The sequence below is a fragment of the Moschus berezovskii genome, chromosome 18 (assembly GCF_049115385.1).
Source record: "Moschus berezovskii isolate FMDL1 chromosome 18, NW_MosBer_1.0, whole genome shotgun sequence".
In the NCBI taxonomy this organism is placed as follows: domain Eukaryota; kingdom Metazoa; phylum Chordata; class Mammalia; order Artiodactyla; family Moschidae; genus Moschus; species Moschus berezovskii.
The window spans coordinates 61,550,082-61,622,170 of record NC_142477.1 but is presented as its reverse complement, the minus strand read 5'-3'; positions in this window follow the sequence as shown (position 1 = coordinate 61,622,170).

The window sequence follows — 72,089 nt, the reverse complement described above, 5'->3', positions numbered from 1 at the left end:
TCCAAGAAGTCTGGCTCTAGGTGAGTGATCACACCATCGTGATTATCTTGGTCATGAAGATCTTTTTTGTACAGTTCTTCTGTGTATTCTTGCCACTTCTTCTTAATGTCTTCTGCTTCTGTTAGGTCCATACCATTTCTGTCCTTTATTGAGCCCATCTTTGCATGAAATGTTCCCTTGGTATCTCTAATTTTCTTGAAGAGATCTCTTGTCTTTCCTATTCTGTTGTTTTCCTCTATTTCTTTGCATTCATCAGTGAAGAAGGCTTTCTTATCTCTCCTTGCTATTCTTTGGAACCTTGCATTCAGATGCTTATATCTTTCCTTTTCTCCATTGCTTTTTTCTTCTCTTCTTTTCACAGCTATTTGTAAGGCCTCCTCAGACAGCCATTTCTCTTTTTTGCATTTCTTTTCCATGGGGATGGTCTTGGTCCCTGTCTCCTGTACAATGTCATGAACTATAAATCAAAAGAATGTCTCAAAGTTGTAAAAATTTTACCAGACCCAGTCCCACAATTTACATTTTAAGGTAACTGGACTAGAACTTAACAATAGAAAGATCTTACCAGACCCACTCCCATAATATAGATAACAGGATTAGTCAAGGGTTTTCAGGAAGGAGAAACTGTCCTTTGTTGTGTAGTCAACAGTTCTGGGCTTAAAGGAAAAAAAAAAAAAGGTTCAATGTGAATAAGACTATGGAATGTAGAGAAAAAAAATGTTTGTTCTTTCCTCCTCCTTGAGAATTCAGTTCAGTTCAGTCGCTCAGTCCTGTCTGACTCTTTGCACCCCATGGACTGCAGCACGCCAGGCCTCCCTGTCCATCACCAACTCCTGGAGCCTACTCATACTCATATCCATCATGTCAGTGATGCCATCCAACCAGATCATCCACTGTCATCCCCTTCTCCTCCCGCCTTCAATCTTTCCCAGCATCAGAGTCTTTTTCAATGAGTCAGTTCTTCTCATCATGTGGCCATAATATTGAAGTTTCAGCTTCAGCAACAGCCTTTCCAGTGAATATTTAGGACTGATTTCCTTTAGGATTGACTGGTTTGATTTCCTTGCAGTCCAAGGGACTCTCGAGAATCTTCTCCAACACCACAGTTTAAAAGCAGCAGTTCTTCGGAACTCAGCTTTCTTTATAGTCCAACTCTTAATCCTTACATGACTCCTGGAAAAACCATAGCTTTCACTAGATGGACCTTTGTTGGCAAAGTAATGTCTCTGCTTTTAATATGCTGTCCAGGTTGGTCATAACTTTTCTTCCAAGCAGCAAGCGTCTTTTAATTTCATGGCCACAGTCACCATCTGCAGTGATTTTGAAGCCCAAATAAAGTCTCTCACTGTTTCCATTGTTTCCCCATCTATTTGCCATGAAGTAATGGACCAGATGCCATGATCTTAGGTTTCTGAATGTTAAGTTTTAAGCCAACTTTTTCACTCTCCTTTTCCAATTTCATCAAGAGGCTCTTTAGTTCTTCGCTTTCTGTCATAAATGTGGTGTCATCTGCGTATCTGAGGTTATTGATATTTCTCCCGGCAATCTTGATTCCAGCTTGTGCTTCATCCAGTCCAGCCTTTTGCATGATGTACTCTGCATATAAGTTAAATAAGCAGGGTGACAATATACAGCCTTGACATACTTCTTTCCCGATTTGGAACGAGTCTGTTGTTCCTTGTCCAGTTCTAACTGTTGCTTCTTGACTTGCATACAGATTTCTCAGAAGGCAGTTGACATGCCTTGAGAATTCCAGACCCCTCTCTCCTCCTTGGGGATCCCAGACTTCTTATCAACCTGACAATGAATTGACTCTCTCAGTATCTTCACACCCCTTGAGGGAAGTCATGATATCTATCAGTTGTAGAAACTGAATCACAATAACGACATATCCCAAGACTAAATATTGTTTTGTTTCCATTGTTTTATTGTTGTTGAAGTTTTATTGTGGATTTCTAAATAAACCAGAGTTTAAATAACAGTTCTGATAAATTTTTATACTTGGATAACTCGGCAAGATTTTTAATAATCTTGTACTTTATTCTTGTCATTTATAAAGTATGAATATAAGACGTATTTTGAAGGACTCTTATGATAACTAAGTAATGATCATATGCAAACTGTCTAGAGCATTCAAGAAATAACAGTGCCTTTGCAGTCCCCACCACCTCTCCTCAACTTTTTTTTTCTGTTTTGAAGACTAAATGTGAAAAGCATATTTTGAAAAGCATTTGATTTTAATAAAAGATGCTGTGTTTAAGAAATAGTTCAATTTTTCTGTTGCCTCAGTAATACAAATGAACATTAAAATGACAGAGGCTCAGAGGGAATATCCAGAGTAGCAGTAATTAGGAAGAAAAATTCTTAATTAAAATTTTTGTGAACACTATATATTTATGGCAAATTTTTTAATGGAACAAAAGAACAGCTAAATGTAATTTTCCCACTTACCACTGTGCTTTAGTCACACTAAAACTGATTTATTTTTTAAATATTTTTCACAATTTTATTAAGAAATAGACACATCACTGTGTAAGTTTAAGGCATACAGTATGAGGGTTTATTTACTTATGTTGTGAAATGATTACCAGAACAGGTTCAATAACATCCATCTTCTCAAATAGACATAATAAAAAGAATAGAAAGAAGAAAAAATAAAGGAAAGAAACTTTCTCTTTGTGATGAGAACTCTTAGAATTTACTCTCTTAACAACTTTCCAATATGTCATATATCACAGTTAGTTATAGCCATTATATCTCTTCCCACTCCAAACTCTAGTAGCCACAAATCTGATCTCTTTTGCTATGAATTTGGCAGTGGCATATTCTTCCTTCTGTGTTTGTTTGTTTTAGCTTCCACATATAAGTGAGATCATACAATATTTGTAAATATTATTTCTTATTTATTAATTTTATATTTTAACAGTTGTTAACACAGTATGCATAGATTCTTTAACTTGAATTTCTTTACTTAATAATATATTTGGAAAATATTTCCATTATTTCTCATGAAAACTACCTCATTTTATTCAGCAACTAGATAATATGAATGTATTACAATCGTGTTAGTCATTCACTTCATAACTGGCCTTTGGGGCATTTTAAAAGTTTTTCTATTACAAAAAAGTTCTGGAATATATTTCCCGGTGTGCACAGTTTTTACAGCAATAAAATTGTAATTGGATCATTAAAAGATAAACTGAAGCATATGAAAAATATTGAGTTTATCTGAGCAAAAATTGATTGGAATTGGGTAGTACCAAACCAGAATTGGTAAGGAGTACTCCACCACCAAGAGCCTGGGAAGACTTTTATACATAAGAGGCTGAAGCAAAGCAAGAGAACTGTCGATTGGCTATGGCTTAAAGTCTAGCTGGCTGTTTGTGATTGGCTGTCCTTAGATTTCAATTTTGTACCTTAAGGCATTTACAGACCTAGATTTTGGTTTGCTTACAGAAACTTCCAAAGCGTTAGAGCCCCTTCTGATGGTCTCCTTATTTTATTACCTTAACATTAGAAGTATAATTGTTGGATAAAAGCAGTAAAATTGTATAGAAGTATAATTGTTGGATAATATTCTTAGTGGACATTGGAAATTTCATCAATAGAAATTCTACTAATTTACATTCCACCAGCAATATTTGGGAGGAAAGTGTACCATATCTTAGCCAAAGCATAAAAAAAAAAATTGTTTTATCTTTGCCATTATTTTTAATTTGTGTTTCTAGTATGAGTGAAATGGATTATGCTTTTTTCTCATAAAGTGGAATCATTGGCATTTCCTTTCCTGTGAACTTCCTGTTTGTCCACTTAAATACTGTTGTTGGCAAGTTTATTCTTGACAAGCTGAGGTTGCTAATATATTAAGAAAAATTATTTTGGTTTCTGTTATGATTGATAAATGGGACTCCCCCAGGTGACGCTAGTGATAAAGAATCCACCCACCACTAATGGTAAAGAATCCACCTACCAATGAAGGAAGCGCAAGAGACACAGGTTCAGTCTCTGGGTCTATAAGATTCCCCTAGAAGAGGAAATGGCAACCCACACCAGTATTCTTGCCTGGAGAATCCCATGGACACAGGAGCCTGGCGGGCTACAGTCCAAGGGGCCACAAAGTGTTGGACATGACTGAGCGACTAAGCACACATATGATTGATAAATAATTTTCTCAGATTGTTATTTATTATTTTGCCATAGTTTTTCCCTATATTGTGACATTTTCTTCTGTGAATTTTCAATTTGGTATCAAAGCTCCCACATTTTGAAATTATAAAAACAAAATCCCCACATTATTTTCTTCTAGTCACACAAACACACCTAACTGGGAGCCTCACAGGTGTAGTCTTTATCCCCAGAAGTGTTCAGTTCAGTTCAGTTCAGTCACTCAGTCGTGTCCGATTCTGTGAACCCATGAATCACAGCAAGGTCCATCTAAAATTTGCCTATTCTTATAAGGAAAAAGAATGGCCAGCTAGTAACAAAACCATAAAAACATAATGTCTGTGTATCTATTTGTAATATGTATATATCACATACATGTCTATATATATGGGGTGCTACACTTCATGGGGTCGCAAAGAGTTGAACATAACTTAGTGACTGAACAACATATATTTGTAAGCATATATATCTGTATTTTAGATATATTTTGATATATATATTTATACAGCATACATATATAAGCACACAAATCTATGCATATATCCATATCATAGATCTGTATGTATTGATATGTGTGCCTATATATATCTGTAACTATCTGTGTGTAGAGAGGAAAAAATAATTTTCCCTCTACCTTTCTAGGTTCTATGTCTAAGATACTCCCCACCATAATAAAAAATAGATTAAAAAAGAAAAATAAACAAAAGTTTAATAGCATATATACCTCATGTATACTAGGAGAGACTCAGAAAAACTGAGTGAAACTCCCAGAAATGGCCCAAGCCACAACCTTAAATACTGTCTTAGCTAAAGACAAAATCTCAAAGAAGCTGGGAATATAGGGAGGCTGGGCCAGACCTAAGTTAGAGTGTTTGAGTGTCTCCTGCAGAGGCAAAGGTGGTAGCCACCTGCCGCGGGCACTGGGACTCTGGCTGAAGTGGACTTGGGAAGTGCATCATGTGGCATATGTCCTCTTGGAGGAGGTTGCCATGAGCCCCACCATAGAGCCACCAAGAAGATGACCCACAAACTGGTAAATAATTATACCAAAGAAGTTCTCACACTTCTAGGGCCCACAACAGATATCCCAACCTAAGGATCTGGCAAAGGGACTGAGAACCCCCATGGAATTTGACTTTGAAGGCCAGTGGGATTTGATTACAGAACTTCCACAGCACTGGGGAAACAGACTCTTGGAGGGCACAAAAAAAGCTTATGTGTACCACAACACAGGAGAAAGGAGCAGTGGTCCCACAAGAGACTGAGCCAGACCTGCCCATGAGTGTCCAGAAGTCTCTGTCAGAGGCATGGGTTGACAATGGCCTGGTGGGGTCAGGGGCACTAAATACAACAGTCCTGGGAGCCTCGGCATGCTGGCATAAGTCCTTTTGAAGGAGGTCGCCATTACCTCCATCACCCCTACCATAGTTTGGCCTTAGGTCAAATTAAGGTACAGAACACAGCACCACACATCAGCAGAAAATTGGATTAAAGATTTACTGAGCATGGCCCTGCCCATGAGAGCAAGACTCAGTTTGCCCCACAGCCAGTACCTCCCATCAGGAAGCTTCCACAAGCCTCTTATCCTTATCCTTCAGAATGAAAATCACAAGCACGGAAAAGTAACCAAACTGATCACATGGATAATAGTCTGGTCTAACTCAGTGAAACTATGAGCCATGCCATATAAGGCCACACAAGATGGACAGGTCATGGTGGAGAGTTTTAACAAAATGTGGTCCACTGGAGAAGGGAATGGCAAACCACTTCATCATTCTTGCCTAGAGAACCCGATGAACAGTGTGAAAAGGAAAAGACAAAAGATATGACACTGAAAGATGAATTCACCAGGTCAGAAGGTACCCAGTACACTACTGGAGAAGAGTGAAGAAATAGCTTCAGAAGGAATGAAGAGGCTGAGCCAAGTGGAAACAGCACCCAGTTGTGGACGTGTCAGGTGGTGAAAGTAAAGTCTGAAGCTGTGAAGAACAGCATTGCATACGAACCTGGTATGTTAGGGCTATGAGTCAAGGTAAACTGGAAGTGGTCAAAAAGATGGCAAGAGTGAGCATTGAAATTTTAGGAATCAGTGAGCTAAAATACACCAGAATGGGTAAATTTAATTCTGATGACCATTATATATGTTAGTGTGGGCAAGAATCCCCTAGAACAAATGGAATAGCCCTCGTAGTCAACAAGAGAGTCTGAAATGCAGTACTTGGGTAAAGTCTCAAAAATGACAGAATGATCTCTGTTCATTTCCAAGGTAAATCATTCAATATTACAGTAATCCAAGTCTATGCCCCAACCACTAATGCCAAAGAAGATGAAGTTGAATGGTTCTATGAGGACCTACAAGACTTCTAGAATTAACAGCAAAAAAAAAAAAAAAAATGTCCTTTTCATCATAGGGGACTGGCATGCAAAGTAGGAAGTCAAGAGATACCTGGAGAAACAGACAAGTATGGTCTCTGAGTACAAAATGAAGCAGGGCAAAGGCTAACAGAGTTTTTCCAAGAGAACACACTGGTCATAGCAAACACCTTCTTCCAACAAGACGAGAGACGACTCTACAGATGGACAACACCAGATGGTCAATACTGAAATCAGATTGATTATATTCTTTGCAGCCAGAAATGGAGAAGCTCCATATACTCAGGAAAACAAGATCGAGGGCTGACTGTGGCTCAGATCATGAACTTCTTATTGCAAAATTCAGACTTAAATTGAAGAAGTAGGGAAAACAACTAGGCCATTCAGGTATGACCTAAATCAAACCCCTTATGATTAACAGTGGAAGTGACAAATAGATTCAAGGGATTAGATCTGATAGAGTGCCTGAATATCTATGGATGGAGGTTCATAATATTGTATACGGGGCAGTGATCAAAACCATCCCCAAGAAAAGAAAGAAAAAGTGAAGTCGCTCAGTCATGTCTGACTCTTTGTGACCCTGTAGACTATAGCCCACCAGGCTCCTCCATCCATGGGGTTCTCCAGGCAAGAATACTGTAATGGGTTGTCATTTCCTTCTCCAATCCCCAAGAAAAAGAAATGCAAAAAGGCAAAATGGTGGTCTGAGGAGGCCTTACAAATAGCAGAGAAAAAATTGAAGTGAAGGCAAAGGAGAAAAGAGTTCCGAAGAATAACAGGGAGAGATAAGAAAGCCTTCCTCAGTGAACAATGCAAAGAAATAGAGGAAAACAATAGAATGGGAAAGACTAGAGATCTTTTCAAGAAAATTAGAGATACAAAGAAAACATTTCATGCAAAGATGTGCACAATAAAGGACAGAAATGGTAAAGACCTAACAGAAGCAGAAGATATTAAGTAGAGGTGGCAAGAATACACAGAAATAAAATACTCAGCTATAATACACAGATATAAATACACAATACACAGAAATAAAATACACAGAAGTAATACGCAGATATAATAGAATACACAAATAAAAAAAAAATCTTAACGATTCAGATAACCATTATGGTGTGATCACTCACCTTCACCCTTGAGTGCAAAGTTAAGTGGGCTTTAGGAATCATCACTATGAACAAAGCTAGTGGAGGTGATGGAATTCCAGCTGAGCTATTTCAAATGCTAAAAGATGCTTCTGTTTAAGTAGTGCACTCAATATACCAGCAAATTTGGAAGACTCAGCAGTGGCCACAGGATTGGAAAAGGTCAGTATTATTCCAATCCCAAAGAAAGGCAAGGCCAAAGAATCTTCAAACTATCACTCAGTTGAAGTCATCTCACACGCTAGCAAAGTAATGTTTAAAATTCTCCAAGCTAGGCTTCAACAGTACATGAACCGAGAACTTCTAGATGTTCAAGCTGGATTTAGAGAAGGCAGAGGAACCAGAGATCAAATTGCAAATATCTGTTGAATCATGGAAAAAGCTAGAGAATTCCAGAAGAAAAAATCTACTTCTGCTTTATTGACTATGCTAAATCCTTTCTGTGGATCACTGCAAACACTGGAAAATTCTTAAAGAGATGGGAATACCAGACCACCTGACCTGCCTCCTGAGAAGCCTGTATGTAGGTCAAGAAGCAACAGTTAGAACCAGACATGGAACAGACTGGTTCCAAATTGGGAAAGGAGTATGTCAAGGCTGTATGTTGTCACCTTGCTTATTTAACTTATATGCAGAGTACATCATGAGAAATGCTGGGCTGGATGAAGCACAAGCTGGAAACAAGATTGCCAGGAGAAATATCAACAACCTCAGATATACAGACAACACCACCCTTATGGTAGAAAGTGAAGAGGAACTAAAGAGTCTCTTGATGGAAGTGAAAGAGGAGAGTGAAAAAGCTGGCTTAAAGCTCAACAATCAATAAACGAAGATCATGGCATCTTGTCCCATCAGTTCATGTAAAATAAATAGGGAAACAATGGAAATGGTGACAGACTTTATTTTCTTGGATTCCAAAATCACTGCAGATGGTACTGTAACCATGAAGTTAAAAGGTGCCTGCTCCTTTGAAGATAAGCTATGACAAACTAGAAAGCATATTAAAAAGCAGAGACATTACTTACCATAAAGAATGTTGAGCAGCAAAAAATTGATGCTTTTGAACTGTGGTGTTGGAAAAGGCTTGAGAGTCCCTTGGACTACAAGCAGATCAAACCAGTCAATCCTAAAGGAAATCAACCCTGAATATTTATTGGAAGCACTAATGCTGATTCTGAAGTTCCAATAATTTGGCCACCTGATGGGAAGAGCTGACTCTTTAGAAAAGACCCTGATGCTGGGAAAGATTGAAGGCAGGAGGAGAAGGGGATGACAGAGGATGAGATGGTTGGATGGCAAAACCAACTCAATGGATATGAGTTTTAGCAAGTTCTGGGAGATGGTGATGGACATGGACATCTGACGAGCACAAATTCATGGGGTCACAAATAGTCAGACACTACTGAGCGACTGAACAACAAAAATAGGGAGGCTAGTTAGAGGAGATTATTAGGAAAAGTAGAATGAGGTTATGCAGAGTTGTCTGGAATTTTCTCTATTGATTAGAGTTCTTTTCATTTACAGTCTTTCTCCTCTTTCTGATAAACAGTGAGAAACATTTTCAAAATGAAATTTTCTCTTATAAACGTACATTTCCTTTACAAGAGTGTAAATTCTGTTTTTAGATCTTTTCCTGTCTCCGCTTCTTCTAAAAATTATTCAGCTCAAAATAATCTTTATGCCAAAGAGGCATAGATGAGGTGGTATATTTTACTACTCTTCATATATAGATCACATCGTATATAGCTTATGTAGACATATGAATATTCTGTATATCATACGTATATAAGCATAGGAAAGCAAAAGTTGCACCATCATGTCCAACACTCACAGGCCCATGAACTGAAGCCTGCCAGGATCTTCTGTCCGTGGGATTTCCTAGCAACAATACTGCAGTAGGTAGCCATTCCCTTCCCCAGGTGATCTTCCTGGCCCAGAGACTGAACCTAGGTCTCCTGCATTGCACAGAGATTCTTTACCATCTGAGCTACCCGGGAAGCCCTATATAAGCATATATATCTTATTAAACTTCGCAAATACAACGTAATTTTTTTTCTCTTGATGTTTTCTCTGTTTACAAAAGAACATCAGATAACCTAATTCAAAGCTTCAAAATCTTATTTATAAACTCTAAGTATGGCAAGCTTGGATGGGTTACCCATCAGAAATAAAACCTATATATCTCAGGAACTGAAAATCAGAGTTAAAAACAAGTTTGTTTGAAATAGGATAGAGGATAAAGAAATGTTTCAATGAATTAACTTCTCTACCTCCCCATGGATTTGGAATTTTCTTCCACCAACAGGTTAATGGGGCCCTTCAAACACTGGTGCCTGTGGGAAAGTCACAGAATGGGATCATCTATTTCTAAACTTCCCACTGCAGGAAGTAGTTTTGATTGAAAGAATGGTGTGTGATAGAAACACAGTATAAAAATGAATGAGCTGAGGGGTATTTTTCTAACAAGAATTGCTAGGGAAAGTACCGATCACATGAACCAAAGTAAGAATTTAAATCTTGTAATCTGGCAAAGACAAGCTTGAACTCAGCCTCTTTTGATGTGATATGAAAACTTGAGCTCAAATAAAAATTTGCTCCTCTCCCCTCAAAACTTCTTCGATCTGTTTCTGTCACTTGGAAATAAGATGATACACTCCAAACTTTAAAGTAGTTCCTTTATCAGAGTTTTGGTGGGATAGAATAGAGGCTTTTATACACACTACCACTCCTTATGAGTTCACAAGGAGGTTGGGGATTAGGAGGAATAAAATAAAGAAAACTAGAATATGAATTATTGTGTGAGTAGTTGGCCCTGAAGTCCCATTAATATTATCACTCTGACAAGTTTCTCATCTCTAATGGCTTCAGAATAAACCTTATGTCAAAAAGATAAAGAAGAATATCTGATAGCATCAGTAACCTGAAAGTACCCAGGATCCTTCTTTTGCGGTTTACATCAAGAATTCATAGGCTGAAATAACATGTCGGTGCATTGGAAAGGTGAAGGTAGTAAAGAGAAAACTGGGATTTTAGCCATTGCTCTGACCTGTTTAATTCTACAGAATGCTTGTGTGTTTCATATTTAAAATGTCCTGAAGGATCTATGATTCTCAGGAGAAAAAGACTTTCTGCATATTTGCTGACAAAGGAGATAACTAGACCCTGAAACCCATGAGTTTCTTTCCTAGTGTACCAAGCCCCTTCTACTATCCTCAAAGTTTTGTTGATTGAGATTTTAGATGACATCTACACCAGTTATCAGGTTCATGCTCTCTTTATTCCCACCCCAAACCCCTCCCTATACCAATTTGTAGTGCTTACCTAATGAGATGGTAGTATGTAAAAGTGTTACACAGAGAATTCTCAAAGGTGGAATGGCTGGCTTTCTGGTTAGTTAATTTCTTTCAGGTTGTGTTTAATGGAGTAAAGTAGGGTTAAGAAGCAAAACACTGAACTGACTCCCTTTGTGCACAGAAGCAACCTGAATGCTTCTGAATAAAGCTAGAATGTCAATTTGCAAACCCCAGTAAAAGGGGTTATGGAACCAAATAGATAAACAGGAGGTGGATTGGAACCAGTGAATCTGGAATCTTCTTCAGGATGAATGGGTAGGGTCTATTATGTTTAATAGTATGTGAAATTAGGACTCCTTGCCTGGAGAATCCCAGGGACGGGGGAGCCTGGTGGGCTTCCGTCTATGGGGTCACACAGAGTCGGACACGACTGAAGTGACTTAGCAACAGCAGCAGCAGCAGCCATCATAGGAAGGAAGTCATCGGCATTCACTTCCTTACAATCTATTCCTAATCATCCCCCTGCAATATATCTTTTATTTCCATTGCTCTACTGAAAATGCTGTCTGAATCTCAGACATAACCAGTGACATTTTTTACCTGTTTCTCATCATTTTTGGCATTTCTGTAGCCCTTGAGCCCATTTCTTAATTTTTAATTTTATTGGAGTATAGTTGATTTAAAATATTGTGTTAGTTTCAGATATACAGCAAACTGAATCAGCTATACATATATCCACTTTTTTTAAAGATTCTTTTCCCATGTAGGCCATTATATAGTATTGAGTAGAGTTCCCTGTGCTATACAGCAGGTTCTTATTAGTTATCTGTTTTACATATGGTAGTGCGTATATGTCAATCCCAATTTATCCTTCTCCTCCCTTACCCCATGGAACCCATAAACTTGTTTTCTACATCTGTGACTCTACTTCTGCTTTGTAAATAAGTTCATTTGTGTTCTTTTTTAGATTCCGTATATAAAGATGTTTGTCTTTCTATGTCAGATACTTCAATCAATATGACAGTCCTTTGAGCCCACTTCTGATTGCTTTGTCTGTTTTGTCATCAAGAAGAGAATCTTCTACTACAATAATTTGCATAATGTTGAATTGGAAATAGTGACTGATCATTGTATCTTTACATGAAGATACTATAGGAAAGGTGTTCTAAAATAAGGTGACTGAACAAGACACAACTTTTAAAAAATAAGTTCAATGGCTTTTAAATTCTTTCCATTGAGGGTTTAAAAGGTTCAGTTTGCTGGAGATTCAATGAGGATTTAAGAAGTGTGATACTGGGGAGAGATGCTTATATTTTTGAGTCCAATTCCCCACCCCCCAATAATAGACAAAGAGAACTCAACAGAAGGAGGTTGTCAGATTGTAAAGTTATTACTCTAGTGTGACCTTTATTCCTCTCTTTCCTCCTTGTACTCCATCAGTGTGTCAGAAACCTCAATGATCCAGCTGCATTCAGTGTTTCCAGTGTGGGAACGCTAAGCAGAGAAAGAAAGAAGTTGTCAAATGCATTCCCTTTCTTTCCCATTACAGAATTCCTAGCATTACTTAGCGAGGAAGGGGAAATGTACAACTTTGAAAAATCTCAGAAGTTTGACGTTTCAGTTACTAAATTGAAACAGTTTTCTGTGACATAGAGTAGACTGAAAACATATAAAATGTGGCCAATAGAAAAGATATGTCCTGTTGAGCAAATTTAAGAACAATGGTAGATGAAAATCATTTTATGATTATATCATAATTCTTCAACATATGGACAATCCAGAATATACAGATAAACTTAAAAAGTAAGCTTACATAAACTCCATCAGGTCTGGTTAATGATCATAAATATTTTTGTATACATATACACATATAATCATACTATCTACACTGTTTTATAATAATATAGTTTGAATGTATCCCCAAAAACTAAACTAGATCTTTTCACCTTATGTTTCTATAGGATCCTATACTTAACCCTATCATAACATTTAATTATTTGATATTGAATTGCCTATCAAATTGTTTTGTTCCACTTTGGTATGCAGAATTGTGAGATAACCCCTTAATGACTCTAAGCCTTGTATAGTACTTTCCTTTTTTAATGTAGGTAGAATTGGTGGAGCATGACAAGTTATCACTACCATGACTGTACTACATTATATGGCAAAAGGTATTAATAGATAATCTAAGTGGGTCTAACCTAATCACTTATGTGCTTTAAAAGCAGAGAAGTTTATCTATTTGGTGGCAGAAGTGGAAGTCAGGGAGATTTCCAACCATGAGAAGGATTCAATGTGCCCTTGGTGGCATTAAAGGTCAAGGGAGCTATGTGCCAAGGAATGAGGGCAGCCTTCAGGAAAGTGGACCCTAGCTGGCAACCAGTAAGAAAACAAGCCTCTCAGTGCTATGGCTTCAAATTGAATGATGGAATTCTGCAAAGGACCTGAACAGGCTTCTAAGCAGATTCTAACCTAAAGTGTCCTGATAAAAGAACATCTTGACCAACATCTTGATTTTTAGGGAACTCAATTAAAACTAGCTCAGATTTCTGACCTAAAGAAATGTGAATTAACAAATGGTTGTTGTTTCAAGCTGCTAATTTTGTGGTAAGTTTTTACATAGTAATAGAAACTAATACACTGTGCCTGCAGAAGTAGACTGTAAATGTTTTAATTCAGGGAATGTCTAGTTCTCTAACACAGTGGTTGACAAAATAAATACATGGATTTATTGTTGAGATTAAAAGAGATAGTATGTAAATTTTCAACTGTAAATTGCAGTATAAATGAGAAGAGTTCTTTTGTCTTGTTCTAGGATGACACATTGGTTTCATCTCTGGGTCAGTCTTAAAATTTGCCAATGAACTTCTGCAACATTTAACCCTGACATGACTAAGTGGGAAAGAAGCCATGGTATATGTGGGGTCTCTGTGGGGAAGATCAGGGAAGGGACAGAACTTCAGTTCAGTTCAGTTCAATTCAGTCGCTCAGTCTTGTCCGACTCTCCGCAACGCCATGAATCACAGCATGCCAGGCCTCCCTGTCCATTACCAACTCCAGGAGTTCACTCAAACTCATGTCCACAGAGTTGGTGATACCATCCAGCCATCTCATTCTCGGTCGTCCCCTTCTCCTCCCGCCCCCAACCTTTCCCAGCATCAGAGTCTTTTCCAGTGAGTCAACTCGTCGCATGAGGTGGCCAAAGTTTTGGAGTTTCAGCTTTAGCATCAGTCCTTCCAATGAACACCCAGGATTGATCTCTTTTAGAATGGACTGGTTGGATCTCCTTGCAGTCCAAGGGACTCTCAGGAGTCTTCTCCAACACCACAGTTCAAAAGCATCAATTCTTCAGCAATCAGCTTTCTTCACAGTCCAACTCTCACATCCATACATGACCACAGGAAAAACCATTGCCTTGACTAGACGGACCTTGGTTGGCAAAGTATTGTCTCTGCTTTTTAATATACTATCAAGATTGGTCATAACTTTCCTTCCAAGGAGTAAGCATCTTTTAATTTCCTGGCTGCAATCAGCATCTGCAGTGATTTTGGAGCCCAAAAAAATAAAGTCTGACACTGTTTCCACTGTTTTTCCATCTATTTCCCATGAAGCGATGGGACCAGATGCCATGATCTTTGTTTTCTGAATGTTGAGCTTCAAACCAACCTTTTCACTCTCCTCTTTCACTTTCATCAAGAGGCTTTTGAGTTCCTCTTCACTTTCTGCCATAAGGGTAGTGTCATCTGCATATCTGAGGTTATTGATATTTCTCCCAGCAATCTTGATTCCAGCTTGTGCTTCTTCCAGCCCAGCGTTCCTCATGGTGTACTCTGCATATAAGTTAAATAAGCAAGGTGACAATATACAACCTTGACGTACTCCTTTTCCTATTTGGAACCAGTCTGTTGTTCCATGTACAGTTCTGACTGTTGCTTCCTGACCTGCATACAGGTTTCTCAAGAGGCAGGTCAGGTGGTCTGGTATTCCCATCTCTTTCAGAATGTTCCACAGTTTATTGTGATCCACACAGTCAAAGGCTTTGTCATAGTCAATAAAGCAGAAATAGATGTTTTTCTGGAACTCTCTTGCTTTCTCCATGATCCAGTGGATGTTGGCAATTTGATCTCTGGTGCCTCTGCGTTTTCTAAAACCTGCTTGAACATCTCGGAATTCACGGTTCACATATTGCTGAAACCTGGCTTGGAGAATTTTGAGCATGGCTACAAACAGTGGAAACAGGGTCAGACTTTATTTTTGGGGGCTCCAAAATCACTGCAGATGCTGATTGCAGCCATGAAATTAAAAGACGCTTGCTCCTTGGAAGGAAAGTTATGACCAACCTTGATAGTATATTAAAAAGCAGAGACATTACTTTGCCAACCAAGGTCCGTCTAGTCAAGGCAATGGTTTTTCCTGTGGTCATGTATGGATGTGAGAGTTGGACTGTGAAGAAAGCTGATCGCCGAAGAATTGATGCTTTTGAACTGTGGTGTTGGAGAAGACTCTTGAGAGTCCCTTATACTGCAAGGAGATCCAACCAGTCCATTCTAAAGGAGATCAATCCTGGATGTGCATTGGAGGGACTGATGCTGAAGCTGAAACTCCAATACTTTGGCCACCTAATGCGGTGAGTTGACTCACTGGAAAAGACTCTGATGCTGGGAAAGTTTGGGGGCGGGAGGAGAAGGGGACGACAGAGAATGAGATGGCTGGATGGCATCACCGACTCTGTGGACATGAGTTTGAGTGTACTCCGGAAGTTGGTGATGAACAGGGAGGCCTGGCGTGCTGTGATTCATGGGGTCGCGGAGAGTCGGACACAACTGAGCAACTGAACTGAACTGAACTGATACTAGCATGTGAGATGAGTGCAATTGTGCGGTAGTTTGAGCATTCTTTGGCATTGCCTTTCTTTGGGATTGGAATGAAGACTGAATTTTTCCAGTCCTGTGGCCACTGCTGAGTTTTCCAAATTTGCTGGCATTTTGAGTGCAGCACTTTCACAGCATCGGACGGCATAAATGAGGCCTGAATCCTTTCATTCTGTATGGGATCCAAGCAGATTTTTCAGATTAAGCTTGTAGAAGATGAAAAAATAAAAGTAGGGTATCAGATACTTCTCATCTAAGATTTCTTTTTTTTAAAATTATTTTATTTTAATTGGAGACTAATTACTTTACAATATTGTAGTGGTTTTTGCCATACATTGACATGAATCAGTCATAAGTGTACGTGTCCCCCATCCTGAACCCCCCTCCCACGTCCCTCCCCATCCCATCCCTCAGGGTCATCCCAGTGCACCAGCCCTGAGCACTCTGTCTCAATGCATCGAACTTGGTGATCTATTTCACATATGATAATAAACATAATTCAATGCTATTCTCTCAAATCATCCCACCCCCGCCTTCTCCCACAGAGTCCAAAAGTCTGTTCTTTACACCTTCAGTTCAGTTCAGTCGCTCAGTCTTGTCCGACTCTCCGCGACCCCATGAATCACAGCACGCCAGGCCTCCCTGTCCATCACCAACTCCCGGAGTTCACTCAAACTCATGTCCGCAGAGTCAGTGATGCCGGGACCTAATTAAACTTAAAAGCTTTTGCACAAAGAAGGAAACTATAAGCAAGGTAAAAAAACAGCCTTTGGAATGGGAGAAAATAATAGCAAATGAAGCAACTGACAAAGAATTAATCTCAAAAATATACAAGCAACTCATGCAGCTCAATTCCATAAAAATAAACGATCCAATAAAAAAAAGATGGGCCAAAGAACTAAACAGACATTTCTCCAAAGAAGACATACAGATGGCTAACAAACACATGAAAAGATGCTCAACATCACTCTTTATCAAAGAAATGCAAATTAAAACCACAATGAGGTAAAATTTCAGGCCAGTCAGAATGGCTGCTATCCAAAAATCTACAAGCAATAAATGCTGGAGAGGGTGTGGAGAAAAGGGAACCCTCTAACACTCTTGGTGGGAGTGCAAACTAGTACAGCCACTATGGAGAACGGTGTGGAGATTCCTTAAAAAACTGGAAATAAAACTGCTATACGACCCAGCAATTTCACTGCTGGGCATACACACCAAGGAAACCAGAATTGAAAGAGACATGTGTACCCCAATGTTCATCTAAGGTTTCTATACAACAAATATATGGGAATTAGGAGTAGCTTGGGGGAGACTTTCCAACCCTTGAATGTCAATATATAAGATTTACCAGGTAAGGAAATAGCAAAGCTCAAGGGTTTTTATTGACATATTTACATTAATAATTCTTTTTGATGAAAATTAGATACTAAAATTATAAAAATATGTATGAATGGTATGATTATTTTAATTATAATTAGAATATTGGTACCATATTACATCACATATATTCAGTGTCCTTGGTGGTTCAGATGGTAAATCTGACTGTAGTGCAGGAGCCCCAGGTTCAATCCCTGGGGTGGGAAGATCCCCTGGGTTGGGAAGGTCCCCTGGAAAAGGGAACGGCAACCCACTCCAGTATTCTTGCCTGGAGAAGTCCATGGACAGAGGAGCCTGGTGGGCTACAGTCATTGGGGTCGCAAAGAGTCGGACATGACTGAATGACTAACACTTTCACTTCATATAATATCCAGGGGTTAGGACATGGACATCTTTGAGAAGGGATTATTCTTCCTATTATAAGTTAAAAAACTTTTTATGTTTCCTTATGTCTGTTTTCAAATATGACTTAAGTCTTACTTTCCAACCCCTTGAAGGTATTTCAGATACATTCAAAATTTTATAGTCACTTTAAAGTATCAGACCAATTTCATTTTGATAATTGACTGGGCATTTAAAAGTCAAAATCACTTTGGTAATTTAAAACCAAATATCTAACTAGAAGATTTTTTGCATTCCTCCAACAAAGGTCTGCCCTGCAGATTATAAACCACAGTAGTGAAGTTAGAATGTGATCTATTGTTCACACTACTTGTTTTACCACTTCTTGCCCTGCAGTCTCTGTCACTTTGTAAACCAGTGTGGTATGAAGGGGATTAAAGTCAAAGAATTATAGGTTTGTTTGGCAGCTGGTGTTATCTGTAGGTTTTCTTGATTGATATTCCTACCTGTTGAGTGTCTTTATTATGAAAGTGAGTTGGATTTTGCCAAATGCTGTACCTGCTTCTGTTTAGTTGTCATATGGATTTTCTCCTTTCATCCACTTGTATGGAATATTATATTGACAATTTTCCTATGTTGAACTAACCTTATACTCTTAGGATGAGTTCCAATTGATAACAGTGTATAATCTTTTTTCTTTATTTCTCTATTGGTTTGCTAGTATTTTCTTGAGTAGTTTTGTGTCTATGCTCATGCAAGATATTGGCCTGCAGTTTTCTCTTATAAGGACTTTGTCATTGGTACCAGAGCTTCATAGAATTAGTTGAAAAGTGTTTTCTCCTCTTCATTTTTTCTGATTTTTGTGAATAATTGGTGTTACCTTCTTTAAAATTTGATAATTCAACAGTGATGCTATTGTTTCTGGTTCTGGGTTTTTCTCTCTAGGAAATTATTTGATTACTAATTTAATCTCTGTGTCATTATATTTCTATTCCAATTTTCTACCTTTTCTTGGAGAAACTTTTATTGTCTATGTCTCTGTTTCATCTCGTTTATCTATTTCTTGGATTACATTTGTCCATAGTATTTGTTTATTAATATTTTCATTTCTCTAAAGTTAAAATGAATGCTCCATTTTTCATTCTTGGATTTTATATTGAGCCTGACATCTCCCTTCCAGTTAATAATCTTGAAAATTCCTGTGGTTCCCCCATGGAAGGCTTGTTCTACTCCTGTGTTAATTCATCCCTGGGTTCAGCCTGAACTTTGGTTAGTAACAATCCTCTTTCCTTCATACAGATTCATCTTCTAAGTTCAGACTTAGCAGGCAGTGGGGGATCGGGAGGTGTCAGTCACATCAACCCTTCTCTGTTCTTTGAAAACTCAATTTTTATGTTGCAAATGGTCTCACATTCTATCTACCTAAAGGTAAAAGTCATTTTCCTAGATCTCTTTCAGCTCTGTTAGGATTCCTGGAACAGGTCAAGTTCAGTAGTACTATATCAGATGTGCACATATCTTGGAGTATCCATTATGATAAAATACAGAATGCACTTTCTGGGCTGCCGTTACCCAAGATGGTGAGGCTATATATTTGTGGCTTTGACCTCAAAGAACAAGATAGTCACCATATTGCCTTCATTCTCAACATCTGCTTTATCACAAATGCAAATCAAATAGAATATTGAAAGTCTCCTCAGTTCTGGATTTCCATGTGATCAGAAGATTCCAGCCAGGTGGTGGCCCAAATTAATTTTTTAATTATGACTTCACTTGTCAGTTTCCCTTCTTGAGCATGACTCAACCTCGTATAAATTCCGTAACAGTTTAATCCTTGTTAGTCCTCAGTCTTTATTCCTAGCTTTTAGGAGATTTATGCCCTTTGTGTGCTTGAATATCAAGTCTCTTTGTGGTCTTAGGTACTAGAGATCAATTTCTTGTTTTGCAATCTGGACTGCCCTTCCCTGGACATTTGAACAGCATACATTTGTACTTTTATCTATTGCTTCTGAGACCTGAGCCCCTAATAATGTCACATTGAGTCAATTATCATATTCATCATCCATCTTTGTTATCATCATCACTATCAATCATTTGCTCCTTACTCTGTTTCAGGCCCTTGGTACTTTACCAGAAGTAACATCAATTGCAGAAGTCCCTACCTCTATTAGATTACATGGATACCATGAGCTAAATTGTACAATGAGAGTGGAAAATCATTTTTAACTTTAGTATCTCTACATTTCTGCCTCTGTTATGTGACCTTTTAGGAGAAGGTCAAAGAAAAGGTGAAAGCAAAAATCATAAAAATTTTTAAAACCAGCAACTTCCTTTCATGTCTAGAGCACATTGTTATATATCATATGCTATTATATTTTATGCCAGAAAGAAGTGTGCTTTCTGCAAATGTGTCAAGAGTATTTTCCAGACTACAAACCCAATATTATTATCAACCAAAAATTCATTGTGAATCCCATTCTGCGCAGATAGGAGATTACCATAGCTCAGCAAAATTCTGAATTTGACAATTTTAGGGGTTGCAAGTTAATTTAAAAAACATATTATTTGATATATCAGAAAATTACATTTCAAGCCCTTGTGAGTCAGGTGCCTGAGGGATCAATATAACTCGTAGACATGCAATTTAGAAACCACACCAAAAGCACCAAAATTTTACTGTGTTCTTACAACTATTAGCCCTTCTCCAAAGGTATGAATGCTGCCAAGGATGCTCCCCTGTTGGCATTACTTAGGCAGAGCTGGCTAATTGGTTAAGAAGCTTTGATAATTCATAGACCTACATGGTCATTCAGGTTTTTGAAGAGTGGCAACACTAGTCCAGACTCGAGGGATACAGTGATGAAAGAGACAGTCTCAGATCACAGAGTCTAGTGGAGGAAAGAAACTGTATCTAAGAAAATGAACATGGAAAAAAATATGGTGCCAAATGATAATAAGGCTATGTGGCGTTAATAAACAAGAAGCCTGAGAAAAAATGGGGTGATCTAAGTTAGGGAAACAGGACATTTAAGTGACAGGGAAGTGGATTACACATGGAAGAAACAGTATATTAATCAATTGGGGTGACTCTAAGTGAGAGAAAAGACCCCAAAAGATCACATGCAAATTAGCCACAGTGCCTAAAGCACCACAATTAGAAGTTTTAAAATCTGTTTTGTGGTTTTTCTTTTACATATCTAACTCACTGGAAATGATAACCTATAAAACAGTTTCAAAATTATACTAAATAATTAAGATGGGAAGAAAGCTTTGTTGATGTTTTGGAAAGAGCCCACGACTTAGAGTGAAATTCAGCTTTTCTATTTAACTGTATGAATTAATACACTGACTTAACCAACAATATATATTATTCTTGACAAATTATTTTGTTTCCACATCATTAGTACCTACAAATTAAAAGCAAGGTAATTACATAACCAAATGAGATAGTAATTTTAAGTGTATTGTATAAATTATGAAGTATTAACATAAAGTGGTATTACTGTTATTTTTAAATGACAACTGAGAAAAGCCTAAAACATTCACAATTTTGCCCACTGCCAGTACCAACACCAATACATTTAGCTTCGGGTATGGCTGTTGTAGACAGGAAGTATATTAGTGCAACACCAAGACGTCTGGCTTCAGGTTCAGTTGTTGTGGACTGGAAGAGTATTAGTAAGACTACAGTGGTAACTTCATTCACAGGCTCTGATTGACAGTTTCTCTTCAGGGAAGTTGTTTAATTGTTAACTCATGTCCGACCCCATGGACTATAGTCCACTTGGTTCCACTGTCCATGGGATTTCCCAAGCAAGTATACTGGTTATTGAAATGGGTTGCCATTTCTTTCTCCAGGGTATCTTCTTGTCCCAAGCATAGAACCCGTGACTTCTGCATTGGCAGGTGGGTTCTTTACCACTGAGCCACCTGGGAAGCCCCTGTAGGGAAGTAGTCACTGATTGTTTTCTTCTCTTTAAAGACTTAACTGAGGTACTGTTATCTAGAAGTATCCTATCTCTGTTGGGAAGTTTTACCTTAGTCATCGAAACACAAAAGAAAATTTGAGTTGGTAAATGAGAGTCAGAGATGACATTTGTATAAAGTAACTTTCTTCCTTATACTTATCTATAGTGATGGTCTCTATTGTATTGAAAGACATTTCTCAAGTTTAAGGATTTGTGAATACTTTCCATTGCTGCTGATATTATCAAAAAGAGCCTGAGAAATGTGTATTTAAGTTCTCAACTAGATTGTGAATCTGGAAGGTATGTGTTAGAGTTAACATTTTTATGGCTCCAACTTTCAGAAATCTTATGTTCTTCCTGTAGAAAAAAAAAGAAAACAAACATTAAGAAGGATTTGAAACTCTTTCACATTGATGTATAAATGTCTGGTAAATTACATTTGGTTGTAAGTCTAGAAATTGAGTTTCTTACCCTGGTTTGAGATGACTTATTCACCAAGTTCATTGCCCCTCTAAACCTCCCTTTCCTCAAATATAAAACAAAGAAATTGTTTACCATGGTGATTTTCAAATATACTAGGATTATACAGAGAGTTTGTGGATCTTTGGACCTACAGTTGGAAAAACTTTGGTCATAGAAACAGTGATTCAGTAGAACTGAGGCAGACCCCAGGTAATTCAAAGTTCAATCTGGATTCAAGTTCAGATTCGAAGTTCTACAGTTTGAAATTGCAGAATTAGATAGACTACAAGGGTATGTCTAGCATGAAAATTCTAGAATTCAGAGATTTAACTAAAAAGACTACTGACGTTAAATTATGATCACAGATATTTTTCAGTTCAGTTCAGTTACACAGTCGTGTCTGACTCTCTGCAACCCCATGAATCACAGCACGCCAGGCCTCCCTGTCCATCACCAACTCCCAGAGTTCACTCAAACTCATGTCCACACAGTCGGTGATGCCATCCAGCCATCTCATTCTCTGTCGTCCCCTTCTTCTCCCGCCCCCAACCTTTCCCAGCATCAGTCTTTTCCAGTGAGTCAACTCGTCGCATGAGGTGACCAAAGTATTGCAGTTTCAGCTTTAGCATCATCCTTCCAATGAACATCCAGGATTGATCTCCTTTAGAATGGACTGGTTGGATCTCCTTGCAGTACAAGGGACTCTCAAGAGTCTTCTCCAACAGATATTTCTATGGTCCCATAAATAGCGAGCTATCTATTAATGACAAAATAATAACTAATGCTTTATTGAGATCTTATTCTGTGCCTGAGATTCTGCTAAATACTTTATATGTGTTTTCATGCAGCTCTTATAACAGTCCCAGGAAGTAAGAACTATTGCTATTCTTATTACTGCTGCTGCTGCTAAGTCACTCCAGTCGTGTCCGACTCTGTGTGACCCCATAGACGGAAGCCCACCAGGCTCCCCAGTCCCTGGGATTCTCCAGGCAAGAACACTGGAGTGGGTTGCCATTTCCTTCTCCAATATTCTTATTACAGAGATGGTAAATTTGATAAACAGAAATACAGAAATGATAATGTGACGAATATCTCCAGAGTATTTGTTACATATTGGGCATTATAGCATTCAGTTCAGTTCAGTTCAGTTCAGTCGCTTAGTCGTGTCTGACTCTATGCGACCCCATGAACCACAGCACGCCAGGCCTCCCTGTCCATCAAAAACTCCCGGAGTTCACTCAAACTCATGTCCATCGAGTTGGTGAGGCCATCCAGCCATCTCATTCTCTGTCGTCCCTGTCTCCTCCTACCCCCAATCCCTCCCAGCATCAGACTCTTTTCCAGTGAGTCAACTCATCGCATGAAGTGGCCAAAGTATTGGAGCTTCAGCTTTAGCATCAGTCCTTCCAATGAACACCCAGGATTGATCTCCTTTAGAATGGACTGGTTGGATCTCCTTGCAGTCCAAGGGACTCTCAAGAGTCTTCTCCAACACCACAGTTCAAAAGCATCAATTCTTCGGCGATCAGCTTTCTTCACAGTCCAACTCTCACATCCATACATGACCATGGGAAAGACCATAGCCTTAACTAGACGGACCTTGGTTGGCAAAGTAATGTCTCTGCTTTTTAATATACTATCTAGGTTGGTCATAACTTTACTTCCAAGGAGTAAGTGTCTTTTAATTTCATGGCTGCAATCAGCATCCGCAGTGATTTTGGAGCCCAAAAAAATGAAGTCTGACACTTTCCACTGTTTCCCCATCTGTTTCCCATGAAGTGATGGGACCAGATGCCATGATCTTCGTTTTCTGAATGTTGAGCTTCAAGCCAACCTTTTCACTCTCCTCTTTCACTTTCATCAAGAGGCCTTTGAGTTCCTCTTCACTACATATTCTTATAAATCACCTATATATCTATTTACAACACTATGGTTTGTACTATTATTATCATCCCTTTTTACAGATGAGGAGTCCAAAGAACAGAGAGGTTAAGTGACTTGTACTAAGGTTGCACAACTATAAGTGACAGTCTAGGGATTTAAACACAGGCAATGAAATTAAAAGACGCTTACTCCTTGGAAGGAAAGTTATGACCAACCTTGATAGTATATTAAAAAGCAGAGACATAACTTTGCCAACAAAAGTCCGTCTAGTCAAGGCTATGGTCTTTCCCATGGTCATGTATGGATGTGAGAGTTGGACTGTGAAGAAAGCTGATCACCGAAGAATTGATGCTTTTGAACTGTGGTGCTGGAGAAGACTCTTGAGAGTCCCTTGGACTGCAAGGAGATCCAACCAGTCCATTCTAAAGGAGATCAATCCTGGGTGTTCATTGGAAGGACTGATGCTAAAGCTGAAACTGCAATACTTTGGCCACCTCATGCGACAAACTGACTCACTGGAAAAGACTGATGCTGGGAAAGGTTGGGGGCGGGAGGAGAAGGGGACGACAGAGAATGAGATGGCTGGATGGCGTCACCGACTCTGTGGACATAAGTTTGAGTGAACTATGGGAGTTGGTGATGGACAGGGAGACCTGGCTTGCTGTGATTCATGGGGTCACAGAGAGTCAGACACGACTGAGCGACTGAACTGAACTGAATCTGGCTCTAGAATACATACTTTTAATAAAAACAATTAATACATGCAGACATGTGTATGCAGAAATGTCTGGTAACCATCCCACGTTGTGTAGCAAACAACAAGCTATCACTGAAATTACTCATCTAATTTTATTTCAGAGCCCCTATACACAATTGCTACTATGTTAGAAATGCTTGGAAGCAATAAGTTTTACAAAGTTAGTGGTGGAATGTGGAAAATTCAAGGGCATTGAACTAGGAGTGCCATGTTTAGGAATAGAGAGTATCTATAACCAAGCAATATGTCTGCAGAGACAGAAAATCACAAAAATAAGATAGAACCAGATTGTGTTCTTTGAATTCTTATATCCCATCTCTTGAATTCTTTCTTATTCATTTCCTCAAACACACAGTTATTAAAAACAGAGCACAGCTGAAAGGTTTCATCTTAGATCATCCTCTAATGCTGAATGGAGAAACTTTATAAAAGGACAATTTAGATTTTATTGAGTGTCTACTATGTGCCCAGCATCACATTATATTCATAACTCTTCACTTTTTGGTTTCAGGATCATTTTACATAAAAATTATTAGGACCACATGCCTGGATCCAGCCTCGGCAGAGTCCATGGATACCCTCAGGATGAGCGGCGTCGGCAGGAAAAAAAAGTGAGTTGAGTCTTGGTAGAGTACAGAATCAAGACTACTTTATTTCCTTCACATTAGTGCTTATATATAAAGTGCTGTACTCAATATGCCAGCAAATTTGGAAAACTCAGCGGTGGCCACAGGACTGGAAAAGGTCAGTTTTCATTCCAATCCCAAACAAAGGCAATGCCAAAGAATGCTCAAACTACCCCACAATTGCACTCATCTCACATGCTAGTAAAGCCATGCTCAAAATTCTCCAAGCCAGGCTTCAGCAATATGTGAACCGTGAACTTCCAGGTTTTCAAGCAGGTTTTAGAAAAGGCAGAGGCACCAGAGATCAAATTGCCAACATCCGCTGGATCGTGGAGAAAGCAAGAGAGTTCCAGAAAACTATCTATTTCTGCTTCATTGACTATGCCAAAGCCTTTGACTGTGTGGATCACAATAAACTGTGGAACATTCTGAAAGAGATGGGAATACCAGACCACCTGACCTGCCTCTTGAGAAACCTGTATGCAGGTCAGGAAGCAACAGTTAGAACTGGTCATGGAACAACAGACTGGTTCCAAATAGGAAAAGGAGTACGTCAAAGTTGTATATTGTCACCCTGCTTATTTAACTTATATGCAGAGTACACCATGAGGAACGCTGGGCTGGAAGAAGCACAAGCTGGAATCAAGATTGCCGGGAGAAATATCAATAACCTCAGATATGCAGATGACACTACCCTTATGGCAGAAAGTGAAGAGGATCTAAAAAGCCTCTTGATGAAAGTGAAAGAGGAGAGTGAAAAGGTTAGCTTGAAGCTCAACATTCAGAAAACAAAGATCATGGCATCTGGTCCCATCACTTCATGGGAAATAGATGGGGAAACAGTGGAAACAGTGTCAGACTTTATTTTTTTGGGCTACAAAATCACTGCAGATGCTGATTGCAGCCATGAAATTAAAAGACGCTTACTCCTTGGAAGGAAAGTTATGACCAACCTAGATAGCATATTGAAAAGCAGAGACATTACTTTGCCAACAAAGGTCCATTTAGTCAAGGCCATGGTTTTTCCCGTGGTCATGTATGGATGTGAGAGTTGGACTGTGAAGAAAGCTGATAGCCAAAGAATTGATGCTTTTGAACTGTGGTGCTGGAGAAGACTCTTGAGAGTCCCTTGGACTGCAAGGAGATCCAACCAGACCATTCTAAAGGACTGGGTGTTCATTGGAAGGACTGATGCTAAAGCTGAAACTGCAATACTTTGGCCACATCATGCGATGAGTTGACTCACTGGAAAAGAGTCTGATGCTGGGAGGGATTTGGGGTGGGAGGAGACGAGGACGACAGAGAATGAGATGGCTGGTTGGCATCACTGACTCAATGGACATGAGTTTGAGTGAACTCCGTAGTTGGTGATGGACAGGGAGGCCTGGTGTGCTGTGATTCATGAGGTCGCAAAGAGTCGGACACGACTGAGTGAATGAACTGAACTGAACTGAACCCTAAAACCAATCATTTTAAAAAGGGAGGAGGTATTGTCTTGATAAGATTGTGCCAGGAACACAGTCATAGACCATCTTCCAGAACAGTCAGTACCTTCACGCATAACTCTTAAACAATGGGCTTTTAAGACATCAACGCCACAAGGCATGAAAAATGGCTTTAATTGTGTAGCAGTTAGTCAACTGTAAAAACTGTTAACAAGCTTTATCTTGGTAGCCTCAGTTCTGGGCAGTCTTTGTGACTCCCTAGGTAGCATGGTATCTGGTTTTGGCCTCTGCCCCCATACATCTTCTGGGACAATTTTCTACACTAATACTATATGCTTATTCATTTTGTTATCAACCTTTATCTCTATGTTTACTTCTAGTGTACTCCCAGGCACACCATAGACAGGGGGCAGGGAAACATATCAGCGAGCACTGGTATGTGACCTTGAGGGCCAAGAGTCTCATGAGCTCCCTCCAGATCTCACCCTAAGGGGCCCTTCTAAACTCATGAAAGGCTCTGTATCTATTTTGCTTGTGGAGTGTTTAGGCCTATTGTTAGCAGACTTAGTTTTATGCCAGGGGTGCTTTGTGCAGTCCTGAGAATTCCAAACTCTAAATTGACATCTATAACCCCAACAGGACCAGAAGGGATAGGATGTTCTGTGTAAAAATATTTTCTTCATTCCTGGCCTGTTTATAGGGCCCATACACCCTCAAGGACTGTATTACTGCCATGTAAAGGCTTCAAGAGGGATATTTGAGCAGGAGTCAGAAGAATTCTTAGAAAGCACAGAGGACTACCAAGCATCAAAAGAAGAAAAGACGGAGGCCTGGGAGTAGATGATGGGGTGGCCCCGAGAAATCCCCGGAGGTCTGGAAGGCCTTGCGTGCCAGCTCCTCAAGCCAAGACCTTGTCATGGGCGGGGTCTCTCATGCCAGCTCCTGACAACCACAAATAATTTTTGTTTATGTGGCTTACATAACAAACAACATTTGTTATAATTTAAAAGGAAAGTCTTAAAAAATATTTATTAATCCATGTGAAGAGAAAAATAAAACCTATTACATTATAACATATTTTATGAAAATTAATTTTATTTTCTAAAACAAGCAATTAGTTATTACTGAGAAAAATTGTATTTCTTTACATATTTGCAAATTTATTTAATGTGTGGCTTCGCAGAATTCAGCTGGGTTTTCATATATGTTTTTGCATTTAATTTATTATATTACATATATGTGGTCACTAATAATTTCATGGTACACTAGGTGGAATGAAAATAATTTTGAAATTCTGAAAGAATATCTGGGACCACCAGATCCCATGAACCACACTTTGAGAGTATTTACAAAAGATATTGTCTGTCGATAATGATGAAAAAATAAGTATTACAATTACCATATAAAGAAGCCTCAAAGTCAACAATAAAAAGAAAATGAAAAGAGCAAAGGATTTGAAGAGCCATTTCTGATAAGAATGTATTCAATTCAGTTCAGTCACTCAGTCGTGTCTGACTGTTTGTGATTTCATGGAACGAAGCACGCCAGGCCTCCCTGTCCATCACCAACTCACGGAGTTTATTCAAATTCATGTCCATTGAGTTGGTGATGCCATCCAACCATCTCATCCTCTGTCATCCCCTTCTCCTCCTGCCTTCAATCTTTCCCAGCATCAGGGTCTTTTCAAATGAGTCAGTTCTTCACATCAGGTGGCCAAAGTATTGGAGTTTCGGCTTCAACATCAGTCCCTCCAATGAATATTCAGGACTGATTTCCTTTAAGAGGGACTGGTTGAATCTCCTTGCAGTCCAAGGGACTCTCAAGAGTCTTCTCCAACACCACAGTACAAAGGCATCAATTCTTCGGTACTCAGCTTCCTTTATAGTCCAACTCTCACATCCATATGTGACTACTGGAAAACCATAACTTGGACTATATAGACTGTAAGGTCAGACCCTGGTGGCCTTCTTGGCTTCTCCTTCCCGGTGGCTATCTTGGCTCCTTCTTCCCCTCTCAATCCCCCGCCGGAGGGAAAAAGTCCCGCCAAACTGCTGAGGAATTTCTGACTTGAGATCTATCCCCCTTCCTGACCTCCAGATTGACCAACCTGGTCTAGCTGACCATTCACAATCTCGCATTCCCGAGCTTTACCTTATTTTAGGCCTATCCAGGTTATATGATGCCACTTCCTGCCCCGAAGGCATAAAAATCGCACCCTGCCTTTGTTCGGGGCAGAACTCCTCGTGGCCATTCTTGCGGTCAGTGGGTTCTGCCCGGGAGCGCACTGCCAATAAAGCCTGTTACTTTCCCTTGGTGTCTGGGTTATTTCCTTACAGCTTGAGACGCCCGTTTCCGCGACCTTACATAGACCTTTGTTGGTGAAGTAATGTCTCTGCTTTTTAATATGCTGTCTAGGTTGATCATAACTTTTCTTCCAAAGAGTGAGCGTCTTTTTATTTCATGGCTGCAATCGCCATCTAAAGTGATTTTGGAGCCCAAAACAAATAAAATCTGTCACTGTTTCCCCATCTATTTGTCATGAAGTGATGGGACCAGATGCCATGATGTGAGTTTTCTGAATGTTGAGTTTCAAGCCAACTTTTTCGCTCTCCTCTTTCACTTTCATCAAGAGACACTTTAGTTCTTCTTCACTTTCTGCCATAAGGGTGTTATTTGCATATCTGAGGTTATTGACATTTCTCCTGGCAATCTTGATTCCAGCTTTTGCTTCATCCAGCCCAGCATTTCTCATGATATATTCTGCATGTAAGTTAAATAAGATGGGTGACAATATACAGCCTTGACATTCTCCTTTCATGATTTGGAACTAGTCTGTCGTTCCATGTCCATTATTAACTGTTGCTTCCTGACCTGCATACAGATTTCTCAAGAGGCAGGTCATGTGGTCTGGGATTCCCATCTCTTTCAGAATTCTCCAGTTTGTTGTGATCCACACAGTCAAGGACTTTGGCATAGTCTATAAAGCAGAAGGAATTGCTTCACTGGAACTCTTTTGCTTTTTCTATGATCCAATAGATGTTGGCAAATTAATCTCTGGTTCCTCTGCCTTTTCTACAGCCAGCTTGAACATCTGGAAGTTCACAGTTCGTGTACTTTTGAAGCCTGGCTTAGAGAATTTTGAGCATTAGTTTGCTAGCGTGCAAGATGAGTGCAATTGTGTGGTAGTTTGAGCATTCTTTGGCATTTCCCTTCTTTGGGATTGGAATGAAAACTGATCTTTTCCAGTCCTGTTGCCCCTGCTGAGTTTTCCAAAAATGTCTAATAAGGGCATCAAAAGATGTTAAATATCATTATTTACTAGCGAAGTGCAGCTGAAAACTATAATGAGGTATCACTTCATAGTCATGGATAAAATTAAAAATGACAGTAGCATTGGTACGAATGTCAAGGGACTGGACCCCTTATACACTGCTGTTGAGTTTGTTTTCCAAAGTAGTATCACCATTTTACAATTTAAAAATTCCTCAAAATATTAAACACAGAGTTACAATTGTGCTGTTGTTCAGTTGCTTATTTGTGTTAGACTTTTTGCCACCCCATGTATTGCAGCACACGCCAGGCTTCCCTCTCCTGCACCATTTCCTGGAGTTTGAGCACCATTGCTCAAGTTTATGTCCATTGGATCAGTGTTGCAATCCAACCACCTCATCCTCTGTTGTCTTCTTCTCCTGCTTTTAATCTTTCCCAGTATCAGGGTCTTTTCTGATGAGTTGGCTCTTCCCATCAGGTAGCCAAAGTATTGGAGCTTCAGCTTCAGCATCAGTCCTTCCAGTGAATACTCGGGGTTGATATCCTTTAGGACTGACTTGTTTGATCTCTTTGCAGTCCAAGGGCCTCTCAAGAATCTTCTCCAACACCACAGTTCAAAAGCATCAATTCTTTGGTGCTCAGCCTTCTTTATGGTCCAACTTTCACTTCCATACATGACTCCTGGAAAAACCATACCTTTGACTAGACGGACCTTTGTTGGCAAAGTAATGTCTCTCTATTTTTTCATACATTGTCTAGGTTGGTCATTTTCCTTCAAAGGAGCAAATATCTTTTAATTTCATAGCTGTAGTCACCATCTGCAGTGATTTTGGAGCAAAAGAAAATAAAGTCTATTACTTTTTCCATTGCTTCCCTATCTATTTGCCATGAAATGAAGGCACAGGATGACATGATCTTAGTTTTTGTTTTAATTAATTAAATTTTTAATTGAAAAATAATTGCTTTACAGAATTTCATTGTTTACTGTCAAACCTCAACTAAATCAGCCATAGGTATACATATAACCCTCATTTTTGAATGTCCTTCCCATCTCCCTCCCCATCCCACTAGGCTGAGAGAGAGCCCTTGTTTGAGTTTCCTGAGCCATACAGCAAATTCCCATTGGCCATCCATTTTACATATGGTAATGTAAGTTTCCATGTTCCTGTTTCCCTATATCTCACCCTCTCCTCCCTCTACCCGTGTCCATGAGCCTATTCTCTATGTCTGTTTCTCCACTGCTGCCTTGTAAGTAAGTTCTTCAGGACCACTTTTCTAGATTACATATACATGCATTAGAATATATTTATCTTTCTCTTTCTGACTATCTTCACTCCGTATAATAGGTTCTAGGTTCATCCACCTCATTAGAACTGACTGAAATGTGTTCCTTTTTATGGCTGAGTAATATTCCATCGTGTATATGTACCACAACTTCTTTATCCATTCATCTGTCAATGGACATCTAGGTTGCGACTGTGTTCTAGCTATTGTAAATAGTGCTGCAATGAACAATGGGATACATGTGTCTCTTTCAATTTTGGTTACCTCAGGGTATATACGTAAGAGTGGGATTTCTGGGTCACATGGTGGTTTTATTCCTAGTTTTTTAAGCAATCTCCATACCACCTTCTATAATGGCTGTATCAATTTACATTCCTACCAACAATGAAAGAGTGTTCCCATTTCTCCACACCATCTCCAGCATTTATTGTTTGTCGACTTTTTGATGATAACCATTCTGACTGGTGTGAGGTGATATCTCATTGTAGTTTTGATTTGCATTTCTCTCATAATGAGCAATGCTAAGCATCTTTTCATGTATCTGTTCAGTTCAGTTCAGTCGCTCAGTTGTGAAGGACTCTTTGCGACCCCATGAATCACAGCACGCCAGGCCTCCCTGTCCATCAAAAACTCCCGGAGTTCACTCAAACTCATGTCCACAGAGTCGGTGATGCCATCCAGCCATCTCATTCTTGGTCGTCCCCTTCTTCTCCCGCCCGCAACCTTTCCCAGCATCAGAGTCTTTTCCAGTAAGTCAACTCGTCGCATGAGGTGGCCAAAGTATTGCAGTTTCAGCTTTAGCATCAGTCCTTCCAGTGAACACCCAGGATTGATCTCCTTTATAATGGACTGGTTGGATCTCCTTGCAGTCCAAGGGACTCTCAAGAGTCTTCTCCAACACCACAGTTCAAAAGCATCAATTCTTCGGCGATCAGCTTTCTTCACCGTCCAACTCTCACATCCATACATGACCACGGGAAAAACCATAGCCTTGACTAGACGGACCTTGGTTGGCAAAGTAATGTCTCTGCTTTTTAATATACTATCAAGGTTGGTCATAACTTTCCTTCCAAGGAGTAAGCATTTTTTAATTTCCTGGCTGCAGTCAGCATCTGCAGTGATTTTGGAGCCCCAAAAAATAAAGTCTGACACTGTTTCCACTGTTTTTCCATCTATTTCCCATGAAGTGATGGGACCAGATGCCATGATCTTTGTTTTCTGAATGTTGAGCTTCAAGCCAACCTTTTCTCTCTCCTCTTTCACTTTCATCAAAAGGCTTTTGAGTTCCTCTTCACTTTCTGCCATAAGGGTAGTGTCATCTGCATATCTGAGGTTATTGATATTTCTCCCAGCAATCTTGATTCCAGCTTGTGCTTCTTCCAGCCCAGCATTCCTCATGATGTACTCTGCATATAAGTTAAATAAGCAAGGTGACAATATACAGCCTTGATGTACTCCTTTTCCTATTTGGAACTGGTTTGTTTAAGTCTTTTCCCATGTTTTGATTGGTTTGTTTGTTTTTCTGGCATTGAGTTGTATGAGCTGCTTGTATATTTGGAAATTAATCCTTTGTCAGTTGTTTCCTTTGCTATTATTTTCTCCCATTCTGAGGGCTGTCTTTTCATCTTGCTTATAATTTCCATTGCTGTGCAAAAGCTTTTAAGTTTAATCACGTCCCACCTGCTTACTTTTGTTTTTATTTGCATTACTCTAGGAGGTGGGTCATGGAGGATTTTGCATTGATTTGTGTCATCGAGTGTTCTGCCTATGTTTTCCTCTAAGAGTTTTATAGTTTCTGGTCTTACATTTAGGTCTTTAATCCATTTTGAGTTTATCTTTGTGTATGGTGTCAGTAAGTGTTCTAAATTCATTCTTTTACGTGTAGCTGTCCAGTTTTCCCAGCACCATTTATTGAAGAGGTTGTCTTTGCCTGATTGTATATTCTTGCCTCCTTTGTCAAAAATAAGGGACCCATAGGTTCATGGGCTGAGCTAAGCTTGGAGAAAGCTAGAAGGGGCCTGGAGCTGTGTTTGAGACAAAGCATCTTGGAGATGGACAGTCCCAAGGTCTTAGGAGGTCAACATGGGGTGGGACGTCAGGAGGTAGCCCTTACAGGTAACAGATAGGGAAGGTACATATGTTGACCTATGCCTCTCCTGGAGACTCCTAGACAGTCACAGGCAAGTCTGGCTCAGTTTCTTGTGATGTTATATTAGGTTTTATATATATATATATTGCCAAATGTGAATACCACTTACAAAGAATCTACACATTCATAAATTTTTAATGAACACCAAATTTGATCTTTACAGTGTTCTAGGTTTGGGGAATATTGTTTGTTTGTTGTTCAGTTACTAAGTCATGTCCGATTCTTCACTACTCCATAGACTGAAACATGCCAGGCTTCTCTTCACTATCTCTTGGAGTTTTTTCAAACTCATGTCCATTGAGTTGGTGATGCCATCCAACCATTTCATTCTCTGTCACCACCTTCTCCTCCTCTTTCCAATCTTTCCCAGCATTAAGGTCTTTTCCAATGAGTTGGCTCTTCACATCAGGTGGCCAAAGTACTGGAGTTTCAGCATCAGTTCTTCCAATGAATATTTCCTTTAGGATTGACTGGTTTGATCTCCTTGTAGCCCAAGGGACTCTTAAGAGTTTTCTCTAGCATCATGGTTTAAAATAATCAATTCTTCAGTGCTTAGCCTTCTTTATGGTCCAACTCTCACATCCATACATGACTACTGGAAAAACCATAACTTTGACTAGATGGACCTTTGTCAGCAAAGAAATGTCTCTGCTTTTTAAGATGCTGTCTAGGTTCATCATAGCTTTTCTTCCAAGGTGTAAGGGTCTTTTAATTTCATGACTGTAGTCACCATCTGCAGTGATTTTGGAGCCCAAGAAAATAAAATCTTCACTTTTTCCACTTTTTCTTCATCTATCTGCCACGAAGTGTTAGAACCAGATGTCATGATTCTAAGTTTTTGAATGTTGAGTTTTAAGCCCGCTTTTTCACGCTCTTGATGAGCCTCTTTCACCCTCACCAAGAGGCTTTTGGGGAATATAGCAGTGAACAGACATATAAAATCTCTCAGGTAACTTATATTGTAACTATAAAATACAGATAATAAATACACATGAAACAAACATGATAATATCTTATAATGATATAAACAACAAAGTTTATACCATTAAGAAAAAGAAATGCAAAAAAGCAAAATGGTTATCTGAGGAGGCCTTACAAATAGCTGTGAAAAGAACAGAAGTGAAAAACAAAGGAGAAAAGGAAAGATATACCCATTTGAATGCAGAGTTCCAAAAAATAACAAGGAGAGATAAGAAAGCCTTCCTCAGTGATCAATGCAAAGAAATAGAAGAAAACAATAGAATAGGAAAGACTAGAGATCTCTTCAAAAAAATTAGAGATACCAAGGGAACATTTCATGCAAAGATGGGCTCAATAAAGGACAGAAATGGTATGGACCTAACAGAAGCAGAAGATATTAAGAAGAGGTGGCAAGAATACAGAGAAGATCTGTACAAAAAAGATCTTCATGACCCAGATAATCACGATGGTGTGCTCATTCACCTAGAGCCAGACATCCTGGAATGTGAAGTCAACTGGGACTTAGGAAGCATCACTACGAACAAAGCTAGTGGAAGTGATGGAATTCCAGTTGAGCTATTTCAAATCCTAAAAGATGATGCTGTGAAAGTGCTGCACTCATTATGTCAGCAAATTTGGAAAACTCAGCAGTGGCCACAGGACTGGAAAAGGTCAGTTTTCAATCCAATCCCAAAGGAAGGCAATGCCAAAAAATGCTCAAACTACCACAAAATTGCAATCATCTCACACGTTAGTAAAGTCATGCTCAAAATTCTCCAAGCCAGGCCTCAGCAATAAGTGAACCGTGAACTTCCAGATGTTCAAGCAGGTTTTAGAAAAGACAGAGGAACTAGAGATCAAATTGCCACCATCTGCTGGATCATCGAAAAAGCAAGAGAGTTTCAGAAAAACATCTATTTCTGCTTTATTGACTATGCCAAAGCCTTTGACTGTTTGGATCACAATAAACTCTGGAAAATTCTGAAGGAGATGGGAATACCAGACCACCTGACCTGCCTCTTGAGAAACCTGTATGCAGGTCATCAAGCAACAGTTAGAACTGGACATGGAACAACAGACTGGTTCCAAATAGGAAAAGAAGTACGTCAAGGCTGTATATTGTCACCCTGCTTATTTAACTTCTATGCAGAGTACATCATGAGGAACGCTGGGCTGGAAGAAGCACAAGCTGGAATCAAGATTGCCCAGAGAAACATCAGTAATCTCGGATATGCAGATGACACCACCCCATGGCAAAAAGTGAAGAAGAATTAAAGAGCCTCTTGATAAAAGTGAAAGAGGAGAATGAAAAAGTTGGCTTAAAGCTCAACATTCAGAAAGCAAAGATCGTGACATCTGGTCCCATCACTTCATGGCAAATAGATGGGGAAACAGTAGAAACAGTGGCTGACTTTATTTTTTGCGGGTCCAAAATCACTTTAGATGTTGATTTGCAGCCATGAAATTAAAAGACGCTTAGAGTTGGACTGTGAAGAAAGCTGATCGCCGAAGAATTGATGCTTTTGAACTGTGGTGTTGGAGAAGACTCTTGAGAGTCCCTTATACTGCAAGGAGATCCAACCAATCCATTCTAGAGGGGATCAATCCTGGATGTTCATTGGAGGGACTGATGCTAAAGCTGAAACTGCAATACTTTGGCCACCTCATGCGACGAGTTGACTTACTGGAAAGGACTCTGATGCTGGGAAAGGTTGGGGGCGGGAGGAGAAGGGGACGACCGAGAATGAGATGGGTGGATGGCATCACCGACTCTGTGGACATGAGTTTGAGTGTACTCCGGGAGTTGGTGATGGACAGGGAGGCCTGGCGTGCTGTGATTCATGGGGTCACGGAGAGTCGGACATGACTGAGCGACTGAACTGAACTGAACTGAACTACTCCTTGTAAGGAAAGTTATGACCAACCTAGACAGCATATTAAAAAGCAGAGACATTCCTTTGTCAACAAAGGTCTGTTTAGTCAAGGCTATGGTTTTTCCAGTAGTTATGTATGGATGTGAGAGTTGGACTATAAAGAAAGCTGCGTGCCAAAGAATTGATGCTTTTGAACTGTAGTGTTCGAGAAGACTCTTGAGAGTCCCTTGGACTGCAAGGAGATCCAACCAGTCCATTCTAAAGGAGATCAGTCCTGGGTGTTCATTGAAGGACTGATGTTGAAGCTGAAACTCAATACTTTGGCCACCTGATGGGAAGAGCTGACTCATTTGAAAAGACCCTGATGCTGGGAAAGATTGAGGGCAGGAGGAGAACGGGACGACAGAGGATGAGATGGCTGGATGGCATCACCAACTCAATGGACATGAGTTTGAGTGAACTCCGGGAGTTGGTGATGGACAGGGAGGCCTGGTGTGCTGCGGTTCATGGGGTTCACAAAGAGTTGATCACGACTGAGTGACTGAACTGAACTGAAACAACAAAGTAAGAAGAGTTCGTGAGACAAAAGTGAGGGAAGGAAACTGAGGCAGTGAAAGGTGTCACTTTAGCTACCATGATGAGCAAAAGCCTCCATGATGGGGTGATAGTTAACTTAGGTGATTTTTAATATAAAAACAAGGGGTAAGCTTTGTGAACAAGTAAGGAAGAATTCTCCAGAAAGAAAATCAAGTTGAATAGATGGAGATGGAAAAACTGACTGGAAAAGGAGATTGGTACCTTGTGTAAAACAGAAGGGGGAAAGAGCTAGAATTAAGTGTACAATTTTCAGAATAAAACAAAATGCTATTGAGTAGGTAATCAGGGGCTTAATTGCATAGAGCATTGTGGGTTATGATTTACGCTTTCAGAAGAGCTAACATTATATAAATCAGATTCTAGGGGGCAAAAATGGAAACAGATGGACTGATTCGGAGGCTGTTGCAACAGTTCAGGTGAGAGATCATGATGGGTTAGCCTTGAAAGTAAATAGATTGAGAATATACTTTGAAGACATAGCCAGTAAGACTTGCAAACGAATTAGATATGAAGGCAGAATAGGGGTGGTTTGAAGTAGACATGAATCAAGGACAATTTCTAGATCTTTGGCTTGAAAATTTGGTATATAGTGAAACTTGTTACTGAAATGAGGACTGTCAAAAGCAGGTTTAGGAGGAAGGTAACAAATGTTCTATTTTCAGTGTGGTAAGTTTGGACGTGTTAAATTCCCGAGTGGAAATGTCAAGTAGGTTGTCAAATATATATTTGGACCTCAGGGAGAAAGTCAAGACTGGAAGTAAAAAATAATATGTGTATCTGGCATCATATAATTTCATTTTCTTTTATCTGGTGACATTATTCTATTTGAAAAATATTTGGCTTGTTTATCTAAGGCCCCAGTTTCCCAGGTTAGAAATGAACACAGGCGAGGATGGGGTGCCCTCTGGTGGAAAATCGACTAGGTTAGCACACTGGGGTACAGACATGCTGAAATAGGGATTAAACACTTCACCAACAGGTATAGGAGGGACAGCCCCAGGAAAATAATACATGAATCCAGCAAGATGTTAAGGAGAAGCACAGAACGGGGAGTAACTGGTACGAAGTGGAGAATACCTGTTGTTTAACAAAAATGATATTTAGTTCTAGCCAAAAGTTTTATGAAGAATGCAGGCCTGGTTTTGAGAGAGATGATTTAAGTCCACACTAGTCTATACATTTTTCTGATTTGTAAATATTGGTTGCTAATAAGATTACAACACCAGTTAAAATTATGCCATAATAGATGTCTGTGGATAAGATTGATTGACAAGAGCAATGTCAATATCCTGGTTGTAATACTTCACTATTGTTTCACAAGATGTGACTATTGGGGGGACCTGGGTTAAGGGTACACAGGATCTCTCTCTTATCTATCACAATTGCGTAGGAGTTTATTATTAACTCAAAATAGTTTAGTTTTAAAAATCTATTAATTTTTCTGCCAATCAAATTCAGCCCAAAGAGTACTAGTTTCCAGCTTTTAAGGAAAGAGGATATACAAAGTGGTGCAGTTTGAAAGGTAGCCCCTGAAATCCTGCTGTGAAAGAAACGGGGTGTTTCCGGGCCCTATTATCAACTTAAATCCTAGGCACATCTCTAATGAGAAACGGAGCTCCGGTTCCTTACTCCCAAGCACTAATGCTGGTTCCACTTCTTGGGACCAAGTGGGCACAATATGGGCAATGTGTGGGGGTGGGGGTGGTTGCTAAAATGTAATACTAAATTCTGAGAAATTATATACTACTCTCTGGTTCTTACCTGCCAATCTTTGAAACAATGCCTTGCATATTCCCTCAACGAGTGGAATTTATGAGGAGGGAAATATAGTGAAAGGGAATATTTTTTTAAATTTCTGTGTGATTTGGAAAAAATAAAGAATAAATACACCTCTTTCACAATTTTAAACACTTTTGAATCTTTCTGAGATTCCTGTTAATTTGGGGGTGAATGAGACTTCTACATACTCAATGTAATCATCAATTTCCCCTCAAGGTATCATATTAAATGCACAGCAGTCTTAAGACTCCTAGTCTACCTAGTGCATTTACTTTGTGTCCAAAGTGGTTTTTTGATTGCTTTTGAACAATATAGTCCCTAATGTTTACAGCCACCTTTTCAAAACTATTCAGAAGTCAAGTTTAGAAACACCCACTTATGCCATAGGGAGTTTTATCTTTGCCAAACACCGGTATGCATGTTTCAAAAAGTACTCTTCCAGCAGAAAGTTTAATTATGAAGCTGTAAGTATTATTTCTGAACTTCCATCTTATCCCTGCTGTGTTAACAAATCATTTTGACTCCAGGAATGTACAAATCTTAGTTTCAGTAAATTCAGAGAATAGACATTTGGGCCTTTAAGACCTTGGGGAATAATAGTGAATGCATTAACTGCTCTGTAACATGTAATTATGTATCCACAATTCCATTTCCTTTGGTCTTTCATCAAAAGCTGCTGAGAGGCAGCTGTCAGTAGGAGAAGACTGCTTCCTTGAGTGGTAGGTCTATTATTTACACAGTGATAGTGTCAAAGAGTTCTAAACTAACACAAATGCTTTCTTTTAACTGAAAGGAAATACTGTGCCAGTTTAATAACAATAAATTAAGTGAGTTGAATCCTCCTGGATTTTCATTTTTAAAGACAGAAAATGACAGCTTTGGAAAGATATCAATAGTAGAGCAAAATCTGAAGTAATGAAAGTTGCTAAAGAAGGGGTCACCTGCCTTTACCATCGATCTATTTAAAAGCTCACATTTAAAAACCATGTGAGACGTACAAAGCAAATTTCTCTTGGTACTATGTCCCTACTCCTTTTGATTACTTAATGTTATGACAATACCAGGGAGATAGAGACTATCTTGACTTTCAGAATCCTATGCAATTTTATTGAGCTCAGTTACTGATGTAGATGATGTTACCACAGAAATGGGTTTTTGCCAGTGGCTCAGTAGGTAAAGAATTGGCCAGCACTTGCAGGAAATGTGGGTTTGATCCCTGGGTCAGGAAGATCCCCTGGAGAAGGAAGTGGCAACCCTCTCCAATATTCTTGCCAAAAAAAAATCCCGTGGACAGAAGAGCCTGGTAGCCTATAGTCTAAAGGATCACAAAGAGTCAGACATGCCTGAGCACACATACATACATCTACTTTTACATATATCACAGAAATAGGTATTATATATATTTTTATCTATATATTTATATAGATATTTATTAATTAATTTAAATTACTTAAATCTTAAAGCAAAGTGATATTGTGGTGGTGTCTGTTTGCATTTGCTGTTCCTTTGGCCTAGACTACAACTCCCTCAAATTGTTGCATGCCTGGTTTCTTTTCACATTCAGGTCTTTGCTTGAATTATGCTTTTTCAAAGAGATCACACACATACATACAGTATGCATTCCATTACCTTGTTTTACTTCATGCTCTGTATCTATCTATATCTGAAATTAAATCACATAGTATTTTGTTATCCATCTATTGTGTGTTTGTTTCCCCATTATTTTTCTCTTTATCTGTTTTATTCACTGTGTATCTCCAGAACTCATACACTTGTTGCTTAATGGTGTTAAATAGAATGAATTAACAGGAAAAGCCAAATAAGTCAATATATGTTTAAATCCACTTAATTTTGATGGGAGGTGGGGATTGATAAAGCTTTTGCCTAAAGAAAATGTAACTGAGGGAATGGTATTTTGTTTTAAATGAGACATGGGCAATAATTACTCTCTCAGATATAGCTATGATTTGAGAATGAGTTATCTCTTTTATATCAGGTTTCATATCTTCAAAAATGGCTAAACTCTCAAGTGACTGCAACTGCTGGCCAAAGAGTTTTTGGTTAGGATGCTGTTACAGAACCTGTCAAGGGTCAGCATGTAAGTGAGAACCTTTTTCAACCTATGCATAAAATCCAGGCATGAACTATGAGAACTCAGATTATAGAAGTATATGCAGAAAACTGACCAGGGAAGTTATAGGCCTATCCGAAATGCTCTGTGGCTACAAAGTTTAAATAGAACATAAAAGCTCCCTAGAAGAACCGTCACTGGGAAGTTCATTCATCTGTAGAGAGATGAGAATTTTTTCCCCATATCCAAAGAGAAATTTTCTTGGTTTTATTTTAGGTTCACCAGCCCATGATGTTTAGAATTTTCAAAGCAATTTTCCCTCTTATCTGATAGATAAGAAGGCCTGAACTAAGGTAGAGTCATTGGTATGCAACCAAAAAATTGTTAATTATTCATTAACCTGCTTGGGTTCATTATTGCTAAACAAGTATGTACTCAAAGAGAATTATGCCCATAATTTCAGACTCTTGCTGGGGCAATCCGGGGACTCATTAAGGAAGCATAACCAAATTGAGTAATTTCTCCCTAAAAAATGGAAGAGTGGTTTTGTTTGAATGGCATTTATATTCAGTGATATATAATTCATGGCAGTGCCACTGTTCATAAGAAGATAGCAGTATATCACTAGTTCCAAGTGTTGATTTGTTGCTGTTGTTCAGTCACTAAGTCCTGTCCGACTCTTTGCAACCCCATGGACTGTAGCCTGCCAGGCTCCTCTGTCTATGAGATTTCCCAGGCAAGAATACTGGAGTGAGTTGCCATTTCCTTCTCCAGGGGATTTTTCCAGATCAGGGATTGAACCTGAGACTCCTGCATTAGCAGGTAAATTCTTTACCACTGAGCCACTGGGGAAACCCAGTTCCAAGTATTGATATTTTTAGCATTTATAATGGAGCTATGTTTGAGTAGAAATACAACTTCCAGTGAGTAACAACGAAGCAAAATAAATATCATGTTTTGGAGTTGCATTTATGAATAAAAACTGTTCTTTTCCTAAGCTAAGTATACTACTGAGATCTCAGTGTCTAAAGTCACATTCTTTCTGGCTCCCACAACTTTTCCCTGCTTGAAGCTGCCATTTGACACGCTAAGGCCATTTGTTTTGGGATATAGAGAGCAGGAAGATTTTACCTATAAGAAATGAAAACAGGACTCCCAGTTCTTGCCCAGCATTTTCACTAATGCTAGGCAGAATGAGCAATAATGCAACACAAAACTTTATTTTTTTATTGTTATCCTTTAGCTTTGTGAAAAGGTAACCATTTGGGTTCTTACAATTACAGAGAACATTTCTTGCTTCACTGCTCTGTGTCAAGCTGATTTGACAGGAGTAAGGTGTTTACATTTTCTTCTTTGGATAATGATTCAAGAAAGTAATCCTATTGACTCTATATATTACAAAGTAAAAGTGATTATTTTAGGGTCTGTGAAATTCCAGAGAGTGATATCTGGGTGTAGGCCGCAACGCATACCATATCTCTTCTCTCTTTGCCCTGAATGAGGGACTTTTGTAATTTTTTCAAATATTTTTATGTTAGTACACATTTCCCAATTTTTTGCATATGCAATTGAAAGCATTTCCATTTCAGTCTGCAGTTATAAAATGAACTCTTGAAAAACATACCCAGAGATTATATTATAATAACGTAATTTTCTGTTAATATAGGAATTGACATGAGATAAATTTAATAATAATAACTGTACTGCAAGGAAAAGAGATTAGCTTTATAAACTCATAAAAGTAAGACAAATTCATGTCAAGTAAGTGTTTTTCCCTATTCAGTTCAGTTCAGTTCAGTCGCTCAGTCGTGTCCGACTCTTTGCGACCCCATGAATCACAGCACGCCAGGCCTCCCTGTCCATCACCAACTCCCAGAGTTCAATCAAACTCATGTCCATCAAGTTGGTGATGCCATCCAGCCATCTCATTCTCTGTCGTCCCCTTCTCCTCCCGCCCCCAACCTTTCCCAGCATCAGAGTCTTTTCCAGTGAGTCAACTCATCGCATGAGGTGGCCAAAGTATTGGAGTTTCAGCTTTAGCATCAGTCCTCCAATGAACACCCAGGATTGATCTCTTTTAGAATGGACTGGTTGGATCTCCTTGCAGTCCAAGGGACTCTCAAGAGTCTTCTCCAGCACCAGAGTTCAAAAGCGTCAATTCTTTCTTCACAGTCCAACTCTCACATACTTTTGCTTTTTACTAAAAAATAATTGATTATTCTTACCTTGATACAGTAAATGTTCTATTTCTCAGTAGGATAAGCTAACTTCATATAGAATAAGAAGAAATTAGGTTTTAGACACAGAGTTGAGAAAACTTCAGCAAACACTGAACCTAGACTGGTAATTGCTTCAAGTAGCTATCTCCTTTAGTTACAGTGAAGCTTTTATCATTGTTAAGGAAGATAAAATATATTTCTAAAATCCTGAGTGAATGTAGGAAAAAGCTCAGCTTTAACCAACACTGCACTTTTAGTTCCTTTAAAGAATTATAGGACTACAAGATGATAGATTTTGTGTGCACTTTGCCAATGTAAAACGCTCCTGTTTTTGACTCAACTTTCTTGCAGAATCCAGGGAAAGTAAATGGTTTTCAATAATGACAGCTAGGAAATCATCAAAGGAATAACCCACTTTTTCCTTAAAACTAGTTAGTAGACACCAAAAGAAAAACATGTGGATAGAGAATGAAAACATTAATAATTGAAAAAGCAAGACAAATCTTAGTCAGCTCTCCTCCTTCAAGGTTAACAGGTAAAATAAAATTGAATTGAAAGAGGACATTCTACCCACAGATTTTGGACAACACATTGAGCTTAGGGAGATAACACTTAAATCCCTGCACATGTGGTGGCCTCTACAGTTAGTTACAGATTTCTGGGCCTGGAACTGCAAGTTAATAGACTGTGAAAGGAAAGAATAACCATGAGATGAGACAGCTGATGCATCAGCAGCTATCAGGATTGGAAATAAGGAATAACTATTCCCTCTTACTTCCTAGGATGCTATAAACCTTCAGATTTCAAAAGAGAGCAAATTTACTGTGACAGTATAGATGGAAGAAGAGAGATTTCTAAGAGTAATTTCTATGACATCCTTCATTTGAACAGGGACATGGGAAGAGCAGAAAAGGATGCTAGAGGTGACACAGTATTTTGGTTTCAGTTTTTTAATGCTTTGGAGACAGCTTTATTTCTCTTTGAGGTGTTAAGTTAAATATTAACTTTCTATTTTAAAAAAAAAATAATTGAAGTATAGTTGATTTACAATGTAGTACTGATTTCAGGTGTGTAGCAAAGTGATTCAAACACATATTCTCTTTACAGGCTCTCTTTCCTTACAGGTTATTATAAGATATTTAGCACAGATTCCTATGCTATACAGTAGGTCTTCGTTATCTATTTTATTTATAGTAGTGTGTATCTGTTAATCTCAAACTCCAAATTCATACTTGCTCAAATATTACCTTTCTGAATACAGGACAATTAAGTTTAGATTTAAAAAAAGTAAGGATTTGAGGGTAAGTCTTTGATAGTAACGGAGAAGGCAATGGCAAGCCAGTCCAGTACTCTTGCCTAGAAAATCGCATGGACAGAGGAGCCTGGTGGGCTGCAGTCCATGGGGTCTCTACTAGTCGGACACGACTGAGTGACTTCACTTTCACACACTGGAGAAGGAAATGGCAACCTACTCCAGTGTTCTTGCTTGGAGAATCCCAGGGACGGGGGAGCCTGGTTGTCTGCCATCTATGGGGTCGCACAGAGTCGGACACGACTGAGGCGACTTAGCAGCAGCAGCAGCAGCTTTGATAGTAAATGTGTTCTATTAAAAATTAAAATGATGACATAAATTTTATTTAAGATACATGGGTGTTAGGGGAAAAGCAGAGTATCTCCAAGTTTTCCTTTTACTTGGCTATCCAACAACTATACATTACAGCTTTTATAATAGGAAGAATGAAACCAGTTTATTCCAAGCTTTCTTCCAACTCTATTGGTAGAAACAGCTTGGGTTCTGACCTGAAGTTCTCAGTGTTCAAAATATCTGTTTCAGTGGTTAAATATTCTAGGTTTTTTCCACAGCAAATCTGAATGCTAGGAAACAATGACCAATCCTACTAATTCCTCAAGGAAAAACATGTGTACCCCATGAAATTTATTCCCAGAAGAAATACAATTTCCATGTAACCTTCTTGAAAAAGTATTAGAGAACATACTTCACAGTATCATGGACTTCGCATTTTGTCTGGAGGGTAGATGTAATGTTAAGTGTTGTTACTTAAAAAAAAAAATCAAGGACACTTTGGGAGGTTTTACCTTGATTGCAAGGAGATCCAACCAGTCCATTCTAAAGGAGACCAATCCTGGGTGTTCATTGGAAGGACTGATGCTAAAGCTGAAACTGCAATACTTTGGCCACCTCATGCGACGAGTTGACTCACTGGAAAAGACTCTGATGCTGGGAAAGGTTGCTGGCGGGAGGAGAAGGGGACGACCGAGAATGAGATGGCTGGATGGCATCACCGACTCTGTGGACATGAGTTTGAGTGAATTCCGGGAGTTGGTGATGGACAGGGAGGCCTGGCGTGCTGTGATTCATGGGGTCGCGGAGAGTCGGACACGACTGAGCGACTGAACTGAACTGAACTGAACTGAACCTTGATTGTGGAGATAGTACTGTAAGTGCTTGCATATGTCCAAACTCATCAAATTGTACACAATAAATATATGCAGTTCTTTATGTATCAATTATACCACAATAAAACTATTTTTTTAAAAGTCAGTGAAGCAAGAAATGAAAGTATGGTAATAGAAAAGAATGAAAGTATCCCAAACCTTGATAGAGTTGGAAGAGGGAAGGTAAAAGAGGATGAAGGATAGATGGATCACAAAAAAGTATTCCCAAGTTTTCAGCTCTCCCTGGATTTAGGCCATTGCTTTATAACTCTTCAGTGATTTCACATTGAGCCTGAAGCATTCTGTCTCATCTCTCTAATCTGTACTCAGCTAAGTTAAATTCTTTAACCAAAAGCATTATATATGTATGCATATGTGTATGTATATATACACATATATGTGCATATACACAAAAAAATAAAATTTGTTGTATAGATATTATCTTTGGGGTTGGGAAAATCAGAATAGATATAGGCAGAATACAGAATGTAATGTACTCAATTATTTTTCTTTGTTAATTTGTTATATATACTCAAATGTTCAAGGATTAAAACAGTTCTTTTAAAATTCCCTGTTTTTAAAGACTTATAATGTTTAAATGACATATTTATAGCTTAAATGGCCTAAGTTAAATTTTAGGCTGGTATCTCTAAACTAAGGAAATATATTTATCACTAATTTCTTTTCTGAACTACACAGCCTCCATTTGCAGTTATAAAATAAACAGGTTATGTTTTTCTCAATAAACAATGGAGTCAAGAAAGCTCTTCTCCTTATAATACTCCTGACAAAGAAGATTTAAAGCTGTGTGGGAAAAATTAAAGCACAGGGGAAATTTTAGCAAGGCAAGCATATATATAGTGTCTTAGATTTATTGAAGAAAATTGAAATGATAGGAAATGCATATAAACAGAATTTGTTTCAAAATTTTATAATTGTATTGTCATACATATTTCATTATATACAAATAATTCATAAAAGTAAAATTATACCCTTGAGTTTATAAAATTGATATATTCCCTAAAGTTAAGAGAATTATTATAGAAAATAATTCCCACTTTTTTTCTCTCCTTGCCTCCACAAACCATGCTCACCTACTCAGAGTGTTCTAGGAACACAGCAAGAAACTTTTTAAAGTTACTTGTTATGGTGAAAAAAGGAATTCTTATTAATATATAGCAAGTTCACATTTCTAAGAGTAAGCATACATGTTTTTTACATAATAGTTCAGTAATACATCCTGTTATCCACTATACCACTCTCTCCTACCTAAGTAGATTCAAGCAGAAATCATAAAAGAAGTCATATGATCATATATAACCACTTCAGAGATTTGAGAAGCAATATATGAGAATATAATCCCTGGTGGTTCAGACACTAAAGAATCTGCTTGCAGTGCAGGAGACCCGTGTTTGATCCCTAGGTCCAGAAGATCCCCTGGAAAAGGGAATGGTTACCCACTCTACTTTTCTTACCTAGAGAATTCCAAGGACAGAGAAGCCTGGTGGGCTACAGTCCATGGGGTCACAAAGTGTCAGATACAATGACCAACTAACGCATTCACTTTTATCACATGAGAATATAATAACCACAGTTGGCACAAGCTGCTGTAATGAAAAGATCTTAAATACAGTGATTCAATTAAGACAGATATTTTTCTCTCATGGAACAATTCCAAGATGCAAAGCTCCAAGCTGAGAGGGAGACTCCACTGTTATCAAAACGGGGCTTCCACAGTTGTTCTGATCACTGTCATTTCAGAAATCCATGAAGGCAAGCTGCTTTGTTTGTAAAAGGAGCCTAGAAGTTGCACATTTCACTTCCACTCACGTTTCTTGGCTGGGACTTTACCTCATGCTACAGTTAGCTTTCAGAAAAAAGCTAGAAAATACAGCTTCTAGTAAATTCTGAGAATCTATGAAAGTAATGAGACAATGGAAACTAAGAAACAATGAGCAGACTTGTCATGGAGGATATGGAGATTGTATCTTCCAAATATGATCTGTAAATATATCTCATACCGTAGGCTCTTTTCAATGTCACTTTGTCACTCCAATCCAACATAAAAGACAAGAATCTAATAGCTTATCTTGCTTCTAGGATATCTGACCAATAGAATATAGCAGAAATGACATTCTGTGACTTCTGAGGCTGTGTCATAAGATTTAGAATTTCTTCATGCGTTTCCTGGAATACTCATCACTGGGACCCTCTCTGAGGAAACAAGCAGTCTTGCTATGAGAAGTTCAAGGCACATAAAGAGGGCATGTATGGGTTTTTCAGTCAACAGACTCATCTAAGATCCTAGTGGACAGCCATCATTGACCACCAGCCACATTAGTGACTCACTGGACACATGCAACCCAGTTAAGCCTCAGCTCACCACTGCAGTTAGGTGTGCCCAGCCAACCGCAGAGGCATGAAAAAACAATAATAAATTGTGTTAAACTTCCAAGTTTGAATGCAGTTTGTTAAACAACAATAAATACCTGAAACATAATAAATATTTATGTGGACACTGAGTAAAATCTCTCAGTTTCTCTCAGTGCTGAATAATAAGCATCATACTAGCAAAAGATCCTCCCTGCCATTATTCTCCCTTTAATATTTAAATGACTATTTAAATATTTGCTGAAATAGAGCAACTTCTGGGTCTTTTCCTCCATTTCATTCTAAATCTTCAAATACCCTCAGAAAAGTAAGATTTTAGATGTGATCAAACATTTTTACCTTAACTGGAATGAGGGATTTATAAGATTGTGTTAAATAATCAGTGTGGAACAGACTGGGTTTCAGGTTTTGAATATGTAAGGGAAGTAGAAAGTAAGACATCAGCATCTAATGGGGGAGAAACTGAGAGCAATCAAATGCAAATTTCATGTACCTCATAAGTTTGTCTAGAGTCTGTCCTATAATAGCCACTTATAGGAATGCAAAACTCCCAGGAGACAGGCTTAGAATCAACAAACTATTTTATTGTATGTCTTACATGGTTTTGTGCTTCCATCATGTTGTTTATTTTTCCTTTTTAGTTACTTCTTTTTGGAGCTAATCTATTTGAGTGTCCATGTTTATTACTAAGAAGATATGGAATATGCAGTAGTTTATAAGTGATGACTCCCTCCAGCAGATTTAGGTTTCAGAGGTTGGTTATTTATAAAGGCTGAATTATCTGATTGGTTGCATTTTCTTATGATTAATATATTGGTTATTCTCCAGAAACTATGTGGGAAAAGTATTCTTCCCAGGTTGAACAAAGATCATTTTTCTATAAATCCTAAAAATGATATCCAGAAGATCATCATTTCTAAATTACACACAGATATTGAGTGATCCATATCCTTGAATAATTCAGAATATAATTAATGTTACTCTCAGGGAGGTAATGAAATGGATAGGAGTACCTTTCCTTATCAATATTAATACATTCAATTAATACAGAAAATTTGTTATAGTCACTTTTGAGATGTCAGAAACAGAAAATATCCTTTGGGGATATTTATGAGTAGAAAAATCAAGATATTTGTCTTTTTAAACTTTTTATTTTATATTGAAGTATAGTTGATAAACAGTGTTGTGGTAATTCAGGTGGATAGCAAAGGGACTCAGCCAAAGGTATACATGTATCCTCTTCCTCAAACCCCTCTCCTGTCTAGGCTCCTCATAACACTGAGCAGAGTTCCATGTGCTATAATGTAGGTCCTTGTTGCTGATCCATTTTAAACATAGCAGTGTATACATGTTGATCCCAAACTCCCTAACCTATCCCTTTCCCTATCCTTCACCCCTGGCAACTATAAGTTCATTTTCTAAGTCTGTGAGTCTGTTTCTGTTTTGTAAATGAGTTAATTTATATCATTTCTTTTTAGATTCCACATATAACGGATGTCATACGATATTTCTCCTCTGTCTGACTTACTTCACTCAGTATGATGCTCTCTAGGTCCATCCATGTTGCTGCAAATGACATTATTTCATTCTTTTCAATGGCTGAGTAATATTCCGTTGTATATATGCACCACATCTTCTTTACCCAATCTTCTGTGGATGAACATCTGGGTTGCTTCCATGTCCTTTCTACTGTAAACAGTGCTACAGTGAACACTGGGGTGCATGTATCCTTTTGGATCAGGTTTTTTTCTCTGTATGTATGTCCAGGAGTGGGATTGCAGTCATATGGTAGCTCTATTTTTAGTTTTTAAATAAATCTCCATACTGTTTTCCATAGTGGCTGCACCAATTTATATTCCCACCAACAGTGTAGGAGCATTGCCTTTTCTCCACACCATCTCTGGCATTTGTTGTTTGTGGATTTTATTATTATTATTATTATTATGGTCCTTCTGACTGGTGTGAGGTGATACCTCATTGTAGTTTTGATTTGCATTTCTCTAATAATTAGTGATGTTGAAGATCTTTTCATGTGCCTGTTGGCCATCTATATGCCTTCTTTGGAGAAATGTTTGTTTAGTTTTTCCGCCCATATTTTGATTGGGTTGTTTGTCTTGCTGATATTAAGTCTCATGAGCTGTTTGTAAATTTTGTAAACTTACCTCTTGTTGGGCACATCATTTGCAAATATTTTCTCCCAATCTGTGGGTTGTCTTTTCATTGTTTCCTTTGCTGTGCAAAAGCTTTTGAGTTTAATTAGGTCCCATTTGTTTATTTTTGTTTTTATTTCTATTATTCTGGGAGATTGACTGAAAAATATATCACTGCAATTTATGTCAGAGGTGCTCTGCCTATGTTTTCCTCTAGCCTGGTCTCACGTTTAGGATTTAATCCATTTTGAGCTTATTTGTATATCTCCCTATGTTTCTGAGATTTATTAATTTGTGTTCCCAAACTGGGAAAGTCAGCAGTTTATTGCCTATTTCTTTTTCCTATTCACACTCTGGAACTCACCAAGATGGACCTCTCTGCAGATTAAATCATAGCCAGAGAGTGACATGGGCCCTGAAGTGGAAAAACACAACACACTATGTTAGTATCATGTTGAAGCTAGTAGGCCTGATGATCTCCATGCCATCTATTTAAAAATGTCAGACTTTTGCAAAATTTAACTGCACAAGAAAAGAGGAAAACAGACCTCACCCTTCTACATATATAATTTTATTAATCTAAAGTCTATAAGTTATAATTCTTGGAATATTTTAATCTGAAAAAGATTGGTAGACAAAGTCATTGCCCATCATTACAAAGCCCAGCTATTCTGGAATGGCTGCACCTACACTCTAGATCTGTGAACTCCTTTAGTATTGCATTCATCTATAACAGAAAACCCAAATAAATCCAAGTGACTGAAATGTACCAGGGAGCAATTTTTCTCAGGTATGAAGTTCAGAGGTAACCAGCTCAGAGCTGGTAGTTTGTCTTTAAGAAATGCCAGAGGGACCCAGGCATCAGCACCTTTACTGAGTAGTTCCCTTTTCAAATTCACAAAATTGCTTTCTAGTATAATATATTACATTCAGGAAAAAACTAGGACCAGTGAAAGGCAAACATGAATGTTGAGTGATTTGTCTTTTTTTATGAGGAAAACAATAGTTTTCTGTAAGCTCCAGTCAATGAAGAGCTTCTTATGTTATTTTGGTCAGAATTAGACCACAAAACTACTGATTAGTAATAAGCCTAGAAAATTAAATATGAAGGTGGATTCCTTCCTTTGGTAATAAAGGAAAGAGGAAGGTTGGGTACCGAAAGTAACATCTGCCACAGTCCTAGGTGCCCCTTGTGCCTGTGGAAATAAGAGTTTTCCCAGGGAAAGAGTAGAGGGGACTTTTAATTTTCAAAGCTTTGTTGAGAAATTTTGCTAAGACAGGGCAGCAGGGAAAACCTTTGGGTGGCAAAAGTAATCAGTCATGGAAAAGGAGTTGGACAGGTCAATAAATATAACACTGGCAAGCAGACTTTGATGTATGAGGGAATAACAAACTCTACCTTCCTATAGTGCTATGCTAGGCACTGTGATGGGAAACAAATGCATCATTCAACAGACTCTTTAGCTGGGAATTACTATACATAACTGGTACAGCCACTTTTCATTACTGATGACAGTCAGATAAGCTAAAATCAGTCTATAATCAGTAAAGTCTATAATCTTCTCCTGGGAGAAGATAGAAGGGTATTTTGAGTGAAGTAGCAATCATTAGCTACTATAACTGGCTCTGTCCTTCAGCTAGAGGTAATCATCATTTTAAAATAATGATGTTGGAATGATGGGTATATATGATTACAGTTGTCTCTGTGTACACTCAGGGGATTGGTTCCCAGACCAGTGGCAGGTATCAAAATCTTGTTCAGTCACACAGTCGTTTCTGACTATTTGCGACCCTATAGATTGCAGCACACCAGGCTTCCCTGTCCTTTGCCACCTCCCGGAGCTTGCTTAAACTCAAGTCCATTGAGTTGGTGATGCCATCCACCATCTCATCCTCTGTCATCCCCTTCTCATCCTGCCTTCAATCATTCCCAGCATCAGGGTCTTGTCCAGTGAGTCAGGTCTTCCCATCAGGTGGCCAAAGTATTGGAGATTCAGCTTCAGCATCAGTCCTCCCAATAAATATTCAGGATTGATATTCTTTATGATTGACTGGTTAGATCTCCTTGAAGTCCAAGGAACTGTCAAGTTTTTTCCAACACCACAGGTCAAAAGCATCAATTTTTCAGTGCTCAGCCTTCTTTATGGTCCAACTCTCATATCCATACATGACTACTGGCAAAGCCATAGCTTTGACCAGATGGACCTCTGTCGGCAAAGTAATGTCTCTGCTTTTTAATACACTGTCTAGGTTTATCACAGATTTTCTTCCAATAAACAAGTGTCTTTTAATTTCATGGCTGCATTCACCATCTGCAGTGATTTTGGAGTCCAAGAAAATAAAGACTGTCACGGTTTCCATTGTTTTCCCGTCTATTTGCCATGAAGTGATGGGACTGGATATCATGATCTTAGTTTTTTGAATGTTGGGTTTTAAGCAACTTTTTCACTCTCCTCTTTCACTTTCATTCATGTCAATGTATGGCAAAACCAATACAATAATGTAAAGTAATTAGCCTCCAATTAAAATAAAATAAAAATTAATTTTAAAAAATTAAATTAAAAAAAGAGGTTCTTTAGTTCCTTTTCACTTTCTCCCATAAGGGTTGGTGTCATCTGCATATCTGAGGTTATTGATATTTCTCCCGGCAAATTTGATTCTAGCTTGTGCTTCTTCCAGTCCAGCACTTCACTGGTGTACTCTGCATATAAGTTAAACAAGCAGAGTAACAATATGCAGCCTTGATGTACTCCTTTCTGAATTTTGAATCAGTCTGTTGTTCAATGCATGATTCAAATTGTTGCTTCTTAACCTGTATACAGGTTTCTCAGAAGGCAGCTAAGGTGGTCTGGTATTTCGTCTCTTTAAGAATTGTCCAGTTTGCTGTGGTCCACACAAAGGTTTTAGCATAGTCAATGAAGCACAAGTAGATGTTTTTTTCTGGAATTCTCTTACTTTTTCTGTGATCCAAGGGATGTTGGCAATTTGATTTCTGGTCCCTTGCCTTTTCTAAATCCAGCTTAAACATCTGGAAGTTCTTTCATGTACTGTTGATGCCTAGCTTGGACAATTTTGAGCATTACTTTGCTAGTGTGTGAAATGGGTGCAACTGTGTGGTAGTTTGAATATTCTCTGGCATTGCCCTTTTTTTTAGGATTGGAATGAAAATTGACCTTTCCCAGTCCTGTGGCCACTGCTGAGTTTTCCAAATTTGCTGGCATAGTGATTGCAGTATTTTCACAGCATCATCTTTTAGGATTTGAAAGAGCTCAGCTGGAATTCCATAACATCCACCAGCTTTGTTCGTAGTGATGCTTCTTAAGCCCAACTTGATTTCACACTCCAAGATGTCTGGCTCTAGGGGAGTGATCACACCATTATGGTTATCTGGGTTAATAAGATCTTCTTTGTATAATTCTTCTGTGTATTCTTGTCACCTCTTTTTAATATCTGTTGCTTCTGTTATGTCCATACCATTTCTGTCCTTTATTAAGCCCATCTTTGCATGAAATGTTCCCTTGCTATCTCTTAATTTTCTTGAATAGATCTCTAGCCTTTCCCATTCTGTTGCTTTCCTCTGTTTCTTTCAGTTGTTCACTGAGGAAAGCTTTCTTAATTCTCCTTGCTTTTCTTTGGAAGTCTGCGTTCAGATGGGTATATCTTTCCTTTTCTCCTTTGCCTTTTGCTTCTCTTTTCTCAGCTGTTTGTAAGCCCTTCTCAGATAACCATTTTCCCTTTTTGCATTTCTTTTTCTTCAGGATGGTTTTGACCACTGCCTCTTGTACAATGTTGCAAACTTCTGTCCATATTTCTTCAGCACTCTATCTATCAGATCTAATCCCTTGAATCTATTTGTCACTTCCACTGTGTAATCACTGCAGATTATGTGGTACTGTAGTATTTATTGAAAAAGATCCAAGTATGAGTGGATCCACACAGTTCCAACCATGTTGTCAACACTCAACTGTATATTCTTCATGCCCTATGTTAAAAGTAATAATATTAAGGGAAGGATGGATGGCACAACTGAGGCACTATGGGAAGAAATATGCAACAGGAGTAGCTGGGCAAAGGAACTGATTTTATCTCTGATACATTCTGACTTTATTTCTATGATATTGATAGTTTTCATATTCTATAAAATATGTTTATAGATGGGCTGCCCAGGTGGCGCTAGTGGTAAAGAATCCACAAGTCAACATGGGAGATGCAAGGATGCCCTCTTCAGTGTTCCTGCTTGGAAATTTCCATGGGCAGAGCAGCCTGGAAGGCTACAGTCCACCAGGCCGCAAAGAGTCAGATACGGCTGAGCGCAGCCTATAGCTGAGAACTTACTGATAGATATGAAAATGTTAGACTTCTCTTTTTTCATATTTCCAAGTCCCTATTCTTATATAGTTATTCTTTAATTTCTTCCATTTTTATCTTTGTATTATTACAGCACAGTAGTTAAATACTTTAAGTGGAAATTGCTATAGAACTGCTTTGGCTATTGTGTCATATTCCAAATATTGCCATTGGTCAATATTATTTAGTAACCATCCCCTGTGTTTACACCCTGTATGAAAAAGATGAGGAAAATAAAATGCAATCTAAGGACACTCTTCCAACTTGTGGGTTACATTCCTCAGCTTATAGACTGGCTTAGGCTTTTCTTTCTGCATTCATCTCATCTGTTCAAGCTGCCATAACAAAGTGCCATAAACTGCATAGTTGACACAACATAAATTTACTGTCTTGCAGTCCTGGAGACTACAAGTCAGAGATCAGGGTGTCCACAGGTTTAGTTCCTTCTGAGGACTATGAGAGGAGGATCTGTTACAAGTCTCTCTCTCTTTGGCTTGTTGATGTCACCTTCTCCCATATATCTTCATTTCATCTACCTTCTATGCATGCCTATCTCTCTGCCTAAATTTCCCCTTTCCATGATGTGAAAAGTCGACTCATTGGAAAAGATCCTGATGCTGGGAAAGATTGAAGGCAGGAAGAGAAGGGAACAACAGGGAATGAGATGGCTGGATGGCACCACTGACTCAGTGGACATGAGTTCAAGCAAGCTCTGGGAGATGGTAAAGGACAGGGAAGTCTGGTGTGCTACAGCCCATGGGGTAGCAAGGAGTCAGACACGACTGTGTGACTAAACAACAACAAGTAAGGACAACAATCTTCTTGGATTAGGGAGTACCCTACTCCAGTAATGACCTCATCTTAACTAATTATATCTGCAAGGGCCCCCTTTCCAAATAAGGTCACATTCTGAGGTAATGGAGGTTAAGACTCAACATATGAATTTGGGGAGGTGAGGGATCTAGTTCAACTCACAGCACCATCCTAGAAACTCTCATTCTTTGAACTTTTGCACGATTTCTCACTTTCCTGTTAGCACCAGGTTTCTTGAAAGTAAACATAGTTATTAGATCCATGATGTTTACCAAAGCATGTTTACATGCAATTATCCCCTCCACCCCTTTCACCCCGGCAACCATACTCTGAGGTAATGCACAGGAAAAACTGGAATGCTTTCACATCTCCAATTAATAGGTGAAGTAACAAAGGATTAGAGAGTTTACAAGATCAGATTGAAATCACTGGGAAGTGGGTAAGCCAGGGCACAAATCTATGCTTGCTGACCCCCAGGTTCTACAATATTTTTAATATGCTATTCTGCCTCTACTCCCTCACCATTCACACACATCTTGATTTCAGATCTTACAGTATTTTGGTTATTTTTCTGTCTCAGTTTTCAGTTCACATATTATTTCAAAATGTGTGGTCTATAATACTGTGTCATACAAAAAAAATTAACAGGAGTTAAAAAAGGAAAGTTAACTGAAATTTAATAAAAAATCTTAGGTAAGATTCACATCAGTTCAGGTAGCTTATTTTTAGGCCAGAAAGGATTATGATAAATTGCTTTACCATACAACCCATTATAAATTGCTTAGCACACAACCTCCACGACTCCTTTAATTCTTTCCAGGCATCTTAGACAAATGGCTTTTAATTGTATGGTCTATTAGAGGAGATGTTTTAAAAGTATTAATATTTATCTGTGTGTATTTTATATACTCATTAATACTAAGCCATTGTGACCTTGCTCATACAATAACAAAAAAAACAAGTATTGAAAAACATTGAGTTTGAAAAAGAAATTTATTCTCTATTTGTATGCCTGGAGAGAAGGTAGCCTTTGCAAAACCTTCAAACTCATGAGTGATACTACAATAAATAAACAATGAAAACATCAAATTGGCCTCAAAACATTAAGAAGTAGTGATTGGGAGGATAGAAGGTCAGGTCACACTTCTTTAAACATGGCTCAGATGATAAAGCATCTGCCTGCAATGTGGGAGACCTGGGTTTGATCCCTGGGTCAGGAAGATTCCCCTGGGGAAGGAAATGGCAACCCACGCCAGTACCTGGAAAATCCCATGGACAGAGGAGCCTGGTAGGCTACAGTCCATGGGGTCGCAAAGAGTTGGCCACAGCTGAGCAATTTCAATTTCACTTTTTTTATTATACTCTTTTGAAAATCAAATATTAATGTACATTTTGGACAATAAAATGTATTGGAGGATGACACTATGATAGCAGGAACTGTTTTAATTTTTACTATTGTATTCCCAATATTTAGAAGAGTACCTTGGACATACATGCCTGCTAAGTGGCTATCTCATGTCCATCTCTTTGTGACTCAATGAACTGTAGCCCGCCAGGCTCATTTGTCCATGGGATCCTCCAGACAAGAATATTGGACATAGCATTTATTTTAAAATATTTACTGATTGAATTGTTGTCATACAGTCACTCAGTCATATCCAACTCTTTGTGACCCCATGGACTTCAGCACGCCAGGCATCCCTGTCCATCACCAACTCGCAGAGTTTACTCACTCATGTCCATTGAGTCAGTGTTGCCATCCAGCCATCTCATCCTCTGTCACCCTCTTCTTCCACCTGCAATCTTTCCCAGCATCAGGGTTTTTTCAAATGAGTCAGCTCTTTGCAACAGGTGGACAAAGCATTGGAGTTTCAGCTTCAGCATCAGTCTTTCCTATGAATATTCAGACTGATTTCCTTTAAGATGGACTGGTTGATTCTCTTTGCAGGCCAAGGGACTCTCAAGTTCTAAATCGTCAATTCTTCAGTGCTCATCTTTCTTCACAGTCCAACTCTCACATCCACGCATGACCACTGGAAAAACCATAGCTTTGACTTGATGGACCTTTGTAGGCAAAGTAATGTCTCTGCTTTTTAATATGCTGTCTAGGCTGGTCATAACTTTCCTTCCAAGGAGTAAGTGTCTTTTAATTTCATGGCTGCAATCACCATCTGCAGTGATTTTTGAGCCCCCCAAAAATAAAGTCTGACACTGTTTCCACTGTTTCCCCATCTATTTCCCATGAAGTGATGGGACCGGATGCCATGATCTTAGTTTTCTGAATGTTGAGCTTTAAGCCAACTTTTTCACTCTCCTCTTTCACTTTCATCAAGAGGTTCTTTAGTTCTTCTTCACTTTCTGCCATAAGGGTGGTGTCATCCGCATATGTGGGGTTATTGATATTTCTCCCAGCAATCCTGATTCCAGCTTGTGCTTGAGCCAAACCAGCATTTCACATGATGTACTCTGCATGTAAGTTAAATAAGCAGAGTGAAAATATACAACCCTGACATACTCTTTTTCCAATTTAGAATCAGTTTGTTATTCCATGACCAGTTCTAACTGTTGCTTCTTGACCTGCATACAGGTTTCTCAGGAGGCAGTAAGGTGATCTGGTATTCCCATCTCTTTCAGAATTTTCCACAGTTTATTGTGACCCAAACAAAGGCTTTGGTGTAGTCAATAAAGCAGAAGTAGATGTTTTTCTCAAATCCTTTTGCTTTTCCCATGATTCAACAGATGTTGGCAATTTGATCTCTGGTTCCTCTGCCTTTTCTAAACCAAGTTTGAGCATCTGAAAGATCTTAGTTCACATACTGTTGAAGCCTAGCTTGGAGAATTTTGAACATCACTTTGCTACTGTGTGAAATGAGTGTACTTGTGCAGTAGTTTGAAGGTTCTTTGGTATTGCCTTTCTTTGGGATTGGAATGAAAACTGACCTTTCCCAGCCCGGTGGCCACTGATGAGTTATTTAAATTTGCTGGCATATTGAGTGTAGCACTTTCACAGCATCATCTTTTAGGATTTGAAAGAGTTCTGCTGGAATTTCGTCACTTTCATAGCATTGTTCATAGTGATGCTTCCTAAGGCCCACTTGACTTCACATTCCACGATGTCTGACTCTAGCTGAATGACCACATCATCGTGGTTATCTGGTTCATGAAGATCTTTTTTGTACAGATCTTCTGTGTATTCTTGCCACCTCTTTTAAATATCTTTTGCTTCTGTTAGGTCCATACTGTTTTTGTCCTTTATCATGCCCATCTTTACCTGAAATGTTCCCTTGGTATCTCTAAATCTTGAAAAGATTTCTAGTCATTCCCATTCTGTTGTTTTCCTCTATTTCTTTGCATTGTTCACTTAGGAAGACTTTCTTATCTCTCCATGCTATTCCTTGGAACTCTGCATTCAGGTGGGTATATCTTTCCTTTTCTCCTTTGCCTTTCACTTCTCTTCTTTTATCAGCTATTTCTAAGGCCTCCTCTGACAACCATTTTGACTTTTTTGCAATTCTTCTGAATGGTTGATCACTGCCTTCTGTACAATGTTATGAACCTCTTTCCATAGTTCTTAGGACTCGATCATATCTAATCCCTTGAACTATTTGTCACTTCCACTGAATACATTAATGTAAATGTTATAAAAAGTCTACTCAACAGAAGGTTTAAAAAGGCAAGTTTTATTTAAATCTGCCTGCCAGTACTCTTGCCTAGAAAATCCCATGGATGGAGGAGCCTGGTAGGCTGCAGTCCGTGGGGTCGCTATGGGTCGGACACGACTGAGCGACTTCACTTTCACTTTTCACTTTCACACATTGGAGAAGGAAATGGCAACCCACTCCAGTGTTCTTGCCTGGAGAATCCCAGGGACGGGGGAGCCTGGTGGGCTTCCGTCTGTGGGGTCACACAGAATCGGACACGACTGAAGTGACTTAGCAGTAGCAGCCATGCAAATATTGAATTTATCCTCTTTTCCCAACTATTTAGAATTTTGCCTAAACATTTCACCCATTAACCTTGCGATCCATACACTCATTAAATCTTTGATTCATCTGAAACAAAAGATTTCCTGTATAAACCACGTGCAAGGTTATTAAAGATAAGTAAGAATGTACTGTCTAGTCAAGGCTATGGTTTTTCCAGTGGTCATGTATGGATGTGAGAGTTAGACTGTGAAGTAAGCTGAGTGCCGAAGAATTGATGCTTTTGAACTGTGGTGTTGGAGAAGACTCTTGAGAGTCCCCTGGACCGCAAGGAGGTCTAACCAGTCCATCCTAAAGGAGATCAGTCCTGGGTGTTCATTGGAAGGACTGATGCTAAAGCTGAAACTCCAATACTTTGGCCACCTCATGTGACGAGTTGACTCACTGGAAAAGATTCTGATGCTGGGAAGGATTGGGGGCAGGAGGAGAAGGGGACGACCGAGGATGAGATGGCTGGATGGCATCACTGACTTGATGGACATGAGTTTGAGTGAACTCCAGAAGTTGTTGATGGACAGGGAGGCCTGGTATGCTGTGATTCATGGGGTTGCAAAGAGTTGGACACGACTGAGTGACTGAACTAAACTGAACTGGAGAATGTACTTACATACGTGATGGAGGTAAAGCAAAATAACATATTTTAGTACAATATATGTGCTATATAAGTTTTCAATTATTGGCACATATGTCTGTGTTTGTATGTAAATATATGATATACACACTTATGTATATCACAGTGACAGTGTAAAATACCAAAATAGAGACAGTAACATAGTGTTATTGGAGTTGAACAAAATAGGAAAACAATGCTTCCAACTGGAAGCATCAGTCATGGATTCTCATGATGTTTTCACTCAGTTGGTTTTCATTTAAATATTGCTACTGATTCAAATGAATGAACAGGTTAGTGTGAAAAATGCTGTTCAACCGAGATCTTTGCTTTTCTCCTTGGACAGGCTCCAGAGGGGGAAAAAAATGATAAAATTGATCTGCTCCAGAAACATCAATGAAAAGCCTTAGGCATTACTTGACCAATATAGCATTGAAGAGAAATAAGTTTAAGAAAGAAATATCATCTCTGCTACCACATTGCTAAATTGTACTAAACTCTCCAGGGCATTATGTCCAAAAATAATGGTTTCGTTGAATTTTAGTTTTTCATTTTTTTTTTAGTTTGTGTGTGTGTATATATATATATATATACACTTGTTCATGTTTATAGTTACATAATTAATATAAATATAATTATATATAATAATTATGTAATATGCTATATATTATAAATCTTATTACCAATAAAATGTTTAGAACAATCAAACTCAATTTGACACTAAATCAGTTCTATTTGAATATGACATTGTTAGGCAACACACAAGAAAGTTAAAAGGCATAGTTATTAAAATTTTAACTTCCATCAAATGGCATCTTTTTGAGCATTATCTCTTTTGACCTTCATGAAAACATTGTGGAGATGTTATCATTGACCTGTGTTACAGGTGAAACATAGGCTGTGAGCGGTTAGATGACATCCCCAAGGTCACAAAACTGAATGCAGGTCATCAATCAATGTATTTCCCACTGCATATGTCTACACCATTCTTTAATGAATGGCCCATAATATGCTGAAGAACTTTTTGAGTCTTTTTGGTGGGATAAAGTAGCATGGAAAAGGAAGTCTTTCTTCAAAAATTATAGATGTATAACATCCAAAGATTTTCATTTATTTTAGTTCCCCAATTCCCATACCAGGGGTTTTCTTTTCAGTATCTTCGACTCTAAATTTATCAGCAATTTCTGTTGGCTCCAGTATACATCTATTGTTAGTACCTTAGCCTGGGTTATCATCATCTCTTGCCTGCCTTCCTGTCTCCTGTTTACTCTGATGCTCATTTCTATGTAGGGTAAAATATGTGGAATTAAGTTTATAGAAAAATATAACTGATTTCTGTAAGCAAATTATTTTAAAATTTTTCTTTGGAAGAAATTATATATTTATAACAAACAAGATATTCTCAGAACACTAAGGTCATGCAAATAAATATTGAATTAACAGGAACAGAATTAAAGGAGCTGATATATCTTCTAAATATCATGAAAGCATTATGTAGGTTTGAACTTGATTCCCTTGGCTATGCTTAAAATTTTTCAACTGGAAAGATATGGCCCAGGTGATTAAATCTAATGGTATGAATTCATTTTACTATATACAAATTTTATTCTCTGATTTTGATGAACAGACTTACAAGGCACTTCAAGATAGAGTGTGAGACACTAGGTTAGTATCCTTTCTATGGTTGTCTTATTCCTATAGCTTCTATTAAATGAAAAGACAGAAAAAATAAAGTTTACCCAGAACTTATCTGACAGCTGCTGCACAGACACTGTTCTTGAGCCCCATTGCTTCCTTGTACGTTAAACAAGCAGCATTCTCTTTAGGGATACAGTTAATCAGTTATCTCAACCTGGTGAATTTCAGCAGAAGCAGTGTCTGTGTCAACAGTTATATGTTGCTAGGGAATAAGAAATTAGACTATATGTTTTTCTCTGTCTCAACTTCCAGGTATTTCTCCATACTCTTCCTTCTTGATGAAGAAGAGTGGAGTTGGTTGATCCCCACATCATTTCTAGATTGGAAATGAAACATGAAAGGTTGCAAAACTCCTAAAATAGTCAGAGACATAAAGAACCCAGGTCTTCCCAGGTGACTCAGTGCTAAAGAATCCACCTGCAATGCAGGAGAGTTCAATCCCTGGGTCAAGAAGATCCCCTGGAGTAGGAAATGGCAACCCACTCCAGTACTCTTTCCTGGGAAATCACACGGACAGAGGAGCCTGGTGGGCTACAGTTTAAGGGGTTGCAAAAAAGGCGGGCATGACTTAGCAACTAAACAAAAACATAAACCGAGGATAAGAGAAAGAGGATTTGATATCAGTGGATGAAATAAATTTTTCATTAAGTGGGAATCCTACTTCATAGAATTGACCTAGCCATTGTCATTGAGAAACAGGAAAACATTTTAGTTTATAAATTACATTGAAAGTACTAGGCTCTGAAATATATGTGAAAGAAATTTAGGGTAGATGAATATTAGTTTGCTCTTAAATTTGATTGAGAGATTACAAAACTTGGCAAAAGCTATGAAAAACCAGTGACAAACAACTAAATCAACAGTGTTTGTCTTTCAGAAAATAGTTTAGGGGACACTGGCATTTGAAATGTATTATAGCTGCCTGCAGTAATTATTTTCAAGCATATCCAGAGAGCCAGTGCCCTAGATTGTCAAGATTCAAAGCATTTTCTTCCCTCTTGAAGTAGAACAGAGTTGAATAAGGATCAGTATCTTTTTATTATTAACAAATGGAGTTTCTCAGAAAATATCAGAAAAGTATAGTAAATAATAATGTGTTTTCTCCACTGTATCAAAATGTACTTTTTGGTGTATGTAAAGAATAAAAATATAAAGGGATTTAAAACTGTCAGGAATGAATATATATTGTTTCCTATACATTAATAGCCAGAAGCTGAGAAAAATTCCAAGCTAAGGAATAACTATATATTTCAAAACATTTAAATGCATATGAGTTACAAATTTTAGATATCAATCAGCAAGACACTCCAGTACTCTTGCCTAGAAAATCCCATGGACAGAGGAGCCTGGTAGGCTGCAGTCCATGGGGTCACTACAAGTCAGACATGACTGAGCCACTTCACTTTCACTTTTCACTTTCACACATTGGAGAAGGAAATGGCAGCCTCTCCGGTGTTCTTGCCTGGAGAATCCCAGGGACGGGGGAGCCTGGTTGGCTGCCGTCTATGGGGTCGCACAGAGTTGGACACGACTGAAGCGACTTAACAGCAGCAGCAGCAGCAGGTCTCAGATCAGACAGGTTTTCCAATATTAGTAGATTAAATAATATCTCACAACTGAGGGTTCTCATTGGAATAGTTTAATGTTCTTTCATATTAATCAGATTATCTATTTCCATCAGAACCAAGTCTACTTACAGTCTTTTCTATTACTATTTGTTTTCCTCAGATGTATGATATTCCTTAATACTCCATTTCCACAAATTTATTCATTCAGTAAGTGCTGATTGATTAATCATGTCCCAATTATTTTGGTAGGTAGGGCACTCCACTCCAGTACTCTTGCCTGGAAAATCCCATGGGCGGAGGAGCCTGGTAGGCTGCAGTCCGTGGGGTCGCTATGGGTCGGACACGACTGAGCGACTTCACTTTCACTTTTCACTTTCACACATTGGAGAAGGAAATGGCAACCCACTTCGGTGTTCTTGTCTGGAGAATCCCAGGGACTGGGGAGCCTGGTGGGCTGCTGTCTATGGGGTCACACAGAGTCGGACACGACTGAAGCGACTTAGCAGCAGCAGTAGCAAAGGATACTGGTAGGGAATTAAAAAAAAGATCCTTTCCCTCATTCACCTTACATTTGGAAGTGGTAGACAGAAAGTAAGCAACAAATACACTAAATTAATTCCATAGTATGTAAAAAGATTATCAGAGACACTGCAAAGAAAAATTAAAAGGAGATAAAAGAGATCATATTGTTTGGGGAGGAGACAATTTAAAATAATTAATCATGGCAAGCCACTCCAGTACTCTTGCCTGGAAAATCCCATGGATGGAGGAGCCTGGTGGGCTGCAGTCCATGGGGTCGTTAGGGGTTGGACACGACTGAGCGACTTCACTTTCACTTTTCACTTTCACACATTGTAGAAGGAAATGGCAACCCACTCCAGTGTTCTTGCCTGGAGAATCCCAGGGACAGGGGAGCCTGGTGGACTTCCATCTATGGGGTCACACAGAGTCGGACACGACTGAAGTGACTTAGCAGCAGCAGCAGCAGCAATCATGATAGAGACATTGAGAAATAACACTGATAAAAAATAAAAAATTCACGATAGGAGAGGCCACTGGATATCTAATGGCAATCATTGCCAACTAAAACAACAGCCAATGGAAAGGCCCAAGGAAGAGAGCATTACAGGTATGCTTAAGGAACAGCAAGAAATAGCCAGTGGTCAATTCACGACTGAGAGACTGAACTGAACTGAACTGAATTCAGTTGGATCAAAGTAAGCAGCATGGAGAGTCAGAGGGGATGAAGTCTGGAAAGTAACAGAGGCTGGTTTTATATAATTTAGAAATATATTTAGTATTAAAATTATTATCTTTTACTTTAAGGGAAATGGAGAGTCATTATGAACTTCTGGGAAACGACATGATATGTATTACATATTTTCACAGATCGCTGTGATGAGACAAATTACATATGGGATATGAGAGGAAGAGTGGAGTAATTAAAGAATTCAAATTTGCTTGGGATTTTTGGGGTTTTCTGCTGGATTGATTGAATAGTCTTGAGCAACTGGTAGAATGATTTAGAAGACTGGGATGGAAGAGGCTTTAGGGACCAGTCAAGGGTTTAGCTGTGGACCTGTTCATTTTGAGATGTCCCATCACACACATTATTCAAGCAGTTGTTTATGTAAGTCTGGTGTTAAGGAGAGTTTTGTACTGGAGATGTAAATTTGGGAAACATTAGCATGAAGAAAGCATGAATTTTTCAACATTAAATTATATACTGCTTCTATTCCCCTTAACAGAATTAAATTATTGTTTTGCAATTTAATTGTTTAAAACTTCACAAACTGGAACAATTTATATCATGTGTAAATTTGAACAAATACATGAATATGGTTGCAATTAGTTGCTTAAATTTGGAGAAGGAAATGGCAACCCACTCCAGTGTTCTTGCCTGGAGAATCCCAGGGATGGCGGAGCCTGCTGGGCTGCTGTCTATGGGGTCGCACAGAGTCGGACACGACTGAAGTGACTTAGCAGCAGCAGCAGTTGCTTAAAACATTTTAGATACTATTTTTCCATTCTGTAGGGTATCTAGAATTGAAATCAACTAAATAGGGATATACTTCTCTTTAGCATTTATAAAGACAAAAAGAAAAATTAGCAATGATAGTCATGTACTATTGTATCTAACTGGTGATTCCTGTGTCTATGATACATTATCTAAATAAGCTTCAACTATGAAAGTGGCACAAGATCCAAAACTTGGGAATTATAAGTACTTTAGCTTTGTGCATTTCTTATAGATTGTGATTATGTTCATGCCCTGAAGAGTATTTTAGCTGAATTCATTTTTTATTCATTTTCTTAAACGGTCATAGTGAATTTTACACTATATTTTTAATATAGAGAGCTAATTAGTGAACAACATCTGTATGAAAAAAAATTCAAAACCAATTTTGATAATTTCCTCCTGGTCGTTTTCAAGTGTTTGCTAATGTGCTTGTTAGTCTTCCTGTTTTATTTGCTTTGTTTGGTTTGGCTTGCTTTGAGTTAGCTATAAATATTTTCCCAGTGTCAGCTAAGAATCAAAGAGAAGATAACAATAGGAAAATCAAGCAATTAATAATATTAAAAACAGTAACAAGCAATTAATAATATTAAAAACAGTAACAAGCAATTATTAATATTAAAATAATATTAAAATTAATAATATTAAAAACAGTAACAAGCAATTATTAATATTTTTAATAATATTAAAAACAGTAATCAAGCAATTAATAATATTAAAAACAGTAACAAGCAATTATTAATATTAAAAACAGTAACAAGCAATAATATTAAAAACAGTAACAAGCAATATTAAAAACAGTAACAAGCAATTTCTTTCTTTTACATTTTCAAAAATACTGTTGGAATGTTTTATGGTGTAAAAATATTTCCCTGTTAATTTATTTGGTTATCATAATACCTATATGCAACAGCTTGAGCAGTTGCTATTATCTCCAAGGTTACAGATTCAAAAGAAACATGCTGAAAGAGATTAAGTAAATTTCTGACAAAGTAAAAACTTTAACACAGATGTGTTAGTCCCTTGTAATGAACCAATTGAAAGAAGAACAACAACAAAATGATGGTGCTTTAGTTAGATTTGATTTCTATCTCCCTCATTTATGAAGTGTGTGCCCTTAGAATGGATATTTAAACTATCTATTCCTTCATTTTATTAGTAAACTTCCTAGTCTGAGTTCTGGAAAAGCCAATTTAGAGATGAGGACTCCTGTGCAAATGATCTATTAAGGAAACGTTACCAACAAACAAACAGTAAGTGCTGATGGAAGAAAGAGTAGGAAGTAGAAAAAGTCAAACAACATTGTGATTGCAGAAACGTCCTAGGAGACCTATGTACACCTACAGCTGATCCATGTTGATGTATGGCAGAAACCAACACAATATTGTAATTATCCTTCAGTTAAAACTAAATAAATTAAGAAGAAACAGAAAAAGAAAAGTCCTAGCATCAGCCTGACCCCCATTGGGAGCTCTGGAGTATAAATGACACCCCAGTTTGTCCTGACTCAAGAAAGCAAGCAGGGTAGACTCCTGCCCTAGTCATTGACTTTGAGCATCCTGGGAAAGTTATAAAATCACAGTTTCTGACAATCTGTGCACACAGGCAAAGTAAGTCCAGTTGCCCTTGGACAGCCCTCAAAGAAGAGTCACAGGTGCAGGCTATTAGATGCAAGAGAACACAGAAACTGAGGAAATATAGGTTATTTTAGGAAGAAAAAATTGCAGATTCTAGTATACTAGTAAATACAGTTTACTAGTAATTAGTCCTAAGGTGAGCCACTCTACCTCATTCAAGTCTGTTTTATTTTTTTACCTTTCATGTAAAAAGTTAACAGTAGCCTCTGCCCTGCATTCTTGTAATAGTGTTGATCAGATCAAAGAGAATAAAAATGCTGTTCAACACTTTATAAAAAATATAAAGTGCTGTTCTGATGGAAGATAGTCTTTTATTTAAAATATTTTTTATTATTTAAGAGACATTTAGAAATCCTCTTTCTTGAGGTTCATATGCTGAAAGGCCTTTGTTCTTTCTGGGAGCAAACTAAATGAGAATCTTCCAATATAGCTCTTCTTTGATTCTAATAATGTATGTAGTCCATTGTTTATTATTTTACTTAAGACTTTCATGTTTAAACAACCTGAAGATCATTAAAAGTAGACTCCTAACTAATACCAAGAGTCAACATTTAGTGATTCATCAGTTAAAATGGAACCAAAGGAATTTTGAGGGAATTCTGTTTACATCACAGTACTGTTCTATGTTCCAACTGTAAGTTTGGAAATTCTGTAGATATTTTGAATTGTGAATTTCATAAACAGATAGGCTTCTTATGCTAAATTTTTTCTTGATCAAATTTAATAAAAGCTAAAAAATAGGCCATACTCATATGTGTCATTAGAGAAAGGAATATCTTCTAATGCAAGAATCTCCTGACAAGTTCTGGTAGAAAGTTATGGCAACAAGAGTTGAACACTACAGAATATTCCCAGATCTATTTAGAAGTATCATTCTCTACTTAAAATGTGGAGATCTGTGTCCATGAGCGTGTTTCAAATTTATGAGCACAGAATGTAAATTCTTCAATAGATAACGGCACTTGAAGCCAGGGTGCATTTTACAATGCAACATAATAGAGTCCATAACTTGTGAAGGCTATTTTCATTACACAGAACTGAGTGGTCTTGATTTTCCACATCACTGTAGGAATTTGAAGAAGAATCACATTCACAAGTGTTTGGGCAAGATATCTCTCAGTAATGTAGTAGTTTCAACCTAATTTGAAAGGATCGAAACCTAAACTTAGAAGTCAACCCTGATTATCATTCAGTATTATTAGGAAAAATAAATTTGTATTCATTATCGCATATGATCTTTTACCACATTTATCAGGACTACATGACCATTTGTCTCAAGATCACAATTTTCAGTTTTATAAATCAAGTTGTATTGATTTCTTTGATAATGTTGGAAGCTCTGCTGTGAACACTCAGAGTGGCAAAGCCCAGTTTGGAGCAAATATTCTCTGGGCATCTTAGTCAATGGCCTTCGTACTGTCAGGAAGTCCTGACTATAGGAAATTGTTGATTTCAGGAACAGCCTGATTTCTTCCATCATATTCTTGGTTTTATCTTCATTCACCTAAAACTAGAAATGAAAATTTAGCCTCAGTGAGTACAGAGGAATCTGAAAAGCTTAGCCATCTACTGATTCAAAAACCTGTTTTTGTATGTCTTTTTTTTTTCCTTCTATAGAAGAAAGGCAATATGACCCGCTTTATATTTCATAAGACTTTGTGACTGCTGCATAGAAAGTAACACGTACTTATATCTTGGACTCTGTTTACAGACCTAAAATTCATTTTGAATCCAAACTTTACATTTGAAAATCTGCCAAGGTTACATTCAAATGCCACCTCCTTAATTAAGTCTCCTTAAGTTTCTTTGGCAGTTACTCGTTTTCTAATGTGTTTCATGTCTGCGTATTATGTACTATGAGAGCTTCCCTGGTGATTCAGTGGTAAAGAATCTGACTGCCAATGCAGGAGACATGGGTTCAATCCCTGGGTCAGGAAGACCCCTGGGAGAAGGAAATGGCAACACACTCCAGTATTCTTGCCTGGAAAATCCCATGGACAGGGGAGCCTGGTGCAAAGAGTTGGACATAAATTAGCAACTAAACAACAACAACAAATTATGTACTATTCTTAGTATGTTCATTGCTATTAAACTTCTTTGAGAAGTTTCCATACAATGTGCGTTTTTGTATTCCTGTCCTTTGTCCCTTCCATAAAAATGTTGTTCAGTAAACGCTTATTGAATAGAATTGAAGATATAATTGGACTGGTGATACTTTCTCAGAACTTCAGGAGTTCTTACGTTTAAGATTTAAGTGAGATTCTAAAGTCATTTCATATGCTTGAACTGAAAACCACCTTTATTCAGAACACCAAGTCTACATATATGTTTGCTGTCCTCACAGGAAGACCTGCTGATTCTGCTCAAATTGGAAAAAGCTACTAAAGTAACCAGAGTCCTCATATTTTAAGTAATGCCTCTTCAGAAATTCTGTTTTGTTTTAGAGATTTTTTTTTTTCAAGTGATCCCTGGAGATATTTTTTTTTAGGTATTCCAGGATAGGCAGATGTTTAAGTGTTTTGTTTTGGTTTTTTGTTTGTGCTATGTGATTCATGGGGTCGCGGAGAGTCGGACACGACTGAGCGACTGAACTGAACTGAACTGAACTGATGAGATCAACACCTTCCACACATCATAGAATGATGGAAGAAATTAGGCTGTTCCTGAAGTCAACAATTTCCTATAATCAGGACTTCCTTCTTTCACGCTAAGCAACTTTGATTTGTCCAGTGTATCCTATACCTTCTCTCAAACTGGCTTATGTAGGTATGATTCTCTTTTCCTGGGATACCACCATCCCCCAACCCTCCCTTTGTGTAAATGACCCCCATTAGTTTCCATGACTTAACTCATGTACCATCCTATCACCCTGGAAGCTTCCCTGCCTCACCCATCCCAATAAAGATCAGGTACAATTCTTATTGCACCTGACACACCTAATCCAATGCCATCATGTTGCAATTTTCAAGGTACTTAATGATCTTATTTCTAGAGTATAAGCTCCTTGAGAGGAAAAAAACAATATATTAATACACACACACATATAGCTAGCAAAATGCCCGAAAATTCATAGACACTTAATCTTGTAGATGAATATTGTTTAAGTAAGCATACTTTTGTGTGAGAGAGAGAAAGGTGGTAACAATAATCCCTGTTATTTTTGTAATTGAGACATCTACTCTAAGGCAATGTCTCTTAATTTGTAGTGATCAAAACAGTGCCTTAATTTTCTAAGGAAAACTCTATGACATTAACTAAAACAGCTAGATATTTTAGTCAGGGCTCCAACACTTTCTATATGCATTCAAGTAAGAAACAAGCAACATATGATTCCAATGCCCAGTGCCACCTGCCTCAGCAGATGGTAGATTTTGTTGCACCAGCTACACTAAAATTTCATCAGGTTTACCAAATCATACAATTAATTTTGTATACAAATCATGCTCTTATATTGTGATGTTGACAGGGTGGTAGCAGATGAATTGTCTATGAATTTCATATTATTCACTAGTGTGGTACCTGATAAAAAGTTACCTTTATTAGTAAATAGAGTTGTTATTTAAAATGACAGATCGCTGTTATCTCATTTACCTACCTGGAGAAAATTTACGACTTGTTCACATAAATACAGACTATAAAGTAAATTTTCTGACCCATTTGATCCTGTCATAGAAGTGATTAATATGATCAAAGCAGAGCCACTTCACTTACCACAGGCATCTCTCACCACTTCTCTATGGGAAGTAGTCAAGAAGCACTGATTAAGGATTCATATTAATTTTCTGGACTACTGCTGAGAATTTTGGTTTGTTGCAGACTCTTCACAAAATGATTTAAGCTGCTTCTAGTTTTCCAAAACTTGTGCCCTTAAGTTTCAGATTAGTTATCTCTGTCATGTAGATCTCCATTTAATGGTGTCATATAGACACCGTCTAACGTGGAGTTTGAATATAAGGAAAGATTGAACTGAAGTCTTACGTAGAAGAAGTCTTATGTTGCCATTATTGCACTATTCAGGATATTTTCAGGATGGAAGAATAGCACCAATTAAGAAGAGTGCTTTATTACAGAATATAATTGACTTAGAAGACTTAAATGGTAGGGAGAAGTAAAAGAATAGAACTCTTTCAAAATGTGTCTGAAAAAAGTAACACTTTGTTTCAGATATCAATGGCACACTTTTAAGATATGACAGGTAAGTGCTGCTGAAAACTGGGATGACCAAATTGGAATGTCTCTAGGCAAAAAGGAAATTGCTAAACATAGTATAACAAGCTGCCTCTCATTCCAACCACTCAGATGGCAAAGAACCTGCCTGCGATACAGGAGACCTGGGTCAGTCCCTGGGTCAGGAAGATCTCCTGAAGAAAGGAATGGCTACCCACTGCAATATTCTTGCCTGGAGAATTCCATGGATAGAGGAGTCTGGTGGGCTATTGGCCTTAGGGTCACAAAGAGTCGGACATAATTGAGTGGCTAACAGTTTCACCTGCAATCCTCCTAACAACCCTGGGACAAAGTACTATTATTATCCCATTTTACAGATGAGCAAACATGCTTTGAGAGGTTGAATAAACTGTTCAAGGTCACACAGATAGTAGAAAATAATAGAGCCAAACTTCTAAGGCAAGTAGTGTAATAATGGCTCGTGCTTTTAAACATGATGATATTCTGTGATCCAGGAAGTGATCATGTATCAAGGGAGAGAGAACTTGAAAGCGGAGGACTCATTTTACTATGCTTGGTCCATCAAACACAGTGAGACAGACAAATTTAAGAGAAAATGAAGGAACTGCTAGATTGTCTCTACATACCTTTAATACTTAAGGCATGGATCAGTAGCTTTCAGATTTTTTTAAATGTATTTTATGTGGAACCTCACAGTATAAAACAAATATTAATCAATATAAAATCTGTCCCCAGGTCCCCTGCATCTTAAGAGATACCTCAGAAGAACCCTAGGATTCTGTATAACAAGAACTGGAACTCTCTGCCATCAGACCCTCAGACGTGGGAGAGATCTTCAAGGTAATTTCACCATGGATTGTTCCGTGAGTTCACCTCACCATCCTAGGTGGTTCATATTTCTTAAGTGAAACAATGAGAAGGACTGTGTTTGGGAGCATGCCTAATACCACCAACTATCTAATTGCAAAGTTGGGAGAATATCCCTCAGTTTCCACTTGCATACAACAGGATGATAATCATACCTAACTTTCAGGGTGAATGTAAGAATTAGAAATGGTGCACATAAAGTGCCCAGCACAAAGGAGATATCAGTAAAAGGCAGCTGCTATCTTCATTTTCATTACTATTGGCATTTATTTCATAAAAGTACAATGTATTGAAAAATGCTCTATATATTTTGCTCAATTTTCTATGATGAATTACCAAGTGTTATTTTTTTTTTCTTTTTCTGTCTTCTATTGCTTTTAAGATGAATGTAAGAATTCAATTGAATTTCTGTAGGCGGGCATGGGCAAAAAGAGAGAGCCAAATGTATTAAAG